Source organism: Lotus japonicus, chromosome 2 (genome assembly GCF_012489685.1).
Source record: "Lotus japonicus ecotype B-129 chromosome 2, LjGifu_v1.2".
Classification (NCBI taxonomy): domain Eukaryota; kingdom Viridiplantae; phylum Streptophyta; class Magnoliopsida; order Fabales; family Fabaceae; genus Lotus; species Lotus japonicus.
In genome coordinates, this window is record NC_080042.1 from 51,185,084 (window position 1) to 51,255,096 (window position 70,013).

Consider the following 70,013-nt stretch of genomic DNA (forward strand, 5'->3'; position numbering starts at 1 on the left):
ATTCCTAATAAGTGTCTCATATGAAACCTTCAAAAAAATAATGGGAATCAAGTTCAAGGTTGGTCCTTTGTTTCTATTGATGAAAACCAATGCTTCCATGTGTCTTGTGTGAAATAGATGGTTCTTGAATAGTGGCTCAAGGGTATGGCAAGCATGGTGATCGTTCCTGTTCAACGAAACTCCAAGACGCAGAGGATTCTGAAATTCTTTTGCAAGGTTGTTGTGGTGGTTTTCAAGCTGTTCTTTTCAGCAATTTTTGAAGATCATGTTTCTGCGATTGTTACTGTTGTCGAAGCCATCGGCCAGCTCCATCAATGAATGGTGATATATAGCTTAAGTTATAGTCATAGTCTAGTATTATTGGTGTTTCTGTAAATAAGTTCAAACATGATGTAAATATTAATGGTATAACTTAAGTTATAGTCTTAGTCTAGTATTAATGGTGGTTTATGTGTATTCTTCTTCGTAATCTTTCTCATTTTAACAGTTTCCTTGCTATTTACTTTCTTCCTCTTCTCGTCTCTTTTAGTTTCTCATCTAAATGAAGTGACTCCCCCCGGTCAGTTTCAACATATGGGAGAACTTGCACTAATTGAATACAAGTTGTGTGCTTGCAAATTGTTGTGCAGAAGAATGATAATCCTCTCAAATTTAATGTTACACTAAAATTATAAAAAAAATTAATTAAACCTTGAAAATACGTTGCATTGACACATGATTGTACATATTTAGAGTTTTGACAAAAATAAAACAATAAGAAAAAAATAAAATAAGATAAATTACATATCAAAATTAGGTATTCACACACATAGGACATAACATAAGGGTTTGTAACATGAGCTTTTCATCTCTACATATTTAAATTTGTGAAAGAACTTCAAGCATGCATCGTGATGCCAACTAAGAATGTGATTTATTCAATAAGAAAACCTCAGTTGCATGAGTTGTTTAGGCGTGATATATGCTCTCGTTTTTTTTTTAATTGGCTAATATGAGATATTCAAATATATTTCCCATTGGCAAGCACTATGTTGTCTAAAACTTGTGTATCACTATGCTATAAATACACTTTATATGCCGCAAATGATGAAAAATAATAATAAGTATTCATCATGATGTGATCATCTTCATAAAGAAAATCATGTTGTGATGCAAAAACGAGAATGCAGATGATATAATAACAGTAAAATAGGTTGGCTCCTTAACCCAATATCAGAAAATTAATAAAATAGGCTATTTTAAAAAAAATTACATATATAATAACTCTTATTAGCAAAAACCTCCTATTTCTTAAACACAAAAACACTCATATTTTTCACTTTTTTCCTATTCTTAATTAAATTATTGCAAAGAAAATTGTGAAAAGTTTTGTTGTTTATCGCGAACTTTGAAAATAAAATAATGTGACATATTCATAATTAAAAGTTAAATTAAATAAATAGAAAATATTTTCTAACACTAATTTTTTTCGTCAAATTAAACAAGTCTATTGCAACGAGCTATGTTTTAAAATATTTAATTTTTAATAAAATTAGTTACATTAGGATCTCCAAGAAAGAAAGGGTGTGTGAAAAAATAATTGGTAGAATCAGTAGTAGTGAAACATGGTAACTTTAAATTATTATTTTTACCGCAAAAGATATATATATATATATTAATAAATAGATAAAATTCATGATAACAACCCTCTCACGGATAGGATAAATCAGCAAAACCCCACCAATCAAAACCACCCCAAAGACCACACCAAGCACGCACATTATTTGCACGTGGTAGTTAAATTATTATATTTTTTCTAACAAAATGTTTGAGGACACAAATCAATAAAAAAAAATTGCTAATAAGACTAGCAAGCTTCCTTGAAACACATCAAAGTATAATAGCAGAATTTATGCTCCATGCTTTGAGGTTTTCCACAATGATTGACTTAGTACCATTGTTGAACACAAACAAGTGAGCTTGGTTCATCACCGCTAGGTGTGGATAAACCCTGTATAAAAAATTTGTTTTCTTTCCTTCTTAAAACATTTGCACCACTAAGTGATCAATCAAACTCCTGCGAGAAAATTTCTTGGTTGCTGCTAAATCTACATTAAAATATCCAGCAAATTCGGGCTTGTACTATAATGATTCATTCACCGTACCAAAGAGGACCCCATGCTTGTTTGGAGCTTAATAAATTTTGCGTAACACAAGATTCAGAATCTCAAATGGCCTAACCCACCTTCAAGTTTGGAACCCTTTAGGGTACATAGGTCTTGTGGGTTTATCCAACTAGGATCATATGCCTTATCCAATTTTGAAAATGAGAATGTACTTAAAAATTTCTTATAGACTATTTGATCTTGACTCACATAGATATATATTCCTAACCTCGCCCTGATTCCCACGCTTTCGCCTTCTATTATTTTTTACTAAAGTGGAAGAAAAAAATATTTTTGAATTATTATCAAAGCTCGACCTAACATTAGAGCAACAAAACATATTTGAGAAGCAACAAATTACATAAAAAAAAAGGGATAACTCCAATAAACCCTAGATTTACTCTTAAAATATGTGGAGCCTCGACACACATATTGTTTGCCTGTGGTAGTTGAATTTTTTTGGCACCAAAATATTTGAGTACACCAATAAATATCAACTTATTTTTACAACAAAATAACTAATAATAAGACTAGATAGCTTCCTAGATACCCATCAAATTAAAATAGCACGCAGAATTCATGCTCCATGCTTTGAGGTTTTCCACAGTGGTTGACTCAATACCATTGTTGAATACAGACAAGTGAGTTTGATTCATCACTACTAGGTCTAGATAAACCGTTGCATATAAGTTCATTCAATTCAGAAACACAGACAACATTCGTTCGTTCTTCATTTCTTTCTTTTGTTCTCTTCTTTCCTATCGTCTATGTCATGTCATGTGTCATGTGTCATGCATATGCATTTCTTAATTTGTATTTTTGTTTTTCTTCTTGTATTTTTGCTCAATCTGAAAAATGTTTTAAAAATTATTTGTTCAGTTAGAGGATTGTTTTATTAAACTTCACTAATATATATATCAATTTGGTAAACAACTTTATAATCAATTTGTTTTATATATATATCAATTTGGTAAACAACTTTACTTCTTATTTAGCAAAGCATATGCAACCACCTGACCTGTTAAAATCTCTGCTTCTATAAATTTTTACTGTCAACCTCAACCATGGATTTTAAATTGCACTGCTAAACTTCAATTACAACTACAAGTAACATAAGTATTTTACTAGTCTCTAGTATAACTACATCGCTAAGACCGCAAAAGCTACACAATTCCTCACAATATTAAAGAAGTTTTTGAATAAATGTTTACTTATTTTATCCTACCCGGTGAGCACCTAATTCTTCATTATTTATCATTGTCATTTTTTATTTTTACCAAGAAGTTGTTTTGGTAATTTTATGGTGATTCTATAATTCAATAAATCATTGAACCAAAATTTCCCCATCAATAATTCAGTAAATCTAAATATAATTCAGTTATTCTCCATGTCTTTTGTGGGTCACCATTCTAGAAATGTAGAAGTATTATTGATGAAAACCCAAATTCCCAAATAGGGATTAGAGGAAAATACAAGAGAGATGCCAAACACTCTCCTAATAAAATATAATAATAAAATATAAAATCTAATGTTCACTAAATAAAATATACTAATAATAAAATCTAATACTAACTAGCTAACCCCGTATACTTACCACTTTTCTTACCGCACTAACACAACGCTTCACACACTCTCGCACATAGTCACTCACTATACTGCTTAAAGTCACAAACCTACTTTCTTTTCCGTAACTTTTTACATCATCTCTCGTCATTTCTATTTTAACTTCTCACTCTTGATTTCTTTCAATCCTTTTTCTTATATAACAATACATACGTGTTTTTCTTATTGCTACTGTAAACTCAAAATCTGATTACCTGCTCCTCACTTCCTATTCACTGATAACTACCATGGTTTAATAGCTTCGGAATATCATGACTTGACTCGTCCCCAAGCCCATCATAACTTGTGCCTGAAAAAAATGGCGGGAAATGAGTGAGCTACCACATGGGTGAGAAGTAGGCTTATGCCATGAATCCCATTTGGACCACCGACACATTGGCTAGATCTATGATCACCAATGGATACCGAATAATTTATCAATAAACACATACACATTCACAATCATCACTCATACAATAATTACCATATTAACTTTCAATCGGGACGATGCGGCCTCTGATGGTCTTCCCACTCCACTAGCCGGATTACGGGATCCTAGGTACATCGGCCTAGTATTTAGTCGTACCATTGAATCATCCTTAGGCAACCTCATCTCTGAAATGCCGCCTCAAGTATCTTTTGCATTCCCACCTCCGCACCGGGTGCACACCAGTCCCTCTGTGGAAGTTGTCGCATGATCCTACTCCTTATTCCACAAATATTATGCATATGATGCATTTTACACAGATACACACGGGTATCAATCATCTCCCCCACAACTTCCTCTGTCAACTCTGACATGCATTTGTTAACTCTAACGGCACAATCTCATCTACTCTAATGGGTGCAACCTCATAACCATCGTCTACTCTGGTGGGGCTGTCACATGTGACATGTCAGAGGTTATCTCAGCACACCTCTGACTATCATAAATCAACCCTTTGTGTTACGTAGTCTGTCTCATACCACACTACGCATCACTTAGGTTATCTGCTAGTCCAAGGTATGGGGAAAACCCAGAGTCGTATCCTTGTGAACTAATCTATGCAATTAGCTTTCCTTTTATAATATTTTCTCAAAACACATAAGGTAAATCTCTAGAAATAACCATTCACTTCTTCAAGAGGTTTTATAAGAACCTACTTTATTCTACCTTTTGAAAATATGAGATTCTCCCGAAGAAGTCTAGCATTTTTTTTAAAAACCCATCTTTAATTGCACATATGTCTACCTTAATGTGCACATCAAATTGTTCTCTCAACCCTGGTAAACCCCTATGCCATAGATCTCAGTTCTTACCTCATCGAGGCTAACTCTATTGTTTGTCACTTCACAAGCATCACCGTATCCCTAGGTGTTCGGATCTCTAGTTGCGTTACTCAATGCAACGCCAATATATCACTTATGCATCAAAACAAACACATATTCAATTCAGGATAATCAATATGACAATCATAATATCACATCAACAATTTTTTTTGGTACATCGAAAAGATAAATTGCACTCATTAGGAATTGATCCCTTGACCTCCCCACCTAACCCACATGTCCCCTAGCTTGCCACTTGAGCTATCATTCGGGGATATCACATCAAAAATTTGCAAAAGCATAAACAAATATACACATATTTCAAACTCATAGTTATATCATGAATCAATTTAAGGCATGCACATATTCATATAATAACATACATCATTAGCTATAATAGAAAACCAATAACAAGCTATCCAAACAAGCACCATAGCAGAACCCTAGCTATCAACAATGAGGTAACCCTTCCTCCCTAACCTGGATTCCACTGCAGATCCTCAAAGATTTCGGAGGTTCCTCGTCCAAGTCCTGTCTACTCAGGATGTCCAACGCTCGTCTCCTTAGTTGGGACCATAAAATGGGGGTAGTTTCATATCAACAACACGATATCTCAACATCCCTCTTTAGACACCATACATCATACATCACTTAAAATTATATTATCTTTCTCGGTTCTACCTTTTTAAATCTTTAAGCCCCTTCTTCTTTTCCGTTGTACCAAAAAAAAAATCTTTAAGCCCCTTCTAGTTTACTATTTCAATTAATTTTCCTTTTTCACTTGATACTATCCTTAAGCTCTGTAGCTTAATTTCCTTTTACTTATCCATTTGAGTTATTTAATTAAGGCCCCATTTGGAAGAGCTTATTTGAGCTTATCTGATAGCATAAGCTCTTATGTCAGTGTTTGGGAGAGCTTAAGTAAACAACTTATGGTAGGCCATAAGCATTTTTGAGCTTATTTGCATAAGCTACTTAGGATAGCTTATGAAAAAAAGTTTATGCTTATATATAACTTATTCAATAAAAAATTTAAAATAGCTTATGAATAAGTGCTTATGTCATGAGCGCTTATGGTCATAAGCGCTTAATTAAGCTATTTTTTCAAACGGGGCCTAAGTCTAATTGATCTTTAATTACTTGGCTTAATCTTCATTAATTTAGTTAAGTTCAATTAATCATTAATCACTTAATTTAATCTTAAATAATTAAACTTATGCTTACTTACTACTTCTCCCTTATAATTAGCCTCTGACCAGAGTCTGATTGATCATTGATGTCTCCAATCAGCATGTTCTGCAACCTTAGACCCCCCTTGAATAGGCTTCAAATAGATTTTCAAAGTGTTAAGGTTCAAGCTTTCATGGTGAATCGTCCTTGTCTTAGCCTCTTCTTATTCTTTCCTCTTCCCTACGTTAATCCAAATTATCTCTGGAGTATCCTCCTCACGACTTCAGGACTAAAGAAAGCAGGATTCATCACCTTGAGGGTGATAGCCACGGTGGCTGAGGTGGGTGAAACTTGTTTCTCCTCCTCTGGCTCGAATTCCCTTTTCCAGTCTCTACAAACATCATCAACATGTTCAAGGGAGCCACTCTTTTACATCAATATTTCATCAACGCATGTGTCAAGCCTTCATCAGTGCATGTCAGTATGTCACCATAGCATAATTAACATGACACCATAATTTTTCTTGCAGATTTTTCTGTAGTTTCTGAGAACATAAAAATCTACAACCATTCCCGCAAACTTTCTTATGGATTTTGCGAGTTTTACAGCAACTTCATCTTATTCAACCCCCAGGGGCGGACCTGTGTTGGTTTCAGGGGGTTCATTTGAACCCCCTGAACAAAACAAAAATTGTACTTACCCCCTATATAAATATTTTTTTTTGTATATAATTTTTTTTTGAACCCTTGAAAATTTTAAATTATACTAGTATACCAAATTTTGCACCTATTTGCACTAAATACTCACACTCACTTATTTCTCTCACTCTATCACTTTGTCTCTCTTTCTCTCGCGTACGGCGTATCCTAAGTCTTTCACAGGCTCCCACCCAACTACCCAAGCACCCACCAAGCCACCAAACCAATCCACTGCGCCTCCCTCCTCGTCCTCACCCGTCACGTTGCGCCTCCCACTCTCCTTGCTCGTCGATCTTCACGGGTTGTTGTGCACTGAATGTATAATATGTCCCAATTTTTCATACCAACACCCCTTTGACTTGTTTTTCCTTTTTCCATTCTCAAAATCGGTTTTTTTTTATCTCTTTCACAGTTTTCCCCTTTATGGGTTTTGATCTGAATATTGAGTGAATTAAAACTATGGAAGCTGTGAAATAAATTGGGTTCTTAATTAATTGGATATTAATTGACCAATCTGAAGTTATATGATAGTATTAGACTATTAGTTTGTTGGATTTGGTATTTATTTTTGACAGATTGGTGATTGTGATTGGTTTTATGCACGTTGAATTCATCATTTGCTTGCTTCTTACTATTTTGGGCTATATTCCTGATATAATTTATGCCTTGTATGCCATTAAATTTGTTGATCGTGATTAGTATGCACCAACACAACAGTACTAAGTGTCTTGTTACCTCCTTAATCAGTCGCTAACTTGGAAAATAAGTAGCAACTGCTATGAATATTGTGAAGAATATGCTACGTAACCGAATTGGAGATACATTGATGAACGATTGTTTAGTTACTTACATTAAGAGTGATGTATTCAATAACATTGACTCTGAGCTTAATGTTCAACGATTTCAGAATATGAAATCACGTAGAGGAAAACTATGACTTGTATAATTTTCGATGTATAAACATATTAAAGTTGTTTTTAATTATATTTTTACGATGCATTCATTTGAAAAATTTGAACCCCCTGACCTTAGGGTCCTGGATCCGCCATTGTCAACCCCACACTCCGGGAGAGCGCGTAGGACTCCAGGAAGAGCTTTTGGCGCGTGTTTGCTCCACAAACCTCTGTTTAAACCTCTGAAACATGTTCCAGAATCCAGACTCTTCTCAACTTGGGAAATCCATTTATGGGATCATATTTTAATTTTGAACAACTTGAAAAATGAGTTACTTTTAACTGGATTGCAGCCACATTCCAAGCTCTGATACCATATGTTGGATAAAAATAAGACTAATTTCAAGAAATTGATCTAATGGAGCATGACAAAGTCTCGTAAAAAAGATTACAAGTTTGAACCCACACCTCATCATAAGACCTCACCCAAAAGGTAAGGTTTATGTAAGTTTCCAGCAAGTGCACTAAGCCGGTAAAAAAAATTAAGAATCAAGTTTTACTACAACTTTGGGGGATTTATTAATGATATGTCGTCAACTCTACTTAATTTGAATGTTTTTTCTTTAGGAATGATATTCAAAGGATTTAGAAATCAGATACTTAATTTAATTCATCTTATAAAGTAGTGACGAATCCAAAACTTTGAAGTGGGGGCAATTTTTTTTATAAGACAACTATCCTTCACGAGAGACAATCATATTTGAGCTGGAAATATCTGCATCCTAGTTGGGCTAGCAAACCCAACATGAAACATCTACCACCTGAACCAATCACCCATTGGTGAGTAGTGTGGACAATATACATACACATACATAATATACAAAAAGTAATAAAATATAAAAAGTTTAGTGGGGTAAATAATACAACCAATATACATAGCATTAAAAGAACATTTGGAAAACAATAGGGTCTTTAACATGCATCTGTGCCTTGTGACTTTTACAATGTTCAGAGACCTAAAACATATTTAAAACCTTATGTAATAATATTACAAAAAACTTCGCAATAACAGTATATCAGATTTTAAATCTAAATTGTGCCAATTATAGTAAAATATTGAGTACCCCTTAATTGCAGATCAGAAGGTCGTGAGGCAATTCTTAAGAAATTCCTATTTCTACATGTATTGCTTACATGCAATCCACAGAAAAACTAATGCTGTTTGCAGGTTGAGGAGAGGTAGGAATTATGAAACATCATAGAAAGGGTTTTGTGAATGTGTCCTAAGAGCATTAGTTAAAGAATGTTTAATGCTTGCTATTAAATGCTTTTAATTACTTAAAAAAGTATTAAATAATTGGCAGTTGTTATATTAGATGACGAGGAGGGCGTGTTAATAACAACTACCTAAATAATTTATGTGGATAGTCAACTAGCATTTTTGAAGAATCAATCTTCTCACACAATAGCACATAATGGATTCTAATTTTGAGAAGCAACTCCTTGTAGCTTCTCACACAATAGAATAAATTCTGGCTTGCTAGAAGCAAAACCAAACATGCAGAACTTCTGATCAGCATGCATTACAGCTTTTCCTACATGTACCATAATAATCAGGAGACCCAATCATGTACACAGGATTTCTCTGACATTCTCCCATGGCTGCCCAAGCAGGACAGCTGTCATCCTCATCAGTACATTCACCACCATCTGATATGGTTGAGAGTTTCCCTCCACTAATTGATCTTGCATAGAAGAACTTAATTGCAGACCACATATCACCCTTAAGGACAGGGCACCTAGCATGGTAGCTACTCTTGTCCGGAGATGCACTTGGATGAAGAGAGAAAAACAGAAGTGCATTCCCTTTTGCTGGTTGGAGAATCTTACTACTGCTTCTACAATTTGACCAGCTAATACTATTGGGCTGGAAAATATCACACGCAATTAATGATTAAACAGTAAAAACAGGTCCAGAACTAGGTAGATAATAAATAGAACAAGGAAGAAAAAACTGAATGGCTTTACCACTGATTCTGGAAAGAGAATTTGACCCCCTTGAGAAGCATTTGAGAGATATAAAACAACTGTTGCCAGTAAAGGTCCACTTAATTCCACTTTGGTTTTGTTTGCAAAATAATCTAAGTTATTCCCTTCCTGTTCAGGTTCATAATGCATGACCTGCAAAGGTTTGCTATTCTCTAGTAGAAATGGTTTGCCGAAAACAAGATGATCGATCACATATTAGAATGTGTATGAATGTATCATTATTTATCACAGAGCACAGACACACAAATACTGGCTTCGACTTGCCAAACAGTCAAACACATACCTTTAGGAAGAAAAGTCCAAACTGAAATTCTTTCTTCAATCCTTGCAACAATATCATCCTAGAACATAACAATGCAGAACATCATCATCATTAATGTCCACAACACCATTGCTATAATATAAATAAACTGTTGAAGGTCAAGCAGCAAGCTGAAAACAAGCAGCAATTGCAAAGTTTATTAGCTGTACCAATCTCATCATAGCGATAAAAGGATTTTAAAAATAACTTCAAGCCTTCAATTTCAGCAAAATAGAAACATTGATGTCAAGGATCACGTTTCTTTCTATACATATGAATATTTTTAATTTTTTATACACTTGAACTTATAGTGACAACCAACAAACTGCAAGCACTTAGAATTAGAACCAATAATAGATGCACTCTGTAAGACATGTTTTACTTTTCCTGATCTGGAGCGAACTCCCCTGCATAAATAGTTACAGTAATTTCGCCCAAACCTCATGCTCAAGCCAGACAATCTATTACCAGAATTAAACCTATATTAAATCGGTGATAAAAGTTAAATGGACATTCATTTTGCAAAACCATCATATGAAAATGCTACAGGTTATGCTTGATTCAGCATTAAAATGTAGAACAAGACAAGATCAAGTAACATGATGAATATCACTGACAAGAATTATAGACCACATGGTCAAAAAGACTTCTGTATTCAATTAACAACGAAAACAGCCTAAGCTCAGTAATATAGTACTAACTAATAAAGAACAATCTTATTTCAAAAAAACAAATAAAGAACAATCTAACGATCTTAGGCCAAAACCTAAGAATAGTTTATTAGATCTCTAACAAAGTAAGAAGAAAATCATTAATCGTCCAAAAACCCTTTACATTGGCCTGGACTAAATTATTCCTAAAGCGGTCTACAGGAAAAATAAACCAGCAGACAAGATTTTCCCATCAAACAAGTCCAGAAGAACTCACCCACGCACAACATTTCACAATCAGTAAAAATAATGACCATGAAAATCAACCGTTCACAAATCCTTTATATGCTGAAAAACATCTTTGAAAGCACAATCCAAACTATACCCATCAACTTCAAACAGAACCTAATTTTTCTAGTGATTAGTTCATCCAAGTAGATGTGGAAAAATTTCAGTTAAGACTTACTTCCATATCCAATGAAGTTTCATCCTCTGAGTGGCCATTATTCCCCGAGGACTTTTCTTTCACAGCATATGCCTTAGCCAAGATAAAGAACAAGAGAGAGAGTTAAATTCAAAGACTAGTAGCCCAAGTACTACCCAACATGAAAAGTGAAAACCAATAAGAACCTTTTCTAATTGAGAAAAAAATTCTGTTTTCACAAATAACTACAGAAACATCACCTTATTTTTACCTTTTTCTGAAATATTTCTGTAAAAATGGAGCAAACATTGTACAAATCTTTTCAAAACAAGTTATAGAGTGATGAAAACAAGTACACTGTAACCAAAGCCTTATCCCACTAGGTGAGGTGGGCTATATCACAAATCCTTATTAAAGATATCGGCGAGTTTTACATTGACTGCTCAAAACCTAACACAATTTCCTCTTTTGTCCGGGCTTAGGACCAGCTATGCAAAAGGGAAAATGCTCTAAGGAACGAAACGAAATTCGTTTCTATGCTTTCCCTTGTTCTTATTGGTTGATTGCTTCGTAATTATGACACTGGTGGAAATCTCATGTATCATTAAATAAAAATTATACTGCTTAGTCTGATTCATTTAAAAACAATTTCGAGCCATTTAGCAATGCTCATGCAAAAGTATAGGTGGAGCGAGTTACAAAAATGTGATAATTTTATAACCATTAGTGAAAATAAAAGCTGACAATGTATTCCCAAAATCAATAAGCAGTAGCATACCAAAGAAATAAGGTAGTCACACTCCTTGTCTGACAAAAAACCTTTGTAGAGAAAGACCCTACAGCAACAAGGACAAAACAACATCAAATATTGAAAATTTAAAAGCAATGTGAGTAAAAAAAAAAAATTGCTAGTATAAACAAACAAATCAAAAGTGAAAAAATATAAGATCTGCATTATATAACTTAATAATAACATGATGAGGGGAAGTTCTAGAAAGTACCTGACCTTGGTTGCCAAGAGATTTGGACAACACGTGAGGGATCAACTCTGTTGGAATAATAAACAGAGTGACCTGAAAACCGCAACTCAGATTCATGATGTTTGTTCCTTAATTTCTTCCTGCTGCTAATGCAAAATTAACAATGCCAAAAACAGTGTAAGTATTTTAATTAGTAACAGAAATAGGTTAAACCATGAAAAGCAATGCATTTTTTTATATATGTAAATTGTGGGGAGCGAAATTGGTGAAAAGAGAGAAATGGGTCGGCAAATTTACCTTTGGGAGAAGGAGGCAGTGGAGAGGAGGAGGAGAAGGGTGAGGAAAAGGGAAAGGGAGGGCATTGGTTCTTAAAGAAGGAGTGGTGGTGAAAAAGTGTTTGTAATTATGTGTATGTTATTCAATGGTTACTCAGTGAATGTGATCTGAAATTTGCAATTCATTGTGATGCGAATCGTGCTTGCTTCTCTTCTCTTTGCTGCTGGCTTGGTTGCATCGGCTTTCTGTTATTGTCTACCAGCCACGTTAAACTCACATCATTCTTCTATTAATGTTAGGTGTCAGTGATGAGAGTTTAACATTTTGTCATTTTGGGAAATATTTTGTTATTTTGAGATCAATGGGATTGGGAACGGGTATTTTTTTTTTAAGTTTTACTCTCATATTTAATCATGTATGAGACATAGAGCGACCATTGTGACATTAATTTTTCACCTTATAGTTAGCAGACTAAGCGTTAGGTATTGGCCAATTAGTTTTAACTAGATTAATAAGCTCTGTTTGGAAAAGATTATTTGAGCTTATCTGATAGCATAAGCGCTTATGTCAGTATTTTGAGAGAGCTTATGCAAACAGCTTGAGCTTATTTTCATAAGCTACTCATGATAGCTTATAAAAAAGAGTTTATGCTTATATATAGCTTATTTTCAATTTATTTCAATAATTTTTTTAAAATAGCGTATGAATAAGCGCTTATGACCATAAGCGCTTAATTAATCTGTTATCCCAAACGGAGCCCCGCGCAATGCGTAAAACGAATTATTTTTTCTTGTTAGAGTAAAAAGTGACACATATAGTCTTGTAAAATATAGATATATATACTTTAGTTAATCCTATTATATTAGAAATAAGAAAATTAAATGACTTTTAAACTAAATTTTCATTTATCATGTACATGTCTTATAAAAGTATGATATGAAGAGAGAAAAAAGGGCAAATACTTGCTTAATTGAAGGTGAATTTGAATTTTAACCTTTTTTTCTATAAAGCCAAAATTTATTGAATGGACGTAGTACTTCAATGCAATACAAACAAAGTGAACCAAATTTGCAGAGAATAAATTAAGAGTTACATAGTTAATGACTTAATGAAGACTAAATCTACCCAACAGACCCAAATGTATAGCCATAGGAACTGGTCACTACTACCAGCAAAAGCCATTTTAGATGACACAGCAAGTTGAAGCCAAGCACAACACTCCCCATCCAAACTTCTAGCCACAGTAAATTAAAGGTTCCTTGTCTCCTTATTAAGCTATCCACGAGGCTTCTTAATTTCCCAAATCATGGCAGGGACGAGTCAAACATCTCAAGCAGAAGCAATACACACAGGCACTAATTCAAATAAGATCAGATCAGATGCAGCTTAGGGAGACATTCTGCACTCCCAAGCCCTTCGAGTTTGACCTTCTCAGACAAAAATAGCCACTATTCTATATGCTAGTTAGACTAATAGCATTGCAAGGAGCGTACAGAACTTTATTACAGTGCTTCAATGCAAATAAATGGGTTACAGAACCATTCATAGATAGAGCTCCCAAAATTCTGACTTTTAGCCGATAACCATTTCCAAGATTTCACTTTTACCGTTTCATTTATCCCTTCTATATCACAACCAGAGCCTCTAAATATTACATGATTTCTCAGGGTCCAGATTGACCAAATCACAGCCATCTAGATAAACCACAACCCCTTCTTCTGCTTTTGTGACTTGCTTAAGTGACAATGCTGCAAGACATGAGAGGTTAAAGATATCCCCTTTCCTTGCAACATTGAATTGCATCTTAGAACATTCCCTAAAGACTGTAATTAAACTTGAAACCTGCATGCACAAGTTTCTTCGAAATTAAAGTTGGCATCTTGCACCTTTAATTTCCTTCAACTTGCTAGAAGAAGTAAACATATTTGATATTAGTTAAACATTGAGTCACCCTGACTTCTTCAAGAAGTCCATAATTATCATGGAGATACTTGACAGCCATCATTACAGTAGTTGATACAGTTTCATAACATGAGTATAAGAATGTGATTATTTGATCAATTATCTGCTCATCATTAAAAAAATGAAGGTTTTATACTTAAAGAGATACCATTTAGGCAAAGCAACTTTCATGAATACCATCATATCTTCAAGGTAAAGTCATTATCTATGATAACGATCTTCTCGACATGACTATGAAGAGAAATCTGTCCGCGCAACTTCTCTCCTCCTACAAGAGCATCAACAATAGCTGCAGTTCCAGAAAGCTAGTACTCAAGACAGGATCCAAGTTTGTACCATTCTGCAAACATGTAAAGCTGAAGAGTTGGAGGAAAAAATTGTTTAGACACAAATAGAATACACTATAAAGTAACACTGAATTTGTATACTAATACTTCAACCAGCACTGTTTCATTAACGATGCATTTATCATCTGCGCGGGGAGTAAGTATACCGTTATTTTACACCCCGGAGAGCAAGAATGGCCGCAGGTCAGTCAATGCAATTCCTTAGGAAAGGGTCTTTCAGTTCCAAACCATCAAGTATTTCCAAGAAAGGTCTAAGAAGTTATGTGGCCTTAAGAGAACCTTGATGCCCCATTTGAAGAAAGGACTTAAAAAGAAAAGGGGGCATATCTAGCTGCAGCAGTGTAAAGAACACCCAAATATCCTCGAATAGATTGGGGAAGTGCCATTGCAGCTGTAAACAATGGAAGTACAACATCCTGCGATGAAATTACGGTGTATATCAACATTCGAACATTTATATCTCACCTTCCTTGGAACAGAGAAGCTTGCAAGTGAACTAACAATCTCAGCCAATATGCACCAAAGGAATACTCAAATTATTTAAGTCATAGTAAAATATGTACCAACACCACGAAGAAAATTAAGTCATACATGAAAGTAAAATAAGAGCACCAACAATTGCTTGCGGGAAGGTATACCAGCCAAATAAAAATTTTAAGAAAATGAAAAATACTCTAGCGCATATTATACCTTTAACATATATTTCATTAGCCCACACATAAATAAGATAAGCTTCTTTTGATGTATGTTGTCTTAGATTCCAGTGATATAAATCTCAACTCATGTGCATAGCCACTTTTCATATTTTTCTAAACAAATTAAAGATTAGGTAAGTCATATCTCTTAAATGCGACTTACATAATGTTGAAAACTCTATTCTATGAATCTCATTCTCATTGATTTGAGAAGTTACTGAATACAAGAGTGAATACAGTTTATATAGTGAACTAGCTTGTCAATCAAGCTAACCAATCTTAACAAACTTAACAAATTCAGTTATAACAACTCAGCATGACAGCTATGCAAAACTAAATTTGACAGCTAGCATAACTAACTCTAAAGCTGACTGTATACACAGTCAGCAGCTACTTAATAGTAGCTTCTACTACACGGTATGTGATGTACTCTAATACATAATTTATAAAAAATACAAATCAAATTCAAAATATAATTGAAAACGACTGGATATTCATCATGAAATTTCAAATAACGTGTAACTAAAAAGCATCTCACTTGGTTTTAATCTTACAACAAACCTCTAGCAATCATTTCACGAAGAAGATTTTGTGCCTTATCATTCTCGTTTTTTCCAAAGAGAGCACGGATAATTGTTTCATAAGTTATAGCATCAGCAACACAGCCATTGTCTTCCATTTTTGGATTACAAGGCTAGTGCTTCATCAGGAACACAGCCATTGTCTTCCGAACAGTGGCGGAAAAGTCACCTGAGAAGGCACTGATTGTGTTGGATTGGAAGCCATGGATATGGGTCAAGAAGCTCTTGATGCCATGTTAGAAAAGTAATGTAGATAGAAAACTAGGGAAAACAACTGAAATGTATCATTCATTTCTTGAATGGAAAATACAAAGAAGGGATACATTTATAGATTGATTAGCTTCAGCTGAAAGCTACTAGAATAACTACCTATTGAGCTCAACACAACTAAATAACATATGCTAGCTCATTATAGCAGAAAGCTAAAAGCATACTACCTTAGCAGCATATGCCAACTCATCATAACAATCATAACAGTAAGTATAACTGAAGACTAAACAGAAACAACTGCAACAACTAATCAACTAATCATACATCTAACAATTTGTAAAAAATAAGATTCAAATTTAAAATATAATTGAAAAAAACTAGATGTTCATCATGAAAATTCAAAATAACAAAGTCTAACTGGAAAGCACCTCACTTGACTTCAATCTTAAGCAGACCTCTAGCAATCATCTCATGAAGAAGTTTCTGTGCTTTATCATTCTCATTTTTTCTAAAGAGAACCCGAATAATTGTTTCATAAGTTACAGCATCAGAAACACAGCCATTGTCTTCCATTTTTGATTGCAAGGCCAGTGCTTCATCGGACAAACTCTCTATACAAAGCCCATTGATCATTATATTATATGTCACAACATTTAGCTGATAGCCTTTAATCAAAAGCTCCTGAAAAACCTCTTGTGCATCCTTTAGTCTTCCACTTTTGCATAGTCCATCAATAATTATATTGTATGTGTACATATCTGGTTGAACGCCCTTGTCTTTAACTCTCTCAAGTAATGTAATTGCCTTGTCAACATGATGATTCTTGCATAGAGCATCTAATAAAGAATTGTAAGTGATTATATCAGCCTGTTGATCTCTGTCGTGCATTTTACCAACAAGCTCCCAAGCACAAGATATTCTCCCTACTTTGCACAGACCATCAATAAGGCAGCTGTAAGTTACTGTATCAGGAATCAGATTTTTGGAATGCATTTCCTCAAAGAGATCCAGAGCTTCATGCACCATACTACTCTTACAGCATCCATTAATCATGATACTGTAGCTCCAAATATCAGGAGCGACTCCCCTTTGGCTCATAGAGTTGAATTCATCTTTAGCCTTGTTCACTTTTTTAACTAGGCAATACCCATCCATGATAGAATTGTAAGTGAAAATACCAGGCTTTACACCTTCTTTCATCATCACAGCTAACATATTTTTAGCCTCTTTCACCTTTCCTTCCTTACATAACCCATCAACTAGTATATTAAAGGTATAAACATTTGGGTTGATGTTTTTCAACACCATTTCATTTAGCAAACCAACTGCTTCTTTCAATTGACCCACAATGCAAAAGCCATAAATTAGAGCATTGTAAGTGACAGCATCAGGAGAAATTCTCTTGAGTACCATTTCCGAATATAAATCGCAAGCTTCACTTACAAGTTTATCTTTACAGAGGCTATCAATGATGGTGTTGTACATGACCACATTAGGCTGAACTAATTTCCCTTCAATCTGTCTCAGCAACCGCAAGGCAGCTCTTGTTTCACCCATTTTACACAACCCATTGATCAAGGTCCCATAACTGACTTGGTTCAATTGAATTCCTTGTGCTAGTAGTTTGTCATGAAATTGCAGTGCTCTCTTAACCTGGCCATTAAGACAGAGACCTTTAATGAGGGTATTGAAGGTGATTGTATTTGGCTTATAACCCCTCTTGAGAATCTTGGCCAAAACAGAAAAGGCAAAAGAGATTTGACCTAGGTGGCAGTAACAGTTGATTAAGATGTTGAGAGTAAAGATGTCAGGCATGATTCCCCTAAATTCCATTTGGTGAGAAAGGGATATGGCGGTGGAGTAATGCTTCGCCTTCATGAGGGATGTTAGAACCTTACCAAATTCGATGATTGATGGAGTATGACGCATTTGGAGCAAGCGGTGGAACAAAGACACAGAATCATCAACATTGTGAGTAGAAGGGGGCAAAGAAGTATGAGAGTGAAAGGATGAAAAGGAAAGAAGAAAAGTTGGATTTGGAAGACACCTCCTCAAGCTTGAAACTGACATTGCGCACAAATGGATGGTAGTGCGGTTTGTCAATGTCTGCGGCTTTGATTCAGCGTTTTGAGTTGAACTTATTTTGTATATTTTTAAGATGACATACCTAACCTCGCTGTTTAATTACTGAATTAAGAAATATCTGTACATTGCAGAGTCTTTGGTGAATTATAAAAAATTACATAAAATATAATATTTTAATTTTATCTTGAAAATATGTTAATAATATTTATATCTGATTTTAGTTGATTGAAAAACTGTTATTATTCATTTAGTTTTTTTTTAAAAACCACCCGGTACTTTGTCACTCTTCGGATACCGACTATTCTAGATTTGAGATTTTGTCACAATTAAGACTCACCATCCCTCCCTAGGGTGTATTGTGCAAGGATCAAAACTCAAAGCTCTTCATGCATAATCAGCTTGCGTTATAAACTGAGTCATCTCTCGTGTGTACTTTAGAGAGCCAAGCAAGTCATCAATATCATTAATAATGATTAGATACTTTCAAAAGTTAATAAAAGACTCAAATCAATTTTTGTTCTCACTTACTTTACTCTCTAAAAGGGAGACACTTTAGTGCAGTGAGACCCAAAAGCTTAAGATGCATGAGTAAGATAAGTGTTTTATGAAGAGAAAAATATATAGCAAGTTATATGCAATTTCAAAATGGGGTGTGGGGTGTTTTGGGAGTTGGATGTAACATCTCCCATAAATGGATCAACTCATCAAATCTTAGCCCATTTTGCTAAAAAAATTATATTATATAAAAAATAATATACAAAACAATCAGTTTGGACTTTGGATGACTACAACACGTTACAGCAGCTTGCAGAATGCTTTAGAACATCACCAAATGTTTTTGCACAGATGATTGCTGTCTGCTTAGAAGCTCAATGTGAAACATCAGATGCTTGCTGCATTATGCCTTTGCAATTTATTTCCGCCAACAAATTAATCTTCGTTCAAGTTCTAGCTTTGAGCCACAACAAGAGACAAAAAAATTCATGAAAGAATGAACAAATTTTGCTTTTCATTATATAAATATTATTCTCATGCATGCTAAAATGGCTTGTTGAATCATTCTTTCTTCAGCACCATGCTGCCATGCTCATCATCTTTATCAAAATGACGCTCAATCAATTCATCCCAGCTTTCATCCACTGTGCTTCTATTAGTTGAATCAAAAGAAGGCTCGCCCTGTGATCTTTTTGAGCTCTCGTCTCCTTCCTCATCAAAAGTGCCATACTGTGATGGTGGTGTATAAGCGTGTGGAACATCTAATGTTACAGCCCTTTGTAGCGCTGCTTTATATTCATGATTGTGTCTAGTTAGTGTTTCCTGACGCTCCATTTTTTGCTTTGCAGGGATTTCCATGGTATGATCTTTCTCCAGCATCAACTGCAGTTGATAGAAACACAAAGGGTTGAATAGCATGCCAAAGCATTTTTATGGAAATTTATATGCATTTTCGAAACTATAGGAGTATGTACACCTTCCATTCAAATACAAACACTTTTTGTTATTTTCTGTTTCTGAATTTTTTTTCTGAGAAAGGAAAATTAAAACAGATCAATCAAGGAAGAGTTCTTGGTGTTCCAAGTAAGAAGGGGAAAAATATCAAGAGCTCTTTGTAATTCTTGCTACTCCATGAGGGAGGGACATCACATAGTAGAGAAATACAAATTGTTATTATCTATCAAATTACAGATTCCTCATCATTCAGACACAGGTTTTCCAATCATTAAAAAACAGAAGGGTGTTAACTGTTAAGTAAACCGGTGTACGGGACCAAAAAAGAACATGTAAGTGCATTCACAGCCCTGCTAAATTATGTTAATCACAGAGAAAGAGGGACAAAGAGACTACAATTAGTGCATGTTTAGACACGGTGAGGCCAAAATCATGGTGGAAAATCGCAAAAGTCAAGGGAAGTTGCTTTTGTCCATCATGATTTTGGCTTCACCATGGTTTTTCATTGCATATCCAAACATGCACTTAGTCCAAGAAACACAAGAAACATTTAGAAGGCTCACAGACTTACATCAAAAGCCCTCTGGGCTTCTTTCTCAATCCAAATGATGGCATGATCAGATGTGGCATTACAAGAAAGGACTATATGCTCAAACCTTCCATCGACTGGCACTGCTGTCCTCACAACTGGGGGAAACCTCCCCATTCTGCGTGTGTGTGTGTGTGTATATATATATATATATATATATATATATATATTAACATAATTTTATCATGCAATAAATAAGAGAATTGACATATGCCAGACTGTTAAAATGAATATAGCTGAATCCAAACTGTATGACTTGCAAAAACACAGTTTGAGTTCAGCATAAGGCAGAAGCTCTGTTTCGTTTCGTTGGCCATACCTAAAAGGTTTTCTCTCAACAATGTGATAAAGGCGACCAGGTGCATAGAGTCTCCTTGGATCCCTAATCATCTTCTCCTCTGGTATACATGTATCCCTCATGCACCTCAAACATAATAGGCATGGCAAACTACCAATATAAATAAAAAAGTTCATATTAATTATCTTCTCCATGAAAAGACTGAAATAACACAAACAGTGATTTTCACTCATCTCTGACATCATCTTATCATAAAATGTGTCGGTTATTAATGAAGTATTTTCCTTTACAAGTATACTGTCTCATTAGTTATGCTATTGGTGAAACTGAAAAGCATTAACATCCACAAGGTTAGCTATTCATTCTAAATCATGTCGAAACTTCAAGTGGCAATAAGGTGGTTGAACATGCAGCACTTATTTGAGCATGCTAAACATTCTCCAACCTTGTATTGTTAGTAACAAAGCAACAGTCGTGAAGGTCCTTAAGACATACCAGAAAAGAGATTTGAATATATCTTCCAATGGAGTGGCTGTCCTTGGTAAGAAGTCATCCTGATCAAGGTAAAGAGCGGTCACATCAAATACAAGAAAACATAATAAGATTTGTGATGCTACCTATGCTTAAGGCTACTAGGCTAAATTTTATTTTATCTTAACATATTTCCATGTGAAACAGATTTTATGCAAATATTTGTCCATTGTTTAACAGACTAATAAACTAATACACATTGCAAGCTCCCCATAAGTTATTTCGTTCTTAATATTTTAATGAGTGAGTTCATCTCTCTAACTGAAAGCTAGCATTACGGATACAGTAGGTTTCAAAATACAGAAGAAACAACTACCACCGAACTGTCCCCACAGGTTAAGCAAACTGAATGGTTACACTACAAAACCTGAAGGTGTAAGTCACCGTTTAGTCAACAGAAAATCATCTGTACAGAGGTCTCGCTTTCAGTCTCTAACTAATAGACAACAGATTCTCCAAAAGAGCAAAACCATGTCTGCTATAGATTGTATTTAAAGGCTAATGGATTGGGACTATATTCATTTTCATTCCCGTATCCCGTCTGTACGTATATCAAACAACCAGAACCATTCAAATAAGAAATTGATAGATTCAAAATTGCACTTCGGTTTGCAGAACTCTGCAGTCTTCATACATAAGACATGAACTTCATATAAACGTAGACAGGAGTCAATTCTATTTCTTGCCAACAAATGCTTTAATCAAAAGGATGTGCACAGTATTAGACTTCTATTTATTGGGCTGCAATTGTTGAGTTTGGTTTATAGAACAAATTGGATGCATAGTCCAATAATTGATTATTAGCACCACAGTTATTTTATATATTCTTTAGGTGTTCAGATTTTGTAAGTAATTAATCAAGAGTTTACACAGGGTTCTTCAACCCACCAAATAAAATCAAATAAGAATTCATAACTTGCCTGCAGCACGACGGAGTTGATGACATCTGCATATCTGACTGCCAAATTCAGCGACATGCACCTAGCAGGTGCAATGGCATAGCATCTGACCCTCTTCCTCTCAATATTTCCCAGCCTATCACTATTCTGCACCACCACCATGCTCAACATAGCCGCTACACCAGATCCAAGGGAATGACCAACAAAAGTGAGAGTGTAGTTCGGATGCTTCTCTACCAACTCCCTCAAGACTTCACATTCAGCATCCAAAACCCATCCAGCAGCCTTCAACAACCCATTGTGAACATACCCCCCATCAAACTTTCTCTTCCCTAATCTATTGTCCAATAAAACTGCATAGTCACTCTCCTTTGCCAAATTTAGACCCCTAAAGGCAAGGACAATATCAGCATGACCATGATCAAGATACAGCATATAGGGTGGAGCCCGCCCAGAGGTATCTCTGTATGTCTTTTTGTGTATCAACCAATCAGGGTTAATTCCATAGCCACAAGGAGGAGCCCAAAGAGGTTGGTGAAGATCATCTTCATACACAGACAAAATATAGCGACATAGGCGAGGGATAGGCTCAAATTCTTCTGATGTTGCAAAGCCCCAAGTCTCACTGTCATGGCCTGCAGTGTGAAGACATCTTTTCCAAGCCCATCGAGCACAAGCCAGACAATATACACATTCAACAAGAGGAATGCCACACAGAATTGACATGGTGTTCTGTGGTGTGCCTAAAGCATATGCAGGCTAAGTAGGCTGAAAACCAATATAGGTTTTGCACAAATTTCCTTAGGGCAATATATGAACACCAAAATTGGAAATTTAAGCTTGAATGGCACAATACTATTCTCTTTCTCATAAAAAAAAAAAAAAGAGAATTTACAGTTAGTAAAGGACCTAATGATAATTTTCAATGTAGTAACAGTCTAGCAGATTTGCAATTGTTGTTTGCAGAAAATAAAAATAGCATGTAGTGGTAGGTGAACTAAATGAGATATAGACCTATGCAGTTATATACAATTCAGTAACTAAAATTGAGCCAAAACCACAGTGATCAACAAAGAAACTAGAGGAAATGAACAACTGTAACTTCCTTGCTATAACAGATGATTCAAGTCCAACAATAGATGCACACACATATCACAAGGGGATTCAAAAATTTACAAAGGGAGCAGTGTGTATCAAAACTGTGAGTAGAGATCCACTTCAGGGAGACCCAGAAACTCAGAATTGCAAGTGATGATGAAACTTGAGTCAACAATGAAGAAGATCACCAACTTTACACGCACGCAACAATGAAGGAAAGGGAAAAATGAAGGACACCCAGTTCGGAATTTCGAGGTTGGGTGATGATTAGAGACATCAAAACTCCAAGGAAGAAACTTTCATCGGAACCAAGAAAAGGGGACAACAACATCATTCATTGTCATCTTCTGAACACAAGTGCTTCTGAGGTGTACGAAAGAAAGACGACAAGAATGTTGGGTTTTGTTTTTGGCATGTGCTAGTGCTACTATGCATGCTGAGTTGTAAACAAAATATATTCAAGAATTTTATTATCTTATCACTTATTAGTTATTATCAACTAAACTCAATTTTCTTATCTTTAAATAAAATCACTACCGTTCAAAAAAAATCACTACGTTCAAAAAAAATCACTAATATTCAGACTAAAATCATACCCTCTAAACGGAATCACACCCAAAACTAAACAATTAAGGGATAGTTTTGACATTTAAATTAACAAATAATGAATCAATTTTAAAATAAATTATCACGTCCTAATTACTTTAAAAACCACGAAATTATTCAGCTCATAATCTCCCCATTTGATTTTAGCAGATGTGATAGTTATCTCAAGATCAAATATTCAAAAATACTACTATCAATTATCTACTAATAATTATTCAAAAAAATGTAATTATCTTTTAGAGAATATCTACGGCTATTATCTCTAAATATAATTCAAAATAATCTCTCATCTAATTTTTCACCTTTATCTCCTAATTTTTCAATAAAAAACAACATTATATGTTTATAAACTAAATTTAAAACTTTCTTTCCTACTATAACAAAAAAAAAACTAAATTTCAAACTGACATCTCATAATAAATTTCAAAACTTCCAAAATAAATTCCTAACCTCAGGACCAGAGACATTTTATTTGGGGGGCTGATGTGGGAGGCGGAAGTTATAGCCATGTAGCGTGAGATAAGCTTTGTTCACCAAAGATGGAGGGTGGCCTTGGTTTGAAGCGTTTGCATGAGTTCAACAAGGCTATTTCTTATCCATGCACCGAATGAACTCTGGGTTCATGTTCTCCGTCATAAGTATGGCTGTGGAAATAATGTCATGTCTATTGTTAGCCATCGAGCGTCTGAGTCTTCCATTTGGAATGGTGTTAGAAATACATGGGAATCCTTCTCCTGTGGCATCCGCTGGCAGATTGGCGATGGTAAGGTCGTGCGGTTCTAGCAAGATCGCTGGCTCGCGTCGGGTATCTTGTTGGCGGAGGTTGCGGTTCAACCCATTCCCCCAGGGTCGTTGAATCGTGTGGTAGATGAGTTTCTTGGTAGTAATGGCACTTGGGAGACTGCTGGCTTCGTCGAGCTTATGCCCAACATTGTGTTCCAGGAGATTATGGAATCCTTGCCCCGTCGCCTCTCTTCTGCTCCTGGCCTTCCGGTTTGGGGAAGGACAACATCAGGTATCAATTCTACCGCTTCAGCCTATGAGTTATTGACGGAAAATATTGAGGATACAGGACCAGACCCAATGTGGTGCTTGTTGTGGCGATGGAAGGGAGCCCCATGCGTTAAAATGTTCCTCTGGAAGGTACTTAATAATGGCCTCATGGTAAACGTGAAGCGGGTGCATAATCACTTGGCAGATAGCGATCTTTGTCCTCTTTGTGGAACGTTGAGCGAGTCAGTGATCCATGCTCTTCGCGATTGCCCAATGGTTAAACCCGTTCGGCTCGCGAATCTACCTACTGGTGGGGAGTCCCATTTTTTCTCCATGGAACTTCAAGCTTGGCTGTTAAGGAATATGAGAGATGGCCTACAAGGTTGGGATAGGGATGCCTGGACAAAGCGCTTTGCAATTAACGTTTGGTGCTTATGGCGTATGATGTGATATTCAATCATGTGCAGTGGGATAGTGCTCAGGTACAATGCTGGGTTATGTCGAGCTTCCATGATGATGGTTTGGCTTCCGCTGATGTTGTCACAGGTCCTACGAGTGAGAAAAGCACTAGCTGGTTATTTCATGCAGTGGGATGGATTAAGATCAACGTCGGGCAGCAGCGTGTGGCGGGGTAGCTCGTGACAGCTCTGGCCGTTGGATAGAAGGCTTTTGTCGTCGTCTGGGTACTTCAAACCCCTTACTTGCGGAGCTATGGGCAATTCGCACGGCGGTAGAGCTCTTAAGTTCCAATCGGTTCAGGAGAGTGGTGATTGAATGTGATTCAGCAGAGGCTATTGAAGTAGTGAATTCGTCTGGTACTGGTAATTTGATTAATCCTTACTTGGAACTAGTTCGAGCCATTCATCGGGGAGTTCCACATCGGATGGAAGTCAAGTTTCACCATGTCCTGCGGGAGGCCAATTGTTTGGCGGACTGTCTTGCTAAATCAACGCTTGTTTTTGGTTTTGGCACTCAAGTCTTGTCCCATCCCTTAGCGGAATGTCGTAATCTTTTGTTTCAGGATGCGGAAGAAGCACTAGCTTCTCTGAGTATTCCTGTGGTCTAGCGTTTGTTTTCGCTTTCGGGGCCTTGCCCCTCCATGTAACAAAAAAAAAAGTAATCTCTGAAGCTAGGGAACATGTAGATTGGATGGGGGAGGTCCAAGGATCGATACCTGAAGGGTGCAATTGATCTTTCCAATGTACCAAAAAAAATCTATGGATTACATTTTCAAACAAATTTTTGGATTTTAAATTATTTTCACCAAAAAATTTTATTATATTTTCTCTCTATAAAATAAAGAAAACCTATTTTTAATAAAAAAAAACTCAAAATAATTCAAATAAGAATTTTTTCTCTCTTGATAATCAGAAAAATAACACTAGTCACTAGTGTCCCTGTAAGATAACTCAAGTAGTAAGGGAGACATAAAGTTGGATAGGGGAGATCTAGAAAGTGATTATTATTTTTTTTGTGATGAGATTACATTAAGGACTTACAAACAAGAGTTGTCAAATCCTAATCAAAGTAATACAATACAACACACAAAAAAATCAGGCTTGCTTGATAAAAAAAATACTCATAAATTCCAACAGGTATAAAATACGAAGATATCAAAATATACAAGACAGTTACTATTCAGAGTTTCCACGTTAGAAAAAAACTATGCAGAGTTCAATTTCAACAGGTAATACAATACAACACTCTTATTTTATTGAACAAAAAAAAAAGAAAAAACTTCCAACACTTTTTGCGCTGGGTAGAGAAACTCTACCATTGTGGTAATTGTGTTATTTCATTTCATTGGCTAGTCTTCGTTGTTCAACTGTGTTTTAGCGATTTTTGTCAATAATGAAACGACTAGGGACCACCCTTTGAACCCCACATGCAGCACGGTCAGAGCTCCGGTGGAGGGTGGTAGTGAAGCAGATGACAGGCGTTGATAGGGAGAAGAGAGGTAAGGAAAAAACAAGTAAAAACTAAACTAAAGAATAAAGACTCACAAAGGAGAGTGGGAAAATCCCTCTAAAAAGAGTGGTTAAGTTGAGAGAGAGAGAGGAGACACAAGATTTCAATCCTTGGAGCTAATATGGTGTTTGGGCTACAAATGGTCGTGTGCAAGGCTCATCCACTTGAAGTGGGAGATTTCTTTTTACTCATCCTAAAACTATCATTTGCACATTTAATTACGTGGGAGATTCCTTTTTACTCAAAACTCAAAAGCTAACTGTTGTAGTTGAAGAGTTGAAGTCTTCTAGACTTATAGTAAACCACACATTAAATTTTATACTTCCAATGTAGAACTCAAATCTCATAGTAGTAGAATAATGTTTCATCCAGTGGCGGAACCAGAAATTTTGGGAAGCCTGGGCAAATTTTAAAAGGTAATTGTTAGACGCACTCTGACATTTAATTCTACAACTTTTTGCACTTATAAGTGCGTAGTTCACTCACCTAAAAGGTGGGGTGGATTAGATGTCAGGAGGTGTGTTTAACAATTTCCATTTTAAAACCGTAAATACACACGCCACAATATATAAATAGTTATAAACCGAAATAAAAAAGACTCATAATTTTACCAACAAAAGTATAGCTAATTTTGGTTTCATTTCGTTAGACAATACAAAATAAGAAAAAGACGCGTCAAAGAAGATAAGAAAATACAATACAATAGAAGTACTTGAGGTGTTGCACCAATGGAGGGATCAATAGCCAGCCTTGGGAATCCCCCTACTATACAATGCAGGAGCCCTTCAAAAGAACCCATTGCATACGTGTCTGCACCGCGCCCCTTCTCAAGTCCCTTTGTCCACGTGTCAGTGCTACGGAGATTCACTATTTTTGGTCCTTTATATTGGTCCTTTATATACCATTCCCACTTGCTTTGATTTACAAGTATCCCGCTCAAATTGAAATTGGAATTTCAACTCAATCATCAATATTATGTCTGACTCACTGAGATACATGAGGCATGGTACAGGTGCTAAGTTTGTCCCCTAATAACTCACCTTTAATTATTCTGCTTAAAAAATTCCTTATTCCCATCATCCATGTTCCACATACCTCTCTATAAATACACTTGCTTCCACATATCAGTTCTCCACCAACCATCTGTTTTCCAATTAACAACTTAGTTGCTATCATGGCTTCTCAATTCGATGATGTGATTAATCTTCGACCTGGGAAGGAGACATGGAGGATGCTGGTCAAGATCATACGCATCTGGTATAGCCAGGGCTATACTAATTCCAAATTACCATTATCTCTGGAAATGGTTGTAATGGATGCCAAGGTAATTTAGCTTTGACATATTTTTTTTGGCTTTGACATTTTTTTTTGAAAGAAAAGTAATTCGTTTCATTTCTATGTAAAGAAGATACCCTCCACACATGTGTCCAAGTCCATCTGTAATGTTTGGCAGTACAGAGATTATTGCACCGTTACTTGACACAAGGCAAAAAAGAATTTGCAACTATATATTGGTTGCCCATATACAAAATTGAAAAAAGCAACATGAACTGAAGCACCATAATAATATCTTTTGTGTTTAACCATAATTACTGAATCTATTTGGCAGGGGGATAAAATACATGTCATCATTAGGAAGACAATCATGTATAAATTTGAGACGACTCTTATTGACGGAAACGTCTATAGCATGTCCTATTTTGAGGTTGCTGACAATACTGGGTTGTTCAAACCAACTAAACACCCCTACAAAGTTAATTTCCAGTTTAACACTGAAGTCCGCCCAATGAACCAAAATCCCATTTCTGTTGATCCTTATTCGTTCGTCCCTCTTGCTGACGTGATGTCTACCGCTTATGATACAAATTTTTTAATTGGTAAGAGTAATACAATTAATTTCCCAAAAATTTTAGGACATATCGGGTTAAATAATTTATATTAATAAGTGCTTTGTTTCATTATCTTAGACGTCATTGGAATCCTCACTGTTGTTGGAACTGAGAGGGTGATTGAAAGTCATGGAAAGAAAACAAAGATGAATGTCATTGAAATTGACTCTTATGGGTATTTTTGGCTTAATCACACATACTTTAAATATCTATTTAACACACTAATTATAATTTAAAAAGTAAAACCACTTACCATATATGTAGGGTCAAGATGGAGTGTGCCTTATTTGGACCCTATGTCGAAGATCTCAATCTGTTCCTTAATGGTGGTGAAATGGTGAACGTAGTTATTCTTCTCCAATTTGTCAAAGTCAAGACATGGCAAGGGAATTTGTCTTTGCAAAATGTGCATGGGGCTACAAAAATGTTGTTTAACCCCGCAGTCGACATAGCTGTGGCTGTCATGGAAAGGTATACTCATTAAATCCGGATTTTTTTACTATGGGTAACAATATTGTGACATAATTTTTTTTCATTGTGTTATTAGGTTTTCAGCAAGTAATGATACAGGATCGCAATCTCTAAGTCAGCTTCAAGATTCAAGCAAGGTTGTAGATGAAGAGGACTTCTTAATCTTAACCCCTCGAAAGACCATTGCGCAAGTCCATGACATGAAGGAGGTATCATTCTTTAATTTGTGAGGGATTATTGTTCGAAAATCATATCGTTGAATCTTTACATTTACCCTGCAGAATTCGGTGTGCATTGTATATGCCACTATCAGCTATGTAGAAGAGGGTATGGACTGGTGGTACACTGCATGTAAATGCAATAAAAAAGTTTATCCAGATGAAAAGATGTATTTCTGTGAGGTCTGCAACCGCCACGTTGTCCACGTTATCCCAATGTGATAGATTGTAATATCGTCCATTCCTTTGATATGGATTATTTCCATTAAGGTTAGACCAAACGACTTCCAACTTCACTAAGAATGTTGTGTACACTGAGGTTTTTGATAATATATGAGCAGGATAGTATTGTAGTCCATTGGACGTATCTTTCAATTATTTAATTTGAAATCTCCCACATGGTTGACTTTGTTTTGAACTAATATCCTACAAAAGTAGTTATGATTTTATTCATACCATTAATTCTTCACTGCATGCATGAATCACGCATGCTGCATCTGACACTCTTGCTCCCTTTTTTCTTTTTCTAGCAAAATAATTGTACATGTCTTTTGAGCAAAAGTTCTCCTTTTTGTCTATATGGTGTTGTTTAAGTTTTAAGTCAATATAAACACTAATTTTATTTTCGTATCCCATTAGTCTAATTTTTTTTTTGGACGGATCTAATGTAACACGTAAATCCAAGTAGCTATTTTTTTTTTAATTTAATTGTGGTTTGAACGGCTAAATAGGGAAATAGTGGAATTTGGTTAATTGATATATTTTTATGCCCATCTAATAGATACAGTATTGTGTAATGGGAATCATAAGAATGATAGAATGGAGAATGAGAAAATAAAGCTAAAAGAGGACAGTTTAGACATGTAATATGAATTAGTTTAGAAAAGGTCTTTAAATGCAACCTACTGGTTAGACATTCATTACTTACATTCTTACTAAATATCAACTCAATAATAGGACTATGCTGTAAAAGTCCACAGTTGTGAGTCTATATATACCCTCCATACCCCCTACATCCCACACTTTGGCTGGATTGCCCTCCCATTTCCTAAACAATGGACCACATTCTGTCGGCGAATTTTGAAGCGTATGAGTCTGCATTTGCTGTTGTCAGTCGTCCTTACGAGGTTTGTTTGATCATCTAATGTTCATATCCATATCATATATATCACCAACTTATTAAATATTCAAAAATATTTTAAGTTGCAGATGACTGCTTCTGTGGCAGAATTTTTCGCAACAAGGTTTGATGTTGAACTTAGTAACAGGTGGTTGTTATTTGACCCTGTTGGTAATAGGCATTCTGTCCAATTTATTAAGTGTCCTGTTAAGCCACAAATTTCAACTGGGTGGTTTGAAATCCGTCATTTTTATGGATTGGAGGGGGTGAGATGGTGTATTTTGAGATATAAAGGAGGGTCTATGTTCGATCTATTTGTTTACGGTAGAAATTCACAAGAGATAGACTACCACAGAGGGCCTCGATCCAAACACTTAGAGTATCCCCCTATGTTAGAGCCCATTGTAACAAATGTGCCAGAATGGAGATTTTATCCATGTTATTTCACAGTGCAACTTACGGAAAGCCAGTCAAAAGGAAGCCAGTTGGTAATGTTTTAAATTGTAGGTTCCATTCTTAAAGTCATATAATTATTTTGAATATCTAATATCTATCCTTGGTTTCATATGCAGAATGTTCCTAAGCACATTGCTTACTACCTTCGTAACTCTGATGTTTTCCACTGGATTCTAAGAGGGCCATCTGGCATTCAAGTGTTATGTAGCATACTTGCACCAGAACGATTCAACTACGCTAAGATCGGTAGAGGTTGGAAACTCTTCTGTGAACTGCATTCTATACATACTGGACAAGTGGTATCTCTTCTTTTTTCAACCGAAGATATCAAACTGGTGGATGTTATTATCCACCCATATCAAGTGTAACAGCATTTGCCTTTATTTCGTTGCCACTTATGTATGATGTATCCATATATATGTATGGTAACAAGCTTCCATCTGATGTATAATCCATTAGGATTATTTTTTTTTATTGCAAACTTCCTGGTAACCAACGTATGCCTGCATATAATTGACTTATGCCTGCATATAATTGACTTAGGCATGTGCATTTGTTAACATGATGTTATCAAAGATTTAATTCAGGAGACAAAAAACAAAATAAAAATTACCAGATATGAAACACCGTGCATAGCACGGGCCTATATACTAGTTAATACACAAAACACATAGTGCCGGGGTAATCAATACACAATGCATTAATTGAGAAATGCGTTTTAGAAAAGCATATGCATAACATAATGCATTAGAAAAGCATCTGCATAACATAATGCATTAATTTTTTTCTTTTATAAGCATCACATAATGCATTAATGCATGCCTGCCAAATCACAATTTCCAAATAGAAAGCATATGCATGCCTGCCAAGTGCCAAATCACAATTTCCATAGCCTCCACAATTTTCAATCTCAAATCAATTCAATTTAACTCAACAAACCGCCCACCACACATGCTTCACTTTCTCTAATTCTCTTCTCAATCTCACAAACAATACACAAACCTTCCCACAGTCTCACTTCTTCACACACCACAAGCCTTTACCATTCTCTGAATTCCACTCTCTCACCCACTCCTGACTCGCTCACGGCACCTCACTCCTTCACTCTCAATTTTTTTTTCCACAATTTCCACTCCCAAATCCCACTCACTCACCCACTCTTCACACACACACCGCCTCTGGTTTATGGAATTAAGCTTTCTTTCAGTGTGCCGGAAACTGGGTGTGGGAATTGCAGCAAATTTGGTGGGGTAAAATTGCAGGAAATCTTGTGGGTTTGATACTGATACAGAAGGGTAAAGGGTTGCTCTGTCTCTGCTCAGGTTTCAGCAATCCATTCGTCACAGCAAGTTGCAGCGGCAGCGATGGAATTTTCAACCAGCCGCATTCACCCACGCTTCACCCACCGCCTGCATCTCAACCGTCCACAACCCTGTTTCACTCACCCTCACCTTGTCCCCTTTTTTTCAATTTTGCCCTTTTTCCTTCTTTTTTTGGGCCAAAAAACTAACCTGGTCCAAAGAAAAAAATGTTTTTTTTTCCAGAGCTAGGGCACAGGCCCTAGCTAGCCAGGTGGTAAATCCGCCCCTGGTTTCATCCACACCTCTCTTTGAGGTGGAGAGAGATAGGAAGAAAAGAAAAAGTAAGAGAGAGAAAATATGAGATGTGATAGATGATAAGATGAGAGAGATAGAAATAAAAAGATGTGGAGATGGAGTGTTTAAAAAATGAGGTGTGTATATATCATTACTCTACTTTACAATAGAGTTCCTAAATCCTAACAAATGAAAACACAAATTCCAATGATTTTCTTCAGTTTGATACGCATGAAAATATGCAAAGAAAGAATGAATAATGATTCATGAACCACTGAATAGTAAAACACCCCTAAACACCCCTTTTTCCTACGGATTTGGCCAAATAATACACTAAACAAACCACCTAAATACACATGACTAACCATAAAGCACATAACCGTGTAAAGTTGAAATTCCTAAGTCATGTGTATTTAGGTGGTTAGTTCAGTGTATTATTTGGCAAAATCCCTAATTTAGGAATTTCAACTTTACACGGTTATGTGTTTTATGGTTAGTCATGTGTATTTAAGTGGTTAGTTCAGTGTATTATTTGGCCAAAACCCTAATTCCGTAGGAAAAAGGGGTGTTTAGGGGTGTTTTACTATTCAGTGGTTCATGAATCATTATTCAAGAAAGAAAACATGTGAGACCTATCAAAAAAGTATTCTCTTCAGCACTGAACAGAAATGTTAGAGGTGGTATTTTAAGTGATATACCAAAAATAACCTTCATTATTTACAATTAATTATGTTTTCAATTAGGAGGTTAAGATGTCATTTATTATAAAAGTAATTTTCTCTTCTCTCTTTTTCCTTTATTTCTCTCATACCATGAACAATCTAGTCTTCCTCATCTCTTTCTTTCAACTCATATTCTCTTTTCTTATTTTCTATCTTCTCACTTTTTCTCCTATACCAAACAGAGTTTTTAAACAACCAAACACACAGTAAGTTAATATTTTAAAGCTATGTTTTGATATCTATTAGTTATACTTAGCATGTATTTCAAAATAAAAAATGAACAGAACTAACTTTCTTATGAATTACGATAAAAATTCGTTCATATTGAACTCAATTGGTATAAAAAACAAGCTAATTTATAGAAAATAAAAGACCAGAGAACCAGAAAATAAAGACAGGGATGTCCAAAGTGCGCATTCATTAAAATAGTGTCCTCAATTGGATTGTATACAAACCAGAGAGAGGTAAATAACTCCTAATTACTTGGGCAGCTTTTATAACTAAACCATAAACACGAATTACTCAACCAACTGGCTCTATCTGGCTCCGCTATCCATAGTTAAAACCATGGGATTATGAAGACCCTACTAAGACATGTGCGTGTGTGCATCTTAGTCCATTTCAGCCAACTACGCAATGCAAAAAAGAGTAAGAAAAGCTGTGGTAATTATCTGACAATGGCCAATGTACCCAGGTTATCACTGCAACGCCACTGTATTTGATTTTGATCTAAGTCCATAACCAACAACAGTGATTCCAAGAAATCTTCTGAAGGTAGCAGCACCAAGCAAGCAGCATCAACTGTAACAGAATCAAAAGTATGTTGTCATACATCATGCTGAGTAAAACAACAAAGTTGAGCTTCAAATGATCCCAAACAACACATCACTTCAAATAGAATTCATCATACAAATTGGTTTCCCCCTCTGTGACACATCAATAAGTAGTCTTTGTGACTTGAACTTAGGATCTATCCCAAAAATAACCATCTGAGATAAGCCTAGCTTCACAAGGACTTTAAAACCAATAAACAAATCCTCATCACAAATTCACAAAAAATTGATCAATGAAGAAATAGCATCATTCAAATAAATAGATGAAAACGTTCATCCACAACCAAATTTGGAACTACTGGTACATTTAAAAATGAAAACAGTGCTTACTATCAAGAAATACTAACTAGTCAATCTTTTTTAGCAAATTTTAATGAGTGCAACCGAAGTAACCATGAAATTACATAAAGGGCAAAACGAGTCCGGCATAACAGTAGAAGAATTAAGATAAAAGCTTACATAGTCTACAAAGATATTTAAAATGGCATCTGTGGGGCTTTCTTCCCAAAGATAGCCTCCCAGACGGAGGGTGAAAATGGTTTTTTCTTGTTCAAAAAGTCCTTAACAGCTTTCTCATTCACAGCAAAACCCTTTTCTATTAATGTTTTGATAGCACCCTTTGCTTCTTCAATCCCTTGTTCCTTGCAGAAACCTTCTACAAGGTCAACGAAAGTTGTGACATTTGGAGAATGACCAGCTTCTAACATCTCTACACAAAATTCAAAAGCATCCTGTAATCTGCTACATTTGCAGAGTCCTCGTACAAGGACGGTGTAACTGAAAGCATTGGGTGAAATTCCATTGCTCTGCATTTTCCTGAAAATCCTTTTGGCATCATCAGCCTTGTGGGCCTTTGTGTAGCCCTCAACCACAGCGGTGTAAATGACAATCTCTGGAATGGTTCCCTTTTCTCTCATCAAACCAAAAAGTTTCAATGCTTCTTGAACAAGACCATCTTTACATAGACCATCAAGCATAGCCACCGCATTGGGGATAAGACCAGTTTCCTTCATCTTCTTGAAGATTTCATCAGCGTCCTCAGGCATAGCTGGTTGATTGGAATTTGAACTCTTTGTCGCCTCTTCAGATTGGTTGGTTTCTGAGGAATTCCCTGCTTTATTATCAAAACCAAGCTTGAACTTATCAAGGAAACTGTCTCCTAATTGATTGGCAACGTCCGGCCTATTTCGGCCCTGAAATCCAAGATCAGATTTCATTGTTGTCTTTTCCACTTCATCACGGTTGCCATCGAATCTTGAACGAGAACCTCTATTATATTCTCGGGTACGCTGATTAACTGGCTTTGTACTTGGAATTGGTTCTGATCCTTCGCGGCTTCTTCTGTCACTAAAATTTGGGTCTGAGTTCTGAATAGAAACGTCATCTGATTCTCCGACAAGTTGTTTGCTAAAATGGCGTACAGTCCATGGTCGTTTGGAATTTAAAAAGGAAACAAGCCTATCAATCTGAGAGGAGGATACAGGCTTATGAACCCGTCCTAGCAATGCTGGCATGAAGACCTGTTCATAATTTGCACCAACCATAAAGTAAAAAACCCATCCCAGATAAAAAAAAAAAATAATCAACACAAAGTGCTGGCAATTTACCATTTTCTTGAAATTCACTACTACTCAACTATTTGCAATTGATGCTAGGATTAACTCAAAGCCACTTTCAAAACCTGTAATCCACCCTAATTGAATATAAAACAGTTTTACTTAAATCATGATAAAACCGTACAGCTGCTCAATAGTCTAAGTTTTACATCATTTGGCAGGATTGGGGGCAAATAGCACATAATGGGTAGTATTTGACATTAAAGCATAACTTAACTACTCAGAATAAGTGCATATAATAGATTGTATTTGACATTAAAATACAGTCACTATCTTAGGTTTTTTTCCAGGCAAATGTTAGTTGGTAGTAATGTTAGTAAATTAGTACTCATCAGAGTTCGAACCCTTCACCCTCCCAAACCTTATGCCCCTGGCTCTTACCATTTCAGGGACAGTCACTATCTTAGTACATGATGATCAGTACAAAAGATGCTCAATTAATAATATTATTGACTAAATCACAAAGAGAAAATAAAAAACTACTAGTACAAGATAGAAAAGGTTTATAACTCATTCTAGAAGCACACGGTTTTCGGAAGGAAGAAAAATGCAATACAAAATTCAGCAAAAGCTACATAAGAAATATGTTATGCAAAAAGAAAATGATAAATGAAACACATGACTTACACGGTAATCGGAAAACAAGAACGAACGAATTGGAAGATGCTGCAAACAGAGCGAGCAGTATGAAGGAGATTGCCGCTATAGGGTTGATTGAAGAGAAGAGTGCCAATGTATTTACCAATCGGTCCCTCTTCTCTCCTCACGTGGGCTTTTTGTGCTGTGGGCCGGATCTGCATATCTAATTCTTGTGATTAACAAAGGAGGTTTCAAAAAAAAGCCAAAGGAGGTTAAACTTTGACACCTCCATCACCCAATTTCACACTTGTAGACTTGTAGTAAATGTTTATAGGTAATGGTTACCGGCACACTCGTCATCTAATTCCACCTCCGTCATATTGTCGAAACCCCAAAATATCCTTAAAAAAATTTGCCTACGCACTTTCGAATAGAGTGCACCACGCAGTTAGTAAGTGTGTGGCCAACGCACTTGCAAGTGCATTATCGTCCAAGTCAAAACTACAAAACTCTACCTAATCAGAACTTTCACTTTCCCAAAATCTCAATTCCCAATTAACACACATGTTACACACTAATTTGACCATTAATTCCTATGTTAATCGGTTAATTCCCATGGAAATTTTAGATTCCAGAACATAACATAAACCAATGTATTAACATAAGGGTACCTAACATAATTGTGCATTACATAAACCAATGCATAAACCATTTAGTGCAAGTTTGGCCATCGTTCCTGTTCAACGAAACCCCAAGACAATGAGGATTCTCAAACTTTGTTGCAAGGTTGCTATGGTGGCCTTCAAGCTCGTTTTCTCAGCAGTTTTTGGAGATCCTGTATTGTCGAAGCCATGGTTCAGCTTCAGCAATGAATGAAGATTATAGTTCTAGTTTAGAATTATTTTTATTAGTGTTTCAACTTTCTGTAAATAAACATCATGTAAATATTAATAATATAGCTAAAATTTAGTCTTAATTAGTCTACTATTATTGGTGTTTGTGTAAATAAACATGTAAATATTATTGGTGTTTCTTATGCGTTCTTAATTCCTCTATGTAATCTTTCTCATTTTCACTGTTCCCAATCCACTTTGAATTAGATAGATATAATTATTATTATTATGCTCTCCCCTCTCTCATTTTCTCTTTAACAGAAACTGTTCTATAGTTAAAAGGAAGTTTTTGTGCCTGTGATATCTTTTTTTGAAAAAGGAAAGATATATATTAATTAAAAAGAGTTTGTTTTTGCTTCGGGGCACTTCTTAATCAATGGAAACAGTGTAACTTTAAAAGATATTCTCTTCAAATATTTGGACCCTTGACACACACAGCACACGCACGGTGCATGCATATTATTTGCACGTCCAACTTGAAATTTTCTTATATACCTGCATCATTGTTAATTATAAGACACTTTAAAGACATGGTTTTTGTTTTTTTGTTTGTAAGAGATAGTTGATGTCCTCTTTCTCTCTTATCAAAGGAATAAAGAAATGAAACAAAGCTTATTGTCTATGCATACTCTCATTTATTCAATTCAAGCAACTAGATAATCAATTTCTGAAGAACAATGGAGATTTTGGTCAAAGCTAAAAGCCTCAACAATTGAGTGACCAACGGACTAAAGGAATGGAGCATGCACCAAATTGATAAATCTTCTGAAAGAAGAATGTCTGAAGAAAGAGCATCGTCCGACATGAAGATGGTAAGCAGAACTTCGAAGGTAACCAACATCTATCATCATATGAAGACTTTTGTATCAGGAAGAAGAAAAGAAGACATGATTCAATGAGCTAGAACATATGAGCAAAAGCAGATTCACACTCATTGTTTGAAGAACGATCATCTGAAGCGGAATGAAGACGATAGAAGCAGAATATCATCTTAGAAGTCAAGATCTCACTCAAGCAAGCTACAAAGTCAAATCTAGTAAAACTTTCCGTTGGAGAAAAAGCCGAGAAAGCTTTGTGCAGAAGTTTCAAGATGAAAATCACATGTCTGCCACAAAAGCTATGATGAAGAAAAGCTATGTGGTGTCACTGTCAGATTTCCATATCTCTACACCAACGGATATAAATTCAGACCTATGTTATCTACTACATGACAATTACATCTTTATGACATGTCTCCATAAAACAGTACCACGCTCTGACGCAAGTACATTTTGTGTTGTTTGATCCAAAGGCTAGAAGCTCTGTGAACTCCATGCTCCAACGGGCCGCAACGGTTATTTTTCACTCACAAAAGATTCAGAAGTATAAAGGGAAGCAGTGTAGACTTGAGGAGGCATATCTTATGCTCACATGAATTGAGCTTTATGCTCAAATCACTTAAGCGTGAAAAGAAGCCTCAGAGCTCAACCTCAGACATCGATGATATACTTCAATGAACTATCATTCATCATCGTCTGCTTCAACAAGCGTGAAAAGAATACTTGTTGGGAGGAGTTATGTCTAATACTTGTTGGGAGAAGTCCTGTCTAATACTTTGAGGAGTCATGTCTAATACTCGTTGGGAGAAGTCCTGTCTAATACTTGTATGGAGAAGTCCTTGATACTTGCATAGTGAAATCTCGGTTCTGCTGAAGACTGGATGCCGCCCCATCGTTTTGGGGGTGAACCAAGATAAACTGCTGGTGTGCATCGTCTACTTCCCTATACTTACATTTCCGCTGCACCAAACGATATCAATTGTTGTTCCTTTACTATGATTGTCTACATTTTAGCTAATGTATTTGTCTGTGACAAGATGTGGGACCAAGTGTTGTAACATCGTGACTGTGACATTTGTCCCTACGGAGCTGATGTGTGTTTGGATGATTTATTCTAGAAGCTTTGGATTGATTTCGTGATTAACAAGCTAGTCTTGTTGAAGAAGCTTCCGTGTGTTATCTGGAAATATATCAAGAGTAATCAAATCTGCTGAAGAAGATTTGATTTGGTTTAAATCGTAAAGATTATATCTTTTGATGTTCAAATCTTATTAGATAAGATTTGGTGCTGGTTTAAAAAGACTTGTTCAAGATTGGCTTAATTGCAACTTTGGTCCCCGACGTTTACCAATGCCACGATTTTGGTCCCCCACCTAATTTAATTACATGGATGGTCCCCGACGTTGTAGGTCGTGTGCAACGTTAGTCCTACCGTTTATTTCTTAATGGAGGAGACTTACGTGGACGTCTAGTTGGAGAGAAAAAAGAGGTATGAGGAGAGAGGGAATCACGTGAGTATCACGTGAACTCACGTGAACCTTATATGAACCCATTATACCCAAATCTGAAACCCTAGAGATCTAAATCGTGTTACCTTCTTCGTTCTAGGGAGGTCAGGGGTTTGGGTATAATGGGTTCAGATAAGGGTCACGTGATACTCACATGCTTCCCTCTCTCCTCATACCTCCTTTCTCTCTCCAATTGGACGTCCACGTAAGCCTCCTCCATTAAGAAATAAACGGTAGGACTAACGTTGCACACGGCCTACAACGTCGGGGACCATCCATGTAATTAAATTAGGTGGGGGACCAAAATCGTGATATTGGTAAACGTCGGGGACCAAAGTTGCAATTAAGCCTTCCAGATTTAGTCTGATGTGATTGTTTTATTATGTGAACAAATCTTCTGGAGAGAGATTTGTTGCTGGTTTTAGTTTGTGAAGAAAATATGTTTGAGATCAAATCTTTGACAATAAGATTTGTTCCATATTAGTTTTGTGGACTCTATTTTCGTGCAAGCCCATTGAAGATCAAGGCCTGTAGAAGAACGACCATTTAAGGAGGCTGAACCCTAGTTGCTAAGTGTGTGTTGGGCACCCAAGGATTGTGCTTTTAGGGTTGTGTTTTGTGAGTCATTGTTCTGTTATTTTGTACACCACTATACTACCTCCATTGATAATCATATGGAAAAGAGTTGGTTTGCTTAGTTGAGTTGTAATCTCTTCAAATATGTGTTGCTTATTGCAAGTTCAATCACTGTGGCAATGATTGTGAGAGAAAGTGAGAGGGGTTTCTCATACTTAGGCGGAGACCTAAGCAATAAACCACAAGTAGGAATAAGTAGGAAAGGCAGTGAACTGGGGTAGTTCAGTTAAGACCTTTTGTGTACTTGATTCTCTATAATAGTGAATTATCTTTCTCAGGTTGATACCCTACAGATGTAGGTAATGTTGCACCGAACTGGGTTACCAATTCTCTATGTTTTTCTTTATTGTTTTGCTGGTTTAATACAATGTTGCACTTGTGATTTATCTCTTGTACGTTGTGCCAGATGTCCTAGACATTTGGTATAACATCTGTCGTGTGCGTAAAACAGAATTTCATCAACAAAGACAAAATATCCTTCTATCGTTTGGAAATTCCATGATTTGGATGAGCACAATTCAAACCCCCATTTCTTGTGCTACTCTGATCAACTTCAACTCGAGCTCTTAGGTCCCTCATACTTAGGTTGTTCCTCCCCTTCATCAAGGCTCGTAACGCTTAGGTCCTTCGTCAGACCTTTCGTCTGCATGGGCCACTATCATGCCCTCTAGTCTGACTCCTCTGGGCCAATATAGAGCAAGCCCAATTTATAGGGGGATCGCAATGTTATTAAGCTTAGCATATCACAAATAATGTGCATAAATCATGTGTTGATCAACTTATGTCCAGGAACATATTTTAAAAATAACAAAAAAATTCTTTTGGGATCTAAATCTTGGAACAAAAATGATAATTGGCCTCTGAATTTTAAATCCCGAAAAACAAAACTCAAAAGAAGAAAAAAAAGGTTCTGAGGTTTAGTTCCTAGAACATGTTTTAAAAATATTAAAAGGTCTTATGGGTACTAATTCCTGAAACATGTTTGACCTAATTGACCCCTAATTGTGGTTTAAGATCCAGAGTGTATTTTGCTATCCAACCTACTAGAATTAAGATCCCGGAATGTCCCTTACCTAACCGAGAATAAAATCTGGAACGACGAAGCTCTATTGTAATGGCGGAAGCTTCGTCGAGGAGAAACGAATGAGAAGATGAACCATCTTCATACAAGAATAAAGAAAACGAAGATGAAGCAAAAAAAAAAAAACAGACCTCAACAAGATTGATATAGATGATGATTGAAGCTTGCAAATGTTCAAAAGGGTGAAGATGAAGAGGTTCCAAGAGTGAGAGTGAGAGTGAAGCACGAGTATGAGAGCAGGGATAATGAGTGTGAAAGGGAAAGAGAGAAAGAGGAAGAGGGAAAAGTTACTGAGGTTATTTGAAACGAGGGATATTCTTGGGTTTAAAATGTTTGGATACAGGGTGAGAAATTAGTTGGTTGAGTCGTTGATGTGTTAAATTTAACCCATCCAATAATTGTGGCATAGCCCAATTAAACATATGATACGGACCTCAAGGCTCAACCTAATAGTGGATCCAACCCATGACCCGACCCAACAAGAAGCAGGTTCACTTTTCTCTTCAGTGCTATAAAACCGCGAAGCTAACACTCTCAAAACCCTAGCCACAGGTAACCACCGCAGGTAACTACTAAAATCTCTCTACCTTGCTCGCTTCTTCTCGCGATTCCGATCTCTCTGAAGCTTGATTCGATGATTCAATCGTTTCTCGTTGCTCTGAAATTCCTGTTTCAACAGTGGAAAATGGTTGTTTGATTTTTGAATTTGGGGTTTTGTGTTGTTTTTTGAGCAGGGAAAATGGCACCGAAGCAGCCAAGCACTGGTCTTTTTGTTGGGTTGAATAAGGGTCACGTTGTCACCAAGAAGGAGTTGGCTCCACGCCCCTCTGATCGCAAAGGGGTATGTTTTGAATTTTGGGTCATGAGTTCTGTTAGCTTGTTGTTTGCTCGGTTCAGATTCTGAATTTTCAATTGATACAAGTAGTGACAATACTGAAAATAATTTAAATATAGTCTCTGTTGTTGTTGTGTGTTCAGATTTTGCTTTATGTTTGGATTTTATGAGATACTTTGTCTGATTCCAGTTTTAAGTTTATTGGATTTCTTATTAGGAGATATAGATCATTTTGTGACTGCACTAGTGTAAAATGCACAACATAAAGAAAGGATTTGAGAATTAGATAATGTGATCTGAGTTGTAGAATGTTGCTCGCACTTGGATGTTCAAACCTTTGTTTGTTGTTCTTTGGTTTACAACTTAGACCAACTTGTTTAAATTTTTAGACTGACAAACAGCAGTTCTATTTGTCATAAAGGTTTCATGAAATATGGCGTAGCCCTGTTACTTGTCTTTGTGTTGCTACAAATAATATTCGTAAGCCAGTGCTAAAGTAAGCTTAATGTTTGATGATTTGAAGCATATATGTGCTGTAATGTTTTAAAATGATGGTGGATAAAAGATGTCAGTACGGGAGTGAAGGAGATTATCCAAGGGGACTACTTCTGTTGGTCTAATTTTGTTTTTTGATGTTTTTCCACTTGCTTATCAAATTATGTTGTCTTAAACAGAAAACAAGCAAAAGGGTGCACTTTGTAAGGAGCCTCATCCGTGAAGTTGCTGGGTTTGCACCTTATGAGAAGCGTATAACTGAGTTGCTGAAGGTTGGAAAAGATAAGAGGGCACTTAAAGTTGCCAAGAGAAAGCTCGGAACTCACAAACGCGCAAAGCGAAAGCGTGAGGAGATGTCCAATGTTCTCCGAAAGATGAGGTTGGTGTTTACTCTTTGCGTGCCATTTGTTTCATTGACCTTATCATTGCCTCATTGGAGTGAACTTATGTTTTTCAATTCTGTGCAGGGCTGGTGGAGCTGGTGATAAGAAGAAGTAAGATTGTCTATTTCATTTCAGTTTTACAGAATGTACCAATGTTCAAAAAGACAAGCTGTCAAAGTTTTGTTTGGTTCATTTATTTTGTCTGCTTTACATCTAGAGATGTCTTGTTTTGACTCTGATTTTATGGGGAGTACCATTGGTTTCTTTTGCGTAGAGATGTCTTGTTTAGACTCTGATTTGTTGAAACGTTAAACTGGTTTATTTTGCATTTTACTAGAGCTGAGATTAATCCTTTGAGAACAACATTGCATTTGCCAATCTCACAAAAACATTTCCCATGTTATATTTAGTTATTTTGGACCAATTTTATGCATAGTACAACACCAAGTACCGGGTTGTAGCAATACAGGGCCATGTATGCCTTGAGGGAAATTGCATTCAACTATATATTTATCCTATTTTGATAATTCATGAGTTTGGATAATTCAAACTGTGAAGATTCTTGATTAGTCGCCGCAAATTGCAGTATTGGAGAGTTAAGAATGGTAATATTAAAATATTGATCATGAATATATTGGCTAGTTGACTGTTGTAAGCTTAAACAACCCTCCTTTACCTACCTGGCTTGAGATTTATCCAAGCACAGCCGCAGTTCTATAGTAGTTATTTCATATACCATTCCCGGTCACCAGTTTTTCTGGAAAGGTGTTTTTCTGAAACTGTAAATATTGACAAATATTGTTAAGCTACTTATTTAAAGGCCTTGTGTACATCTTGAAGAACTTACAAGTTTTTTCTGAAAAGGTAAATATTGTAAAATGCTGTTAAGCTACTTATTTAAATGCCCTTTCTGTAACCAATTAAAGCTACTTATTTAAATCTCTCTTCTACATCTTGAAGAACTTCGACAATCATATAATGATCAGCTCGTCACACATTTAAGCAAATTCATTTACTTCAAGCATCTAAAAGCACGAGGGCTAATTAAAGGCACTTACATCAACTACCAAAGATACATAACATACTACAATATATAGCATGTTCAATTGTTCATTTAATAACTAAAAAATCAAATTAACAAAGGCAGGGTAAACAATAAATCAAATAAACTCTTTTCTTCACCACCCACATCCCGTTCACTTGGTCTAAGCTAGTATCTATTTAGTGAAATTTTGTTTCTTTGTCTCTCTTTGCCTTTTCCTTTTGTCATATCCAGTCCGCGTTACAACTATGTTCAACCATTTGTTGCACAAAACGTAGACAAGGAAGACAAAGTGCATATTCATGAGAAGGCAGAGGGTCACAGCTAAAAATTTAAACAGAGTGAGAAGAGAAGAGAGGTGGAGGAAGTTGTGTGGGGTTCATGTTCGAAGAGAGGAGGTAGGGGTGGTGGCAGAGATGACTTCCAGGAACAAAAAGGAAAATGAAAAAAAAGACAAATAGGTAAGATGAAGGGAGAAGTGAAGAAGGGGTGAGGTAGAAAAAGAGAAAGGATAGACTCAGTAGAGAGAGGGAAGATGTTGGGCATAAAAACAGGGAGAAGTGAAGAAGGGGTGAGGTAGAAAAAGAGAAAGGATAGACTCAGTAGAGAGAGGGAAGACACCTCATGTGGGTAACCTCCCCCATTAGGAGGAGAGAAGCAGGGGAGGTCTGAATGCTACCACCCACGCGCTGCTCGGCATAGAAATTTACTGTCAAACCTTAATCAAGTTTTTTCTCTTTAGATAAGGCTGACGAATGAAAAGACACCATACACCGCAATACAAACCCTTATAATGAAGTTAAACGTTGGGGTACTTATAGTAACATACTTTAAATAGCACCTCACAAAAGAGAGCCTTAGAGTGTTTAGTATGGACGAGAGAAATTTCACACCCAATCTAAGTTTAACAAACATACCCTATATGACAATTGGTACCCAGGATGCTTAAAAAAAAAGTTGTCCTTTGGTTTTATTTTTCTATCTTTACATAATCGATTGCAGACAACTGAGTAATAAAGGCACCATGTTACAGGTTATTTTATTCCTCAACTACAATTATATCTAGTTTCAATTATACAAACATAGCTCCACATGATTTACGAAAGGCAGTTTTAGAAGTTAGAACTGCCAAAATTCCCGCATCCGTGTGTGTTGTCTCTGTTGAAGCACTGGAAAAAGAAACTCAAACTAGAGCTCTGGCCAATCAAACAGCCAATAAGCATTGAAAAAATATAGGAGGGGCAGAGTAGGAGAGATCAGGTCTTGAACTTTTGGGTGATTTTCTCAACTCCTTCCCTGCAATCACCAGCAACTCGCTTTGCACCTTCTTTGATAGTAAATCCAAATTCAAGGGCACTCTGCTGCAACTCAGTGGCTGACTTACCTGCCTTTGAGATGACAGCTTCTCCTAATTCTTCAGTCTGTTTTCCTGTTTTGGATGCCCATTCCCTCATTTTCGATATGTATAGGGAAATGATGTGGATGATTTTGTCAATTATATCTCTAGACTTTCCTCTGATATCTGCACCCATTTTTTTGAGCTTGTCCAATAAACTTTCAGCCCTACCAACCGTTCCTTGAGCTGAGAACTGCTCTCCAGCATTGAGCCATGTAACTTCGGCAGAGGCCTCCTTGCGGAGATCATCGTCGACCACCACTTTGATTCCATGCCTCTCCCAACGATCTCTAGCCTCCTCTAAGGCTCTTGCTTGTTCTCTTACTCTTTTGGCCTCATCCTCTGCCCAAGCCCTGAGTCCAATAATAACATATATTTAAAACCACTTAAGCAGGTTCTAATAAGCAAAGAACAATAATTTTATTACTGGACTACAGAAATGAGATTTTCTGAAGTATTTGCATAACTGGGATAAGAAACAACTATCAGAAGACCTTGTAGGACTTACTATATAAGCAGCGCTAACAATGTTAGCATAAAAGTTTCAAGTAGATCTAATATAAAATGTGCACTAAAAGTACAATTGGAAGCGGTTAATATAGAAAATAACAGTTGCATAAAAAAGGCAAGAAACAGCAGAAAGGAACACACATGCGGTGATCATTTGTCTAATCGACAAATGATTGGTGTCGAGAAGAGTTGTAGTTAGTTTTAATTTTCTTACTTCATTAATTCATTTATTTCCAGACATGAGCAATTATGAGCAAGAGCATATCGCAGTAACAACCCTGGTTGCAGCCATGTCATGCTGTGAGCGATTAGCTCATTGGCTTGATTTTCTAATTTTTAGAAATATTAAAACCTGCCACATTTCTGTTTAATTTTGATATTTTGCTAAATGGGAGCTAGATGTAAGGAATCATTGTTAAACTCAATCCTACCCCACGAGAAAAAGTGAATAAAAAAAATTCATTGGCCGGGTTCATGCATCATCTCTTCTTTTACCATTCCTGTGGAACAAAAATTGAAATCAATACAAAAATATTTAGTTGCCTTTGAGAAATTATATGATTTTACCTGGCCATGGACAAGGCTTTTCGTTCAACCTCTAGCTCATACTGTAAACGGGCAATCTCACTGTTTTCAACTTCAGCTTGCTCCCGAAGTTTTCTAATCCTCTCTTTTTCATATGCTATTTCTACCTTGTTATTCATTAGGCTTTCTAATTCATCCTGAACCTCATGCCTTAACTTTGAAAAAACCTCCATTTCTGATTCAATAGCAGCACGTTCTTTAACCAAGGCAACATTATCTTCTTCTCTCTCAGCTCTTAACCTTTCCAACTCGAGTCTTGTCTCTTCAGCCATCCTTTCAATAGTATCAATCTTTTCCCTCTCCATGAGGAGCTCCTGCTCAAAACTTGCATTGATATCCTTCTCAACTTGAGCTACTAAAGCACTATGTGCAGTAACGGCATTTTCAGCCATAGATTCTGCTTCAATGCGTGCAAGCTCTTCACTAACTATGTCAGAAGCATCTCCAGTAGCAAGGGCAATAGCTGCTTGGGCTTTTGTTACTGGTTTATCAGGCTGGAACAATCGGGTATAACCTTTGATACCACCCCACGACACACACAAAAAAATATATTAAAAGTGAGTAAAAACCAAAAGCAGATTAGAAAATATCTGGGAGAAAAGACGGAACAGCAAATATTATAAAAACTCACTATCAACATATGGTCAAATATTTCAAAAGATCTACAATGAGAATGTAACTCACCAAATGCTAGTGCTATTATTCCCTGGTCCCTAGCAGACAGGTCGGCTACTAGTGCAGGGCATGCATTAGGATGTATCTTATCAGTGTCGATAAAACCAGAAAGTTGGTACAGCATCTGCCCATCGGTCATTGGATTTGATAAATACATTCATCAGTTCAATGCAGTTAGAATTAAGAAAATAACTTAAGCATATCAGACAAAGCAACACGGTGAACAACCTTTCTGTCAGCTTCAGGAAGCTGTCGTTTCTCTAGGGCCATTTTCCAACTAACAAGATCCTGACGTGATAAAGGGCTGCAGAAATTAATACAGGTGAGAATGGGGATCACAATTATGGTTAATGCCATAAATAGTTGCGAGCACATCTCAAACAGAAGGAAATGCAATTATGCACTATCTATAAAAAAAATATGAATATTGCAAATCCTTTTTACAAAAAAAAAAGGAGAATTGCAATAATTTTTAATGATGACAGCACTGCTGCAGTGAAGAAAAAAGTAGCCACAAATCAGATAACCAAATTTACTAAGAACATACCTTTCAGGAGAGAAGTAAACTGGGCTATCATCTTCATCAGAAGGTAACTGTATATCACGTCTTGAAAGCCTGCTTTCAATAAGCCCAGCTTCTGCCAAGCCTGAAAATCAATATTCTTTAGACATGATTACATGAATTCATATATGAAGAGTTTGTATAATTAAAATGATAATCAAGTCTTTTTCTGACCTTGAATGGAAGAAAAATCAGGATCCTCAGGGGTGATATCATCAAATGCGAGCTCAGTAACATTGCCTATGTACATGGCAGGATAGACTTTTGAAATTGTGCTCCTAAAAAGTTAACAAAAAGGCACATGTAATACCATATATTACATGCGTAATAAAGATTTACCTTGTTCACATCTTGTTATTCAAACCACATGCATAAACAAGAAATAAACTACTACCTCGAAAGAGCACTGCTAGCAGACACCAACCAGCGAGCATATTCACGACGTGTGCACAAATCACCAGGTTGAACATCAGGCTCAATGACCTGAGGATGTAACAAATTTCAAGTGAACAATAACAGCCTTCCGAATGAATCTAAATATCATAAATTAACAAATATCCAAACTAAATCAGGGATATTTTAATGAAGAATAAGGTTCCATGCACATCTTTCAGCTTTCAGTAGTTCATAAATTGCACACATTTTGCTTTACAAAAACAGTGCTCGACCTAGTACCCCTTCAATGAAATCGAGAATTAAGCTAAAAGATATTGTCAATCTTAGTTGCTTTCATGGTTTTTGCAACAGCAAGATAGATTATTCATTTCAGCAAATCTTTGTTGATAAGAAATAATGCAGCTTAGCAACACATCACAGAGAACCAATACAGCTCAAGTCTAAGTGAAATTCATGGTAACTTTGGGGATTTTGTATCAAGGCATTTGTACTTAACTCAACTTCAGAAAATTTGGGTTAGAATTATTTTATAATTCTTGAGGTTATATGTTGGGTGAAATTTAATTAAGCAGAATAGATATAAAAATCAAGCAGTGTTAAAAAAAATTGAACTACAAACTCACAGTATTATAGTAATCTTGATACATGTGAATGGAAACAAATAATTACCTTTAAAACTTGCAATGCAGCTAGTGCTTGCCCCTGAACCTGATCAACAGCTGCAGGAACCAAAACTTTTCCAGGAAGCACATGTAAAGCTGTGGAAACTACTGATGGAGCAGGAATGCCGGGAGCAGAGAAAAGGGATCCAGAAATTGGAGATTCAGATCTAACTTTATTAATTTCATTTATATCATTTCTAACCTCATTTTCCAATGAATTGGTTGATGATGAGTCTAATGATTTTCCAAACAGGTCATTTCCAGGAATATTCTCCTCTTTGAAGGATGACTTATTTCCCTCAGATGAGACCTGTGGAATTTTGTTGGGGTCAATGTTTTCTTTATTTGAAGCTGGTAGAATATTCTCTTGAGAATCTTCAGTAGAAAACTTAGGATCTGAAATTCTGTTATTTGACTCGGGACTGACCATGATATTAGCGATTTCAGTCTCATTACTAGAACTTCTACTGCCATCTGAACTGGTTATTTCATCCTGCTGCTCATTATCAACATGTAGTGGCTTAGCATCATTGTTGGGCATGTTTCCTGGTTCAACATTGATTTCTTTAACATCAGCAGTAGATTCTGCTGCATCTAAAGAAGGGTTACTATCAACATCTCTAAACCCAAAAACATTAAAAGAATTAAGAGTATTTTCAGATTCAAGTGCCATTGGGCTTTCACTGGAAACAACTAAATCGCCATCAAGAGCTGACTCATGCTGTAAGTCTCCTTGAACAGATATATGTTCAGTGGCATCATCATTGCCATTGGAGGTTTTATCATAAATCAACTGGGATCCTATATCAGAATCATCAACAACTCTATAGTCACTGTGAATATTATCAGACTCCGGAGATGAGTAATCCCTGGATGATATATCTATCTGACCTTCCATTATACCATTTCCTTGCTCCACCTTGTTGTCAGCACGTACTTGTTCTGCGACTTCATCATCATGGTCATCAGAAGACACAAGTGCCTCCTGCTGTGCAGTCAAGGCCTTCATTTGTTGCTCCGGTCCTGTATCCAGTCACACATATTCCCATTTCCAACAGAGAAATTTCGTTAAGCGCGCAGAAGGGAAATCAGTTCACATTCAAATGCAGGAAATCCAGCCACGCCCAACCTCCCCACTAATTAAAATTCATCGATTATCACATAAGAGAGGCAAGCATAGATTACTTACTGGAAGCAGTTCGTTTTCCAAGAGATGAGGCAGCAAATGTAAGCCCTGTAAGAAGAAGAATTCCAGCTACACCTACTCCCACAACCCCTGAAAGCAAGCTACTTTAAAAGTGTTACTAAGTAGTGTGGAATTGCTACCACTATCAATTAACAAAAAAATAACACAATCTCTTTAGCAACTCTCATCCAATGAAATGAATGTCTCAAACTCCAATCCATGTTAGTTCACTTTGTTAATACTATCCAATAACCTAATCAAAATCAAGTCCAGTCATGCATGAAAGACTATCAAGCTTCATATTTTCCTCAATAAAAAATCAAGTCCAGTCATACAATTCTAATGCTGATTCTGAAATAAAAAATGGAAAGTTCTTATTGGATGTATAACCTTTAATTATGCTTTTTCAATAAATACTGTTCCATTTCTTAATTGCCTAATAGTAGGACACAATCACACAAATAATAATCATGAATCATGATAATTTTCAAATTGAAAAAGAAATTCAATGAACATACTTCACTCCACAATTTGGATATCTCAAGTAATGTTATAAACTTGAATAAAACAGATAAAATTTCACCCAAAAGAATCAAAATAAAACAGATAATGAGCATTCTTTAACAAGAACTAGAATTTCAAGAACCATACTCACCTCCATATGATTCCTTCTTCTTGGGGGTGTTGGGCTGCTCCGCTTCTGCGGATTCGGACCAGCCGGAGAACCCATCGGCGGCGTTAGAACCGGACCCAGACAATTCAGAGCCGTTACCGGTTTGCGCAGCAGCGCGGAGTGGGCGGAGGAGGCGAGGGTTGAGGTGGTTGGGAAGGCGCAAGCGTTGAGCAACGGGGAATTTGGGGCCATTGAAGGCCCATCGGAGCTGGAGAGAGGTGGGGGAGCACGTGGGGGCGATGGAAGCCATTGAAGGTTGCTGCGAAGGAAGAGAGAGAAAGCGTAGTGAGTGTGAGTGTGCGAGTGTAATTGAGGTGAAGTGAAGGCAGAATGGTGGGATGTTCTCTCTTCTTGCTCGAACTCTTTCCTTGCTCAACTTTCTTGAATTAAGTTTGGGTTTACGGTGTGTTTGGATTGGAATCAAGAAGAATGGAGGAATGAAATCAAATTACTATGTTTTATTGTTTAAATTTGTTAAAAAGAGTTTAATTACTATGCAATTATAATTTTGAAAAACATACAAATTAAATCCTTGTTAAAAAGTGATGGAATGGAATACAATGGAATCAATTCCACTTCTATGGCATTTATATCCCTTATTTTTCTCCATTCCCAATTTGGGGATAAGATGGAATCCATGATTGTTCATCCTTATTTTTTGATATTTCACATAAGATATTGATAATTTTTTTATACTCATGCGCGAGGCAAACCAAGTTGCGAATTGTTTGACTAATATGACTCACTATCTAGAGTTGGGTACTAATGTCCATGATGATCCTCCACCTAGCGGTATATATCCATGATGACCCTCTTCCTAGCGGTAGGAACTTAATGCTTTTTTATTACACGGGTGCTGCTTACCCGAGGTCGTTTCGTGTGTAGTTTCCGGGTTTAGTCCCTCATAATAAAATAAATAAAGGTAATATAGAAATAAAAATGTATATTTCATTCATTCTGTGTCCACAATCCAAGCCATGAAGTGATATCTTTTATTCTATTTCATCATAAGATACCCAAATAGTGATGGTATTTTGTGATCATTTCATTCTTTTCCACTTCATGATCTATTTCATTTCATTTTACCTTTTTCCATAATTTCAAACATAAGACAAATATATAATTTATCTTAGGGTCTGTTTTGGTATATTTTATAGTATAAGGTTTGATAGTATAATGTTTGATTGTATTAAGTCTGAGAGTATTAGGTCTAATAAAAAATTATAACTATACAACGTTTGATCATAACTGTATAACTGATCATTTCGTTTAAATTAATATAAACCTATGTTTCGTAAAATATTAAATAATTATATAAATTATAAAAATGAGGAGGTGTTAGTAGGTGGTAAAGATAGCAGTGATGGAGGGTGGAGGTTGCGGTGGTGGCTGTAGAGGTGGCAGTGGTGATGTTAAGTGGTGGCGGCGATGAAGGGAGGTGGTGTGGCGGTAGTGGTGGTGGTGGGTCGTGGTGGTGGCGATGACAACGACAGTGGAGGGTGGTGGTGTTAGATGGTGATGGTGATGATGGTAGCGGCGGTGGCAGTGGCGGTAGGTGGTGGCAGCGGTGGAAGTGGTGATAGCAATAGCGTCAATGACGGTGGTGGTAGTGGTGGAAGCGGCAGTAGTGGCAACGAAGGTGGAGGGTGGTGGAAATGGTGATAAAGACACTTGTTTCCCTCTTAGTCTTGAGAGTAAACACACCGTTTAATAAGGGTGTGTTAAGAACTTATGTAAGCACTTGTATCAATAAGTTTCATATAAACACTTATTCATAACTAAATTTGAGAAGGTTATTCAAATAATATAGGTGGATATAAGGTTTTATTCATATGAAACTTATGAAAATAAGTATAAATAGAATATAAGTTGTTTACTCTCAAGAACACTTGCATTAACATTTATTTTATAAGACTTGTTTGGTATACCGTATTAGGCATGATAGTATAAGATTGTACAATATATTATAGACTTATCCATTGTGTTGGTGTTAACATTGTATTGTACAAACTTTTACATAAATCTCCTCTTATAAATTAAAATGATGGATTATTTAATCCACCATATAGATGATGGATAAGGCATAATAATATTTAATCCACTACCACCACGCTCCACCACCGCCACCACCACCCTCCACCTCCACCCCTGTCGTCGCCGCCTCAACCACCACCCTCCATTACTGTCACCATCGTTGTTGCTGCCATCACCATCTTTATCACCAATTGTAGGTTGAGATTGGATCAAGGGTAGAAGTGGAGAGCAAATGCAGTGGATTGAGCTTGTAATGATGGAGACATTGTGATTTGGTTTCCCCTCAAATAACCTTGATGTGTAGACGAGGTATTGAACGAAGGAGTTCTTAAGTTTGTAGATCTTACCTTCTTGTAGGCTCTGAGAGCAAAGTCGAGATCTGGCAGAATAATATCATCGTCATCTTCATCTTCATCATCAAGTTCTCCAATTACTCGTCGTTTGGCGTACCGTGGCACAAACGATTGGTTTCCTGAAGACGTCTAAACCTCCTTTTGATTCAGCCTTGAGGATGGTTCTAGTTGAATTAGTGGAGTTTGGGATGGTTGTAATGAGACATTGGTAGAAGATGCTCGACGAGATCTATTTCTTCTGGGAATAGCCTGAGGTTTGAAAAGAGGAGCTCTACCAGACGATATTTTGAGGGAAGGCTGAGCAGGCCTTTGAGGCTCCTCAACAGGCATTTCCAAGTTCTTGCCAGAATTTGTGATCACACTTCTAACCTTCAGTGCCATGGGCAAATTGTCTTCCTTCTCTTTCCCTTTTCCTCGGTCTTCAGTCATCTTCCTTTTCTTCTCCTTTAATCGAAACTTCTCTGGGACAATAAAATCATCGAAAGTTATCTTCATACTCTGAACTTCTAAGATCTCGAAGGGAGCGGGCCAAACCATATCGTCATCGAAACGATCATCAGCCTCTAGATAGGAACCCATAAGGCATTTTATTTTCTATCATTGTTGTGATGAGATATCCAAACAACAAATGTCCTTGCAGTCTGGTCAAAAATTTGATTATGAAACCCCATATGACATAGGCAGGACATACCTTGGTCCTATTTAGAAACTTGTATAGGGTGTATTGTGCATGTTGATCAACATGTTTCAATGCACCCTCCTTTGGCAAGATGACCTTGCTAATCACAACATAAGCAAACTTTAGTTCATCCACTAAGTTGCCTGTGTTAGTGGAAGTTTTTTCCCCTGACTCTTTCCAGATGCAGTTGTAGTCAGTGAACTTGGATTTCCATCCATTTGAGTATCGTTATCCATTTTTTAGGTCCACATTAAGAGCGGCGGCTATCTCATGAATAGTGAAGGTAGTGATGACATTGTTCACCCTGGTGGTGATAGTTCTACTCATCTTCATCCTTGCATAGTCATAAAATTCCTTTAATAAAGGAATCTCCACTTCCCTTTGAGCAATAGTGTAAAATGTTTCCCAGTCATGATGGAACATATCTTCGACTCCGGGGAGCTTGACATGGATATAGAGTTCCAGGTCAATGTAGCGAGGTGAGACAATTGAGCAATCTCCCAGTTTGTGAACAATTGGTGCCTCAATTTCCTCAACACGAGCACATCTCTGGGCAGCAATGTGTTCAACCCGAGCACTAACAATCACCATCTCTTCTTGAGTTCTTTTTTATTTAGTTCCAATTATTGTTATCCTAGTTGAAGAGAATCTAACCATTGATGATGGGTGTTTAAGGAAGGTTTGCAGATAAAAGGAATGTGTTTAGAAGCTTGAGGAGATTTGAAAGCTTTTGGCGATTAAGTGGTTAGGGAGATAAGTCTTAGGTAGCGTTTGGTAGACAGGTGGGAAGGGAACGGAACAGGACATACGAGTTTTGTTCAGTGTTTGTCATGCTTTTAAGAGGGAACAGAACATGATAAAAGACTCTTGGAACAGAACACTTTGGTTCCATGAAAAAGGGTGGAACGGAAGGGAACGAAACAGAACACTCTAATATAATAGTTTACAATGACATAATTACCCCTAGGTCTATTGTCTCATTTTTTCTTCACTCTCTTGTCTTCCTCGTCCACGATCTCTCTCCCATATTCTATGCGGTTGCACACCATCTTCTCTCTTCTGCGTAACATCAATATCGCATCTCTCCATTTTTATACAGAATATATTATTGGGTTGCCCTCGTATTGATTTTGGTTCGCCCTCGTAGTGGTTTTCTATTTTATGCCATTAAAACAAAAACAATCTAACAATAATTTCTTTTCTTCATCCTTGATGAAGAACACGTGATTACAAAGCCTTGTCAATTTCTTCATCGTTAAGAGCCTTGTTAATTTCTTCAATGTGATTACAAAGCACAATTCCTTTGATCCATGTTGAACGATATATCCTTTTTCACATACATATTATTACACAATGGTTTAATTAAAACGGTATATTTGTAATAACATTATGGTTTTGTTATGTTATGTGTTATGTTTACCAAACACAAAGCACATAACAATATTGTCCTGTTCCGTCCAGTTCCGTCCTGTTCCATCCTATTCTGTTCTGTTCCGTTCCATTACCAAACTCTACCTTAGGTTGAAAGGTGTCATGCGGTTGAGAAGTTGAAATGTAAGTTACTAACTTGAGTTTCTCAAGGTAAGGATGAGTTGTGGGATTTGAGGCAAAACCAAAGAGAATCACCACGCGCATCATAGGAAACGACTTTGGCATTAAATTGATGTGACTTTTGCTTTCCTTAAGACTTCTTAACTCATTATGAGAAAGTGGATAGTGACATTGTTGACGTTTGAACTTATATAAAGTCAAACGATTAGGATGTGAATGTTTTAGAGTAGACAGAGCCGTGATAGTGTTGAATGATGCTTTGTCATAGGGTCCTAGATGATCTCCCTTAGACAGTTCCCGCAGTACTAAATTGGTACACAAGAAAACATATTTCAAGGAGCAGGAAGCATACCAGAAAATTCCCAAAGAAGCATCCTTTCAATGGCTTTCTATATATAGATCAGAAAGACAAACATTTCTTCATTGCTGGTCTCCGGAAAGTAGAAAATCCTTTAAGAACATGATTTCTTCAGACGTAGTGGCATTGATCAGTTGCTATTTGGGAGATTGATGATATTTGAAAGTCCGTTGAGAAATGATCAACCGTTTAAGTCTGAGATGGTGGTTTAAAGATCAAAGAAGTCTTCCTCCAAACTTCCAGTAGCTTCATTTGAGGTTTGATTAAGAGACTTCTATAAACAAGATTCTTTCCACCAAGAGTGTTCCTAAGTTGTGTGCTTTTCCAAGGTCTGACCAGGCTGAGCCGTGGAAACTGCATTTATGAGTGTATCATCATCATCATCCTCTGTTTTAACTTCATCATCTTCATCTAATTCTTCAATTAAGATTGAAGACTTAGCAGCATAGCTTCTTCTCCAGGATCATTATGATGGCTTTTCTAGTTGGGAGTTCTTCATTGTTAGTTGAAGATGTTTCCTTTGAAGTATTTGGAGACATGACTTTATGCGAGTCTGAGCCTCATTGGAAAATTTTGAATCTTCCCCATGGATCTTTACTTTACACCTGTTAAGGTGTTAGTATTTAGAGACCATGCTCTGATACCAATTAAGATGATCAGAAATAGCACAAGAAATGGGAGGTTGAATTGTGCCATCCAAAAACTTGGTTTTCCATATGATTGAAAGTTTTGTTGCCTTCGTTGGGACCGCTTGGTGCTGCGGATAAATGAGTATAAAGAAAGAATCAAGAGACATCATAAGTTTATCTTGGTTCACCCCCAAAACGATAGGGTTACATCCAGTCCTTGGCTAAACAAAGATTTCACTATGTCAGTATCAAGGACTTCTCCTTACAAGTATTATTGTTCATGCATCTTTAGGCATTGTTGAGCATTATTTTGCCACATCCTCTTCAGGCATAATAAGTATTCTTTTACCACTGCCTCTTCAGGCATTAATGAGTACTTCATTTGCCACTGCCTCGCCAAGCATAAAAAGTATTCAGGAATTCTCCTTACAAAGTATTATGCAAAACTTCTCCTTAAACAATCTTTTTCAAGATCGTTTGCTTCTACAAAATTCTCTTCTTCTAAGAGTGATGATAGAACATTTCAATCATGAATCATAAAGTATTGAGAGTAGGATGTGACTCTAGGAATATACTTTATGTTCGATTGCATGAGAGATTAAGTGAATGATAACAATTTTCAAGAGTATAAGTAAACTGATTATATATATCATGTGAATTGTATTTCAGGAAATCACCCTTATGCCCCTCATATCTTGTCGTCTCTTATTCAAAGCATAAGAGTACATAAGGAGACGCTCAACCAAAGAAGAGAAAAGACAAAAGCATCAAAGGAGGACGAGACAAGCGATAGAAGTTAAACATGCCTCATCGTCTAAGAAAGAAGATCAAAGAAAGAGTCAAAGCTACAAGGCAGACTATACAAGCAAAGGAACATCATATCTGCTACATCGTCTATCCAAAGAAAATAAAAGGAATATTGGAGCTACAAGACAGCTACACTAGCAAGGAAATGTCATATTAGCTAGTATGCATAAACTGAAGAAGATTAAGATAAACAACCTGAGCAAACAGAGTCAAATCATCAGGATCATTTGAAGAAGACAAAGCTTCAACTCAACACATGCAAGATCAAGCGAAGCTATCAGATCGTCTGAGAAGATCACAATCAACGTCTACTACATTGTCTATCTCAAGGCTAATCATGGAAAACAATGCTCAGAAAAAAGAGCCCCATAGTCAAATTGAAATATCTCTGACATTCTTGAGGAGAACGTCAAGTGCTGAGAAATCATGTGATACACTTCAAAGCACGCTGACCAAGGAAACAAGCACAACCACGTCATCATCAAAAGTTTCCTCTTTCTCTCATACAAGAAATGAAGAAATGGGGCAAAGATTATTTTCTATGCTTACAAGCATCTATCTTATTCAGAGGAAATAATCTTTACCCCACAAAGCGTCTGAAGATTTAAAGAACGATGAAGAAAGATCGTTCTAAGACCCCGTTTTAGGGCATTTTATTTAAATAATATTATTTAATAATATTCGATGATTTACTTGTGCTATATGTGATATAATGCCTTTATAAAAGGTGATTTCTTATTAGAGGAAATATTAGGTCTTAGTAATGTCTGGACGTCGATGTACGCGACATTACAAGCGTTTTGACTGTAATATTACTAGGGTTCTGCGACGACTACTTTTAGGTCAAAATCGGCCCGACAAAGGCGATAAGTTGGCAAAACGAGTCGGCGAAGACAATTTCGTGGGACAAACCTCAAGGGGAGGTGCTGGGCATATTTCTAAAAATATTCCATGAGGGAATATTCCTTTCTTCTACTTTTTGAGGGTTTTATTTAAATAAAATGGGTTTTTACTTAATGAAGGCTTGGTCGAATTTTTGGAGATGTAAAAGATGAAGAAGTTTTGAAATTCAAATTTGAGGTTTTGTGGTGCATTAAGAGGGAAAACATGGTGGTTAATGCACTTAATCACATGTCCTTGACTTGTTTTGTGTTGAATGAGTTTTTGAGAGAAAAATATGAAGGGAAGAAGGGAATGGGCAGCCAAGAGGAGTGAGGAAGAAAGGTGAGGTCTTTTTCATGTTTTTAAGGTGATTTATGGTGTTTATGGAGGAGGAGAAAATCAAGGAATGAAGGCTTTCATGGAGGGACTTGTCTTTGAATGTTTTGATTTTAAAAGGACTATTTTAAAAATAAAGATTCCTTCATTTAAAGTCAGCAAGGACTTTTTTTTGAATGCTTAAAAGTTGAGGTTTTAATTTCAATTAAATGGAGGATTAAAGCATGGTTTTAAAGGGAGTTTTAGAATAGAAAATAATTTGCAAAGAGGCCCTTGGTTTGACCAAGCTTTGGCCGAATTTTTCAAGTGTTTTGGAGGAAAAAATGCATTCAATTACCCCTTCAATGCTTTGTCCCCAAACCTCTAGTATAAATAGACCCTCTCCCCCTCTCATTTCTTCACACCAACTCACCAAGCTCTCCCTATTGTAGCCGTGAGTTCTCTATTCTCCCTCTCTTGTTCTTCTTTTTATTTTTCTTGTTCTTACGTTAGTTTAGTTTCTAAGCCTTGAGCAAGGTCATTCTCAATATGCTCTGCGGTTGCAGCTTAAGCTGATCTGCCAAATCCAGAAGAGAATGATTTTAATCAAGTTGCTTAGAGATGTTTATCAATTTGAGGGTTCTTGATGTTCTTATTTAGTTCTTATGACCTTCAAACAAAGGGTTTTATAAAGGAGGTTTTGATCTTGGGAGGATTGAATCTATGCGAAAATTATGTTTTTCTTCGAAAGTTCTTCAAGTGTTCTTATGATCTTCAAGCAAAATGTTTTAGAAAAGAATGTTTGATCTTATAAAGGAAGTGGTTTTGGATTTTCAAGGTTTTTGGATGGAATTTCGTGATCAATAAGGGGATGGGCTTATGATTAATCCGATTTTCCGATTAGTAACGTTACTCTGTCCGTTCGTTGGTAGGAAATTTCCAAGTGTAGTCCTAGCTTCAAGGAGCAACCCGAGACTTCTAGGAAAACGTACCTTTGAGGTAAGGACACTTCGGCTAAGGCCTAGAATTCTTGATTGTGATTGTATGACTATCAAATGTTAAAGACCTTATGCTAGATTAATATGCTAGTAAGGGCACTTCGGCCTCGGCCTAGATAAATTGCTTGTGGTTGTGAATATTAGAAAGCATGATGCTAGGACTATCGATGATGTATGTGCTAGATATGCTATGTGATAATAATGCAATAAATGTTAGCTAGTGTTATTATGAACATGCCTATATGCCTAGGGTGTTAGCTACATTTATTGATATGCATGAAAGTTATTATGCAATGATATGTTGTTCATAAGAGATGAACATGATAGGCTTAGGGCCTAGTGATGATGACTGACTTGCATGGCATGAATTGTGGACCAAGTGACCTGGACTAGGTTTGGTTGGCCACGGCTAGTGACCTGGACTGGGCTAGTCAATGGTGACATTCAGGGGAGGCCCTGAATAAGGACGAACGTGAAACGGCAGTGCGTTGGAGAGGTCCAACCCCGATCATCAAGCTATTGGGCAGCAGAGTGTTGGAGAGGTCCAGCCCCGATCGTGGAGTCGTGTTCGTCCAGCCTTTCCAAGAGGGATCAGCTTATGGATATCCAAAGTGTCTGCATGCATGTGCACGAGCATTGACTAACAATAACTTAGAGCTACGAGATAGTTCCCCATACTTGTGCAACTTAGAACTTAATATAGTTCCCCTATTTGTGAATGTTAGCTTAGGGAAGAACTTGTGATTGATAGGGTAGTACACCCTACTTATGATATGTGTGGGTTAGAAGTTGACCCTTGCTTGTTTGTTGTTTGTTGTTTGGGGCGCTTAACGCCTAGACAACAAGCATGTGTATGATCAGTCGAGATGCGACCCAATACATGCTTGATGTGGATGACGACAAGGCTTGAGACATCGATCGCACAACTGATGGTTCAGCTATGGGATTGGCGAGAGCAGAGGATGCGACACGATGTGATGCGAGCGTTGGAGGAGGCCTTGGAGGGCACGCGGCCTATGAGTCTGGTATTGAGGGTGATAATTGAGTCTATACTTGGGGGTGAGCTGAGTTTGTTTATAGGGTTCGAACCTAACCTAGAGACCTTCTTGTTGTGTTGGCTCGGGGGCGGTCGGACACTAGTTTAATCATTATGTTGTAATTTGAAAGAATCATTGTACGCTTCAAAAGCTTTTATTAATAAAATGAATTATTCAGTCTATTTCTCGAGTTACTACTTCTTTATTTGTAAGCTATGTTTCGAAAATGTTTTTATTTCGGCTAAAATTTACAAACGTTTTTGGAAAAAGGTTACTAAAGTGACCCTCGAGAAGTCGGGGCGTTACATTGTGGTATCAGAGCTTTGGTTGAGAAAACCAGAGCTTTGGGTTAGTGGTCCCTAAGAGTTGTGTCCGAGAGAGTTGGGTAGAAATTGTTTGCTAAGATGTTTTCTTGACTTGTGAGAATGTCTGGAGCATCATTGTCGTGATGCTCAACCCTTGGAGTCCTTAGACTCTGAAGCCTTATTCGATGTTTTGTGGACTGTAAACTTAGATGAGGATTCGTGAAGGTTGAAAGATACCCCCACGACACGATCCATTTAACATAGTTGGCTTAGGCCATTGGCAAGCAATCCTTACGAAGTTCACTGTGTGCCAATTGCTAGAACTACAACAAGCTATAGGACACCCAACGAGGGATTGCAAGACACTAAAGGTAGAAGCAACCTAGAATGATGCATCTCATGGTGGCCAAGGGAACCAAGCTCGATGGAAGGATGTAACTTGCTTTAAATGCGTAAAATTGGATCGTTATGCCGACATCTGCATGGAAGATGCAAAAGTATGCTTTAACTAAGGGTTGTCGCTTACCAAAGATCGAGGTTGGAATGAACGCTCCGAGTAGGATTGAGGCCATTATGGCGTGGGAACAACCAAAGACTGCTACCGACATCAAGAGCTTTGTGGGTTTGGCTGGCTACTATCGACGTTTCGTCAAAGGTTTCTCGAAGTTGATGGGACCCTTAACACAACTTACTCGAAGGAATCAACTGTTCGCTTGGATGGAGGAGTGCGAAGCTAGTTTTCAAGAGTTGAAGAAGCGTCTGAGGACTGCACCAGTGTTAGTATTGCCATGGGTAGATGAACCTTATGAAGTTTACTATGATGCTTCTCACAATGGACGTGGCTGTGTGATGATGCAACAAAAGAAGGCAGTTGCCTATGCGTTGAGAAAATTGAGGAGTTAGCACAAGAATAGCATGTCGGATTGCGAGAAGTATCAGAGTACGCAACAGAAGCATGGTGTGCCTTTTCGTGGTAGTTTCAAGGAGGAAACTATTTTAAGGAGGCTGGTACTGTGTCATACTCTGTCTAATAAATACTATTTAGTATTATTTTCTGTGAGTTGTTTGTGCCTAATGTGTGTTATGTGACTTGGTGTTTTAAAGGCTCATTATGGAGTCATAGAGCGGGAAAGCACATTGACCGAGTCAATGTCTTTCCTGAGTTTTTGTGATTTTTTGCGTGTTTGTAAATACACTCTCGATTATCCTCACTTAGCGGAGATGGTGGAAGGAACCGTTAGCTAAGAATGGATGGCGGATGGAGCCAATGATCGGAGTGCGTCAATCGAGATGGTGGATGGAACCATCAAGATCGATGAGATGGTGGATGGAACCATCGGTTAAGCAGGAATGGTGGATGGAACCATTGGTCAGACCGAGATGGTGGATGGAACTATCAGGAAAGACGGGATTGGTGGATGGAACCAATAATCATATATGGTGGAGGGAACCATAGATCGAACAAACTAGATGGTGGATGGAACCGTCGAATGGACTAGGTGGTGGATGGAACCACCGAACGAGTGAATTGGTGGATGGAACCTTTGAGCTCGGTGTCCGGAAAGTTTGTTTTCCCGTGTCTGAGCTGTTGATGTTGCATCTGGATCACCTGGACGGGACGCCAACCAGCGTGTACCGACATGAGCATAACACCTGTTTGACTTAAACTTTTTATTGTTTTTGTGTGACTGCAATGAGGCAGTCGTGGCGTGTTCTTACAGGAGGATTTCGTAAGGTTCTACGACGAGTTTCTAGGTTATAGACAGTGTAATGAGAGTAACTCGAACGACCTTACCAGTTATTTTTCTAATTGTCATCTTTTAGATATTAAGCCTGATCAACTTAATATTGGAAAATGGTGATATGAATCATAGTTGGTTTTGGATTTTGAAACGAACGTTAAGGAGAGACGAATTCCCTTTGTGGAAACGATGTGGAACCAGACGACTAGAGATGTCACGTGGAGACTAGAATATGACACGAAGAAGACGATAACCGATACGTCGAGATGACTGAAAATTCGGGGAAAGTATCAACGTGCGTAGTGGAAGCGTGGTGTTTCTTTCCATAGTAGTTTCGAGGACGAAACTATTTTAAGGAGGGTGGTATTGTAAGACCCCGTTTTAGGGCATATTATTTAAATAATATTATTTACTAATATTCGATGAATTACTTGTGCTATATGTGATATAATGCCTTTATAAAAGGTGATTTCTTATTAGAGGAAATATTAGGTCTTAGTAATGTCTGAACGTCGATGTACGCGACATTTCAAGCGTTTTGACTGTAATATTGCTAGGGTTCTGCGACGACGACTTTTAGGTCAAAATCGGTCTGACAAAGGCGATAAGTTGGCGAAACGAGTCGGCGAAGACAATTTCGTGGGACACACCTCAAGGGGAGGTGCTGGGCATATTTTTAAAAATATTCCATGAGGGAATATTCCTTTCTTCTATTTTTTGAGGGTTTATTTAAATAAAATGAGTTTTTATTTAAATAAAATGTATTTAATTATTTTAAACCTATGGTTTATTAAATAAATAATTTTGTATTTTTGGAACCTTAATGAAGGCTTGGTCGAATTTTTGGAGATGTAAAAGATGAAGAAATTTTGAAATTCAAATTTGAGGTTTTATGGTGCATTAAGAGGGAAAACATGGTGGTTAATGCACTTAATCACATGTCCTTGACTTGGTTTTGTGTTGAATGAGTTTTTGAGAGAAAAATCTGAAGGGAAGAAGGGAACGGGCAGCCAAGAGGAGTGAGGAAGAAAGGTGAGGTCTTTTTCATGTTTTAAAGGTGATTTATGGTGTTTATGGAGGAGGAGAAAATCAAGGAATGAAGGCTTTCATGGAGGGACTTGTCTTTGAATGTTTTGATTTTAAAAGGACTATTTTAAAAATAAAGATTCCTTCATTTAAAGTCAGCAAGGACTCGTTTTTAAATGCTTAAAAGTTGAGGTTTTAATTTCAATTAAATGGAGAATTAAAGCATGGTTTTAAAGGGAGTTTTAGACTAGGAAATAATTTGCAAAGATGCCCTTGGTTTGACCAAGCTTTGGCCGAATTTTTCAAGTGTTTTGGAGGAAAAAATTCATTGAATTACCCCTTCAATGCTTTGTCCCCAAAACTCTAGTATAAATAGACCCTCTCTCCCTCTCATTTCTTCACACCAACTCACCAAGCTCTCCCTATTGTAGCCGTGAGTTCTCTCTTCTCCCTCTCTTGTTCTTCTTTTTATTTTTCTTGTTCTTAGGTTAGTTTAGTTTCTATGCCTTGAGCAAGGTCATTCTCAATATGCTCTGTGGTTGCAGCTTAAGCTGATCTGCCAAATCTAGAAGAGAATGATTTTAATCAAGTTGCTTAGAGATGTTTATCAATTTGAGGGTTTTTCTTAAAAAATTTCTTGTTGTTCTTATTTTGTTCTTATGACCTTCAAACAAAGGGTTTTATAAAGGAGGTTTTGATCTTGGGAGGATTGAATCTATGCGAAAATTATGTTTTTCTTCGAAAGTTCTTCAAGTGTTCTTATGATCTTCAAGCAAAATGTTTTAGAAAAGAATGTTTGATCTTATAAAGGAAGTGGTTTTGGATTTTCAAGGTTTTTGGATGGAATTTCGTGATCAATAAGGGGATGGGCTTATGATTAATCCGATTTTCCGATTAGTAACGTTACTCTGTCCGTTCGTTGGTAGGAAATTTCCAAGTGTAGTCCTAGCTTCAAGGAGCAACCCGAGACTTCTAGGAAAACGTACCTTTGAGGTAAGGACACTTCGGCTAAGGCCTAGAATTCTTGATTGTGATTGTATGACTATCAAATGTTAAAGACCTTATGCTAGATTAATATGCTAGTAAGGGCACTTCGGCCTCGGCCTAGATAAATTGCTTGTGGTTGTGAATATTAGAAAGCATGATGCTAGGACTATCGATGATGTATGTGCTAGATATGCTATGTGATAATAATGCAATAAATGTTAGCTAGTGTTATTATGAACATGCCTATATGCCTAGGGTGTTAGCTACATTTATTGATATGCATGAAAGTTATTATGCAATGATATGTTGTTCATAAGAGATGAACATGATAGGCTTAGGGCCTAGTGATGATGACTGACTTGCATGGCATGAATTGTGGACCAAGTGACCTGGACTAGGTTTGGTTGGCCACGGCTAGTGACCTGGACTGGGCTAGTCAATGGTGACATTCAGGGGAGGCCCTGAATAAGGACGAACGTTGTTCTAACCAAGAACATAGAGATGAGGTACAATATCTAGAGTGAAAGGATTGCGATGTGAGAATCTTAGAGAGAAAGAACGTAACCGCTTAGAGAGAGAATATAACTGAATTTCAAGCTTTTATTTCTCAAATGAGCTAAGAGTCCTTTACAATTAGTAACCGCCCCCTATTTATAGGCTCGGGGTTGGGCCTAACGCCCCTAACCGTCCTTAGTGGGCTAGTTGGGCCTCTTGGGGGAGGCCCAAACTTTCTGGATCACCCACCGCCCTGAGGCAAGCGCCTCTGGGCGAGGGCCCTTGGGTCTCGTGCAGTCCACAAGTCTACAAGACACCGAGCTCAAAGCATGAGAGTTAAGAGTGTCTTAATAATCAAAATGAACTAATTCCAAAGCCTAGTGATCAAGAATGATTGCCAACATGGTATTGTAAGTAAAGCTAAAGCTAATTTCTGATCCCCTTCACGAGCCCCTCCGAGTCCACAAGTCCACAGGTAGGCTTGTGGCGCTGGTGCTTGGTTCTCTCGCCCTATTCAGTTGTTATCACCGTGAATCATGGTGGCTTGACGCGTGTAGGCCACGTGCAACGCACTGAAGAAGTACGAAGGTCAGCGAATTTGCAGAATCCCAACCGCTGCCCTCGAAACGTCCCCTCAAATCATGACAAAGCTTGCTAATTTGAATTTCAAACCAATCGGCTTCAGCCGTTGTGACTCCCATTTAATGCGCCACTCCTATTCCCCAAAATCCACGTTACTTTTCGAAAGTAATCATTTCCTTTTGTCATTATGGGACACGATCTCCCACAATCCTCCACACGTGGCCACGATCAGGGCCGATCCCGACATTTTGGAGGCCCTGGACAAATAATAAAAATAGACCCCTAACAATATTTTTTTAAAGAACATTATCTACTTAAAATGTAAATATCATCAACAACTTCAAAAATGTGACTAACATAAACAAAACGTCATATCCACTTTTCTAGTGAATTAGGTAGAAGATCCCAAGGAAACCTTCACATTCCAATGCTTATTAAGCTCTTAAATATGACCAACAAATATCAAGTTACTTGTATCTGCAATTCTCTCTTATTAATTGTGAACACTTTCAATAGAGAAGTACAGAACTGGTCTTAAATGCAACTACTTTTTTTTTTTGGGAAAGCTTAAGATTTTTTTTTTCTAAATAATGTAAAAAAAATATTTATTTAGCAAAAAAAAGAGGTGGGAAAAAAATAATTAGCAAAGTGGGGTAGTTTTTGAAGAAAAGGCCACGGGCGCGGTGTCCCAATCAAAAAACTGTGGCCAGAAGTCTGAAAAGGCAACGGTTCCCTCTTAGTGTGGTAGAACCCAGATCTCATAAAAAGCTACGGTTTCTAAACTGTTGCCTAAAGATTTTAGGCAACAGTTTAGAAACCGTAGCCTTTGGAAAATTTTTTCGGGCCCCCTCTTTTTGGAGGCCCTGGGCTGTGGGTCTGCTTGCACAGGCCCAGGGTCGGCCCTGGCCACGATCCCAACCGTTACTCCTCTTTACCTGTTCATTCCCCTTTTACCCCGTCATTCACCACTTTTAGAATCCTCATACCCTGCAAAAGAGCTAACAACTTAGCACCCCTTTCCATCCTCGTTCTTACTTTGCTTTTAGCGAAAATGACTTCCCAACGCCATTCTAAGAAATCCTCCCGTTCTCAGAGCACCGCCCCTGCATCTCCATCCCAGTTGCCCTTCCCCCTCCCGGAGGACTTTCCCTTGGCGACGAGGACATCGAAGCCTTTTGGCTCCGGGTGTTTGCCACTCTTCCAGAGCCCACGGACCAGACCCCCACCCAGGAGGCCGTTTATCAGCCTTCCGAGCAGTCCTCCGACGACTCCGTCATCGATACGGCTCGCCAAGCCGGCGGGCTCTGCTACAAGAAACTCCTTAAGGACGTTCTTGTCACTGGGAAGTGCCCAGGCGACCGCTGGCCTTGGCAGCACCGTACGGTTGATCACGGGGTGAAGAGACCCAATTTCTTTTATGTCTACGAATATTTGTTCCTCGACCTGGGAATCAAACTACCCTTTTCTCCTTTTCTTCGACAAGTTATGGGGGAGATCAATGTGGCTCCGTGCCAACTTCACCAAAACGCATGGGCCTTCGCCCGGTGCTTCGAGATCCTGTGTAGCGCCGTGGGTATTGAGCCGACGGTTGCACACTTCTTCTACTTCTATGCCGTGGAGCCGAAGTCCCTGAAAACTAAGGGGCGGGTTTCCCTGAAATCCCGCACGGGCCGGGACGCCGATACTTGCAAGAGCAACGTCAAGATGGGGCCCGGACGCCGATACTTGCGCATAGTCGTGCACCCCCCGTATCCTGAAGCCTTTACCCTTCGGGACGGGACTGCCCAGTTCCCTTTCTACTGGACCAAAGCCCCCCGCGTCGTTCCGCAGCCGCCGGAGGCGTCGCTGAGTGATGAAGATAAAGTCATCCTTAGCTTTCTTGCCGGCCTTCATGTTCTCGAATCATCTCAACTGCTTGAAGCCGCCCGCAAGAACACCCTTGATACATTCCTAGGTTAGATTGTCCTCTTTCACTGCAACATTATATTCCCTGTGGAGTTTATCACTTACTCATATGTTTTTCTTGCTTCTCTCAGGGGAAATAAAGTGTACCAAGGCTGAATTGGAGCGTGCTCTCACTGCCAACGTGATCAAATTTCCCCCCACTTTCAATACTAGTGGGGGTAAGAGAAGACGTGCTATTGGGGATGCCGGCGCTGAGGCCACTGTTCCTCTTCCCAGGAAGCGGGTCAAAACTTCCATTGAGCCAGCGCTGGAGCCACAAGCGGCATTGCTCTCCCTAAGGCTGGCAAGGCAACACCAAGCACTGCCGTTCTTGAATCCGGCGAGCCAACACCAGGTACCGCCGTCCTCCCTGAGTCTGGTGGGGCAGCGTTGGGTGTCATTGATGATGCTGCTCACCCCTCCCCTACAAAGAAATCCCCTAAATCCAAAAAAGCTGAGACTGACGAGGACGGAGGGGGCGGAGCCTCGATTCCTTTGTTAGAGAAGAAGAAGAAAAAGAAGATCAAGAAAAACAAAACCAGCGAGACAACCATTCCTTGCCGGAGATCGGTTGGCGAGGACGAGGCAAACCCTGAAGACGGGGTAGGGACTCCGCTCCCCCTAAGGAAACTTTCTACAGCCAGGGTGCAGCCGAGGATTCTGTTCCCGTCGCTCTCCAACCAGACCATCCGACTCGACAAGCTGAAATGGATTCACCCCGGGCTTCGCCCGTTCATCAAATGAGTCGCGACTATGAGGATCAGGCTCCTGTCGCCATGCCATCCCCTCACCACTCTTCCCCTGCTCCAAGCCGCCTGACCACCGAGGGAAAAGAAAGCTCTTACTCGGACCAGCGACCCACTCCCATCAACTTTATGCTGTCCGATCCTTTCTTCAGTGGTTTGAAAGATGCTAGAAATCCCGATCTCGATGGCATGGCACAAGAAGCCATTTCGAGCCTCCTCCGCGCGGGATGCCTCTTTGTTATGTTATCGCAAGATTCGGCCTCTGCCGCTGAAGTTGAGGAGCTCCGTCAGAAAGCGGAGAGTTATCGTCTTGCCATGCTCGTGGCGTACGACGAGCGTGACAAGCTGCTAACCCAGGTGACGACCCAGGTAATCAAACTGAACAACCTGGGTATCGAGATGAACCGTCGCGTGGAGGACTTACTCGCCTACGAAGGGAAAGTGGATGAACTAGAGGATGAGCTAGACGATATGTGGAAGGAGGTAGAGGTGAGGGCTGAGGCGTTTGCTGCGAGCAAGGTAGCTTGTGACGCCAAAGATAAGGAACTTGCGTTTTTGCGTAGTGACTTAGCGGCATCGGACGAGGCCCTCGCCGTAGTGAGAACCCAGCTCGAAGCGAAAGAAAGGCTATTGCGGAGGCGGAAACTCGGGCATCTTCTGAGGCCAGGGCCCTTAGAACGAGGTTGGAGATTGAAGCTGCTGTTGAGGCCGTGGAAGAGCGTGGCCGCGGTTTCTTCCTCGCTAAAGCTCAGGTCCAACACCTTTACGAGGGGATGGATCTTAGCGGGATGGGAGCTTTCAAGAGAGTTACCCCCGAGGGTTTGGTCGGCCCTGACGTACCTCCAAGCTTCAATGCGGAGTATTTTCTAGCTGCTGAAAATGCAAGGAGAGAAGAAAATATTAATGCAGTTTGAATACTTGTAATTATCTTTCCCTTACCACTTTTGTAATTAATATTTCCCTGCGGGCTAGCTATTAATGAAAGTTTATCGTGGTGTTACTCTACCTTCCTCTATTCATCGCCCTGCCGCCTTTATTTTTTGCGATTGTTTACGATTTGAGTTTGAGTTTCGTGTAGCGATTTTAAATGTGTGCCAAAGAAAACTAGGATTTTTGCTCAGCTTTGAGCTGAGGATTCATTCACACCATTTTTCCTGTAAGATCAGGTGTGGCCTTGCCAGTTTTGTCCTGGCAAGGACTTAAAGTGGCTGGGGTCCCAATGGCCATGTGGGTTGCCTAAGACTTAGCCTAGTTTTGAATGCTCGCCCATATTTCGGGGAGGCTTTTGCTCACCCATATTTTGGGGAGGCTTTTGGGATAAGAAGCTTATCTGCACACGTCGCCTACGAGTGATCAGCGGTTCGCGCCGGACTTTCCGGAGAGATCCTCAGACATCAAGGTCGTGTTGGGATCGCCACCTTCACGAAATTTTTCCCACCGGGCGACCGTGACAATTCAGTTTGTGAATTAGGAGTATTGCTGAGAATATCCTTTTGTATTTGATTTGTAAAAAGTTTTTACATTTTGAGGGATGCCTCATTAAAAAACTTCCATGGTGGAGAAAAAGAGTACATCTTTATTTTTGTCCTTATTCCTGCTTTTACTCGCCGCGCCCCTGCCCTATCTTCTGCCCCCCTGATCAGAGCACCACGCCAAACACCCCATCCTTCAAACCTGATGTGCTTGCTACCTCCTCTTGGCTCTTGTGAGGCTAGTCCCTTCGCGAGACCGCCCCGCGGTAAAGAGGATCTTCTCCTAACTCGCCTCCTTGCTTGTCGCGCTTAGCTGGCCTTGAAGGTTTAAAAACCGCTGATCCCACTGGTCTCCAGTATCCCGCCTTTCCCTTTTTCTTGTTCTCGCGGCGGCGCGCTCGGTTCCGTTTTCACACCTTCTCCGGCTTGC

At 37.8% G+C, this 70,013-nt stretch overlaps 7 protein-coding genes across 21 annotated transcripts; 2 read left to right on the plus strand and 5 right to left on the minus strand.

Annotated features, from left to right (window-relative positions):
• Positions 1-9,206: 9,206 nt before the first annotated feature.
• Positions 9,207-12,792, minus strand: LOC130738242 (probable prolyl 4-hydroxylase 12). 2 transcript variants are annotated; one of them, XM_057590180.1, is made up of 7 exons: positions 12,517-12,792; positions 12,246-12,365; positions 12,018-12,075; positions 11,282-11,353; positions 10,148-10,205; positions 9,844-10,016; positions 9,207-9,742 (listed from the first exon to the last, which is right to left on the minus strand). In XM_057590180.1, exons 1-7 carry the CDS (start codon positions 12,579-12,581, stop codon positions 9,389-9,391), a joined length of 900 nt encoding a protein of 299 aa, XP_057446163.1. In that variant the 5' UTR covers positions 12,582-12,792; the 3' UTR covers positions 9,207-9,388. The 2 variants fall into 2 exon arrangements, with proteins under 2 accessions (XP_057446163.1, XP_057446164.1); XM_057590181.1 differs by having other exon boundaries at positions 12,246-12,362; positions 12,517-12,791.
• A 750-nt stretch (positions 12,793-13,542) lies between these two features.
• Positions 13,543-18,406, minus strand: LOC130738243 (pentatricopeptide repeat-containing protein At1g62930, chloroplastic-like). 6 transcript variants are annotated; one of them, XR_009019288.1, is made up of 3 exons: positions 16,724-18,406; positions 14,951-15,220; positions 13,543-14,797 (listed from the first exon to the last, which is right to left on the minus strand). XR_009019288.1 is itself a non-coding variant. In XM_057590182.1 (2 exons), exons 1-2 carry the CDS (start codon positions 18,358-18,360, stop codon positions 15,064-15,066), a joined length of 1,794 nt encoding a protein of 597 aa, XP_057446165.1. In that variant the 5' UTR covers positions 18,361-18,406; the 3' UTR covers positions 13,543-15,063. The 6 variants fall into 6 exon arrangements, 2 of the variants coding, with proteins under 2 accessions (XP_057446165.1, XP_057446166.1); XR_009019287.1 differs by having other exon boundaries at positions 13,543-14,813; XR_009019290.1 differs by having other exon boundaries at positions 13,543-14,337; positions 14,635-15,220.
• Positions 18,407-19,094: 688 nt separating this feature from the next.
• On the minus strand, positions 19,095-23,658 carry LOC130738245 (uncharacterized). Its single transcript, XM_057590184.1, has 5 exons — positions 22,163-23,658; positions 21,207-21,265; positions 20,733-20,861; positions 20,396-20,531; positions 19,095-19,752 (listed from the first exon to the last, which is right to left on the minus strand). The coding sequence occupies exons 1-5, from the start codon at positions 22,865-22,867 to the stop codon at positions 19,432-19,434; spliced, it is 1,350 nt and encodes a 449-aa protein (XP_057446167.1). The 5' UTR covers positions 22,868-23,658; the 3' UTR covers positions 19,095-19,431.
• Positions 23,659-27,611: 3,953 nt separating this feature from the next.
• LOC130738246 (uncharacterized) lies at positions 27,612-31,504 on the plus strand. Of its 3 annotated transcripts, XR_009019292.1 has the most exons (9): positions 27,612-28,130; positions 28,416-28,683; positions 28,774-28,870; positions 28,960-29,166; positions 29,243-29,375; positions 29,448-29,654; positions 30,342-30,511; positions 30,594-30,992; positions 31,077-31,503. XR_009019292.1 is itself a non-coding variant. In XM_057590185.1 (7 exons), exons 1-6 carry the CDS (start codon positions 27,981-27,983, stop codon positions 29,604-29,606), a joined length of 1,014 nt encoding a protein of 337 aa, XP_057446168.1. In that variant the 5' UTR covers positions 27,612-27,980; the 3' UTR covers positions 29,607-29,654; positions 30,342-31,504. The 3 variants fall into 3 exon arrangements, 1 of the variants encoding a protein (XP_057446168.1); XR_009019291.1 differs by having other exon boundaries at positions 30,342-30,992; XM_057590185.1 differs by having other exon boundaries at positions 30,342-31,504.
• Positions 31,505-33,661: 2,157 nt separating this feature from the next.
• Positions 33,662-36,466, minus strand: LOC130738247 (pentatricopeptide repeat-containing protein At4g38150-like). 3 transcript variants are annotated; one of them, XM_057590186.1, is made up of 4 exons: positions 36,354-36,434; positions 35,718-35,791; positions 34,570-35,630; positions 33,662-34,078 (listed from the first exon to the last, which is right to left on the minus strand). In XM_057590186.1, exons 2-3 carry the CDS (start codon positions 35,718-35,720, stop codon positions 34,587-34,589), a joined length of 1,047 nt encoding a protein of 348 aa, XP_057446169.1. In that variant the 5' UTR covers positions 35,721-35,791; positions 36,354-36,434; the 3' UTR covers positions 33,662-34,078; positions 34,570-34,586. The 3 variants fall into 3 exon arrangements, with proteins under 3 accessions (XP_057446169.1, XP_057446170.1, XP_057446171.1); XM_057590187.1 differs by having other exon boundaries at positions 35,718-35,803; positions 36,354-36,410; XM_057590188.1 differs by lacking the exon at positions 35,718-35,791 and having other exon boundaries at positions 36,354-36,466.
• A 5,292-nt stretch (positions 36,467-41,758) lies between these two features.
• Positions 41,759-43,317, plus strand: LOC130738248 (60S ribosomal protein L36-3-like). Its single transcript, XM_057590189.1, has 4 exons — positions 41,759-41,806; positions 41,976-42,082; positions 42,751-42,950; positions 43,039-43,317. Exons 2-4 carry the CDS (start codon positions 41,981-41,983, stop codon positions 43,067-43,069), a joined length of 333 nt encoding a protein of 110 aa, XP_057446172.1. The 5' UTR covers positions 41,759-41,806; positions 41,976-41,980; the 3' UTR covers positions 43,070-43,317.
• Positions 43,318-44,938: 1,621 nt separating this feature from the next.
• Positions 44,939-51,064, minus strand: LOC130738249 (uncharacterized). Of its 5 annotated transcripts, XM_057590194.1 has the most exons (12): positions 50,624-51,063; positions 49,972-50,058; positions 49,674-49,805; positions 49,210-49,328; positions 48,790-49,092; positions 48,119-48,207; positions 47,899-48,002; positions 47,710-47,809; positions 47,391-47,466; positions 47,172-47,286; positions 46,470-47,001; positions 44,939-45,745 (listed from the first exon to the last, which is right to left on the minus strand). In XM_057590194.1, the coding sequence occupies exons 1-12, from the start codon at positions 50,889-50,891 to the stop codon at positions 45,253-45,255; spliced, it is 2,418 nt and encodes an 805-aa protein (XP_057446177.1). In that variant the 5' UTR covers positions 50,892-51,063; the 3' UTR covers positions 44,939-45,252. The 5 variants fall into 5 exon arrangements, with proteins under 5 accessions (XP_057446177.1, XP_057446174.1, XP_057446175.1 ...); XM_057590191.1 differs by having other exon boundaries at positions 49,210-49,805; positions 50,624-51,064; XM_057590192.1 differs by having other exon boundaries at positions 48,790-49,328.
• Positions 51,065-70,013: the final 18,949 nt, after the last annotated feature.

Coding starts and splice junctions, on each gene's coding strand:
- LOC130738246 (XM_057590185.1), top strand. CDS start 27,981: ATGGCTTCTCAATTCGATGATGTGATTAATCTTCGACCTGGGAAGGAG. Junction 28,871..28,959: donor ATTGAAATTGACTCTTATGG/GTATTTTTGGCT, acceptor CCATATATGTAG/GGTCAAGATGGAGTGTGCCT. Junction 29,376..29,447: donor AAGTCCATGACATGAAGGAG/GTATCATTCTTT, acceptor TTTACCCTGCAG/AATTCGGTGTGCATTGTATA.
- LOC130738243 (XM_057590182.1), bottom strand. CDS start 18,360: ATGTCAGTTTCAAGCTTGAGGAGGTGTCTTCCAAATCCAACTTTTCTT. Junction 15,221..16,723: donor CTGCTTAAGATTGAAGTCAA/GTGAGGTGCTTT, acceptor ATTTCATCGCAG/GATGTTGTACTTCCATTGTT.
- LOC130738245 (XM_057590184.1), bottom strand. CDS start 22,867: ATGTCAATTCTGTGTGGCATTCCTCTTGTTGAATGTGTATATTGTCTG. Junction 21,266..22,162: donor TCAACTCCGTCGTGCTGCAG/GCAAGTTATGAA, acceptor TACCTTGATCAG/GATGACTTCTTACCAAGGAC. Junction 19,753..20,395: donor AAGCCCAGAGGGCTTTTGAT/GTAAGTCTGTGA, acceptor TATCAACTGCAG/TTGATGCTGGAGAAAGATCA.
- LOC130738249 (XM_057590190.1), bottom strand. CDS start 50,891: ATGGCTTCCATCGCCCCCACGTGCTCCCCCACCTCTCTCCAGCTCCGA. Junction 50,059..50,623: donor GAAGAAGGAATCATATGGAG/GTGAGTATGGTT, acceptor GCTTGCTTTCAG/GGGTTGTGGGAGTAGGTGTA. Junction 45,746..46,469: donor AAAGCCTTGTCCATGGCCAG/GTAAAATCATAT, acceptor TATTGGACTCAG/GGCTTGGGCAGAGGATGAGG.
- LOC130738242 (XM_057590180.1), bottom strand. CDS start 12,581: ATGCCCTCCCTTTCCCTTTTCCTCACCCTTCTCCTCCTCCTCTCCACT. Junction 12,366..12,516: donor ACTGCCTCCTTCTCCCAAAG/GTAAATTTGCCG, acceptor ATTTTGCATTAG/CAGCAGGAAGAAATTAAGGA. Junction 10,017..10,147: donor TTGGACTTTTCTTCCTAAAG/GTATGTGTTTGA, acceptor CATTTCTACTAG/AGAATAGCAAACCTTTGCAG.
- LOC130738248 (XM_057590189.1), top strand. CDS start 41,981: ATGGCACCGAAGCAGCCAAGCACTGGTCTTTTTGTTGGGTTGAATAAG. Junction 42,083..42,750: donor GCCCCTCTGATCGCAAAGGG/GTATGTTTTGAA, acceptor TGTCTTAAACAG/AAAACAAGCAAAAGGGTGCA. Junction 42,951..43,038: donor AATGTTCTCCGAAAGATGAG/GTTGGTGTTTAC, acceptor AATTCTGTGCAG/GGCTGGTGGAGCTGGTGATA.